The sequence below is a fragment of the Cyrtonyx montezumae genome, unplaced genomic scaffold (assembly GCF_038088225.1).
Source record: "Cyrtonyx montezumae isolate F1298 unplaced genomic scaffold, pur_monq_1.0 scaffold_50, whole genome shotgun sequence".
NCBI lineage: Eukaryota > Metazoa > Chordata > Aves > Galliformes > Odontophoridae > Cyrtonyx > Cyrtonyx montezumae.
In genome coordinates, this window is record NW_027072057.1 from 836282 (window position 1) to 907311 (window position 71030).

The following is a 71030-nucleotide window of genomic DNA, read 5'->3' on the forward strand; positions in this document are numbered from 1 at the left end:
AGAGAGTATGGGAATGTTTGTTCTTTACAAAAGAGCAAACTGCTAATCTCATTTGTATGCCAGCATTGTGCTTGCCACAGCAATTCGTTGTCTGGGATAGACGTAACCCTGATGGGCACAGCTGTACAATGAAACTGCTTCATTTCATTTGAGAGTGTGAGCAGGACTGCCATTGTAGAGGATATTGCACACAATGGTAGCTCAAGTCATAGACTTCTGTATTTGTGATGAGGCTGTCCATATGCGTCCCTAACAACAGAAAATGATGTTCTGAAGAACATCCAAGCCAGAGCCAATGACAGCAGGTAGCCATGGAGCAGAAGAACAGTGAGATGGTTTTGATCAGTTTCATAGGCAGTAATCACAGACCATCATCTAATGGGGCATGAGGAGACAAAATACCAGAGAGCTGAGACTGGCACAATGGGCCTGTGTGCAAGCGGGCCCATGAGCAGTCAGGAGGCAGATGGGTGACAGCCAACAGTGATGACAGAGTACAAAACACAGGAGGATGGCAGAGGCCCAAACTACACACAATGGTAGAATAAAAATTGCCACAGATGAACTGAGAAAAGGAGAAAGGAATGGCATAGAAGGAAGGAACACAAAGGAGAACAGCAGGCCACTAATTACTGAATTCAAATGAGGAGCGGTATGAACCATGTCAGGTGTGGTGGTGGCACTTGTGTCTGACAACAAAAATGAAAGACAATGCTGATCAAGGACATTGAGTGACACTCAGACAAATCACCTTGCTGAGCACTACAAAGTCAGGCTCCTGTTGACTGAACATGGAGACACGAATAAAAACATGAAGAAAAATGAAGAAAAATCTGAAGCTCCAAGCAGTGCATTTTCTCCTGGATATCTTTTATTTATTTATTTATTTATTTTTCCAGAAACAATTCTATGATATCATGAAGTGATCCCTTCAGGTTTGATACTTAGAAAAAGACGAGCAGCCCAGTTAAGACCTGTGCTGGGCAAGGCAGGCCCAGCATGGCCCCTCTCTTTGATGTGTGGCCCCGACCCAGCAACAGAGGACACCAGACCACAGAGTACCAAAGTAGTGCTGGGCAGTAAGAGCACAGCTCTGCTGCATTAGGGAAGCCTGAAGCAGGTGAAGGGAAAACAAGGCTGTGTCAGAAGCCACAGGTTCTCTGTGCTGGCTTAGGGTTCTGGTCATCCAGACCCTTCTCAGAGCACAGTGTGGGGGATGCCCTGCTAAGCTGCACCTAAGGACTCAGCCTGTCATCTTTGGGCATGAAATGAGGATGAAGGAGCAGTGACACTACGTAGTACCACGAAGGAAGGAGAAGGAAAGTCCCACTGCACGGCCACCTGCCCCTACTTCCACTCTGGGCTGTTCACAGCTGCCCTCCATGCCTCATGAATGTGGCAGTTCCCCCAGTCTGCATTCCTATGCTGTGTGTAGCTGCTCTCCTTTCCCCCTTCCACAAAGCACAGGCCTGTACCCCACAGGAGGCTGCACTCTGCACACATGCAGCAGACAGCCATGCAAAGGCACCGAATAGAGAAGATGCATTCCCATGGGTCTGTTTTGGGGACTTGCAAAGGCAGACAAAAGGAGTGGTTGCTAGTTGCACTAGTACAGCCTTACAGAGAGATTTTTGCTTTATTTTTTCCTCTTTAACTGTTAATTTCTCTAAAGCATCAGAGTTTAAACTGTGAAGGTGTCTTGTTATCTTAGTAATCCTTTTTCCTGCATGGGACATGACTCATACTTCGTAACTGTTGTCTGCCTGCTCTGTCCATTCACAAACACTGTCAACCTCCTTACAAAGTAATAGTCCTTATCATCATACAGGTTTATTTTTATTTCTCACAGCTTCTACTTAGGGTTGACTAAGAATAAAGCAATCAAAGTCAAGTTACATGCACACCAAGAGGTTTGAAGCAGGTAATACATATCTGTTGTGTGAATAGAAGTGTACAGTATCAGAAAGCTTGATGTAGTGCTACTCAGGGACCTCATTCTTCTGATTTCTAAATGTAAAAAAAAAAAAAAGAAGGAAGATAATGTACAGGTTATTGGAGTAACAGAATTACCTGTGGGTCTGTTTCAGGTCTGTGGATGTGCACATGTTATGCCATGTTACTGGCAAAAAAATATTGCCTCCCAATTCTGATGAGAGACCTGGATTCTCACAGTAGATCATAACTGGTATGTATCTTGAGAGGCACAAACAGGATTTTCAAAAAACACCAGTTTTGAATAAATACTAACTCTGGGTTCCTTCATGATGACACTCCAAGAGTTGGAAGAATATAACTATGGCTGCCAGGTGTTTGAGCAGAGCTCTTGATGACCCTTGATGGGCAGGAAGGGTCCTTCTCTGCAGCACTCCAACTCACCTGTCTTCCGATGTCATGACTCTTGGCTCGCAGTTTGTTAACCTGACATTCGGCAATATCAGCTCGTTCTTCAGCTTCTTCCAGCTCATGCTGTGTCTTGCGGCATCGCAAGAGATTAGTGCTTGCCTGTTCCTCCTGAAATTCACAGTGCCATCAGTGACACGAACACAATCTGGCACTGCCCTGTTCTAATTAACACCCTGCACCTACTCCATTCTAACATCACCTACTACAGTTAGCCTCAGAACTCCATCCTTGCATTACCAGCACTTAGTACACTTCCATCTAGTACTACCAACATCTTGAGCACTGGGAAAACTGGCTGTTGTGGCTCCAAAAGTGTGACAATGCCAGGATAACTATAACTGTGTCTGCTCTGTTGTGTGCCAGACTCTTTAAATAAAAGTACTATCAAAGTTAATGGCCACCACTGCTCTATCAAATTGAGTATTCAATTATTTTAACAAACATGAGAGCCTAGAGTTTTTGGAAATCTCCACCCAGAGCCCAAAAGGAGTCCTGCACTCACAGCTTCCTCAGCCTGTTTCTTGTATGCTTTCACTTTTAACTGCAGCTTGTCCACCAGGTTCTGGAGCCGGAGAATATTTTTCTTATCCTCTTCAGACTGTGGGAAGTAAAAATTAATAGTGAGGTGATGTATGTACAACACAAGAAGACAAAGAAGAAAGTAGAGGATCTGTAATACCTGGTAAGTGAGCTCCTTCAGCTTTCGTTCATACCTTCGAGCACCTTTCAGTGACTCCGTTCCTCGCTTCTGCTCAATGTCAAGCTCATTTTCTAACTCATGAATCTGAAACACAATACCATGATAAAGACAGGAAGCTGCCAGGAATGCCCCCTGATCTTGCTGCAGGATCCAGGGTTCTATGGACTAAGGCCTGTGGAAAAAGTGGCAGTGCAGAGCAACTTCCTGCAGCTGTGTGACTCCAGAGGTATTTATACAGGGAACTTAGCTTTGTATACATGTGCCTGCCTTAACCAAGATTAGGCTTAAATCTGTCAGGGAAGAGGAAACTGAAGCAGGGGAGGGAAGGGTTTTGTCTACATTGTCTAGGGAAACGGGAACATCTTGTTTCATTTGTAATTGTCAAATCTTGGCTTCATGAATAGCCTGCAACTACTCATTTGATGAGGGCTTCCATAACTCTATTTCTGTTCTGCAGGGCATGTAAATCAAATCCATATGCTAATTATTTTCTTTTTCTGTGAATATTTCATTTCACAACAAAGAACACCTAACTCCCCATCATCTGTGCTATATCGTGGGAGAGAAGTAGTTTTAGACTGATTCAGAGGGTCAGGCAAATGCTCCATCAAGACCAGTGCTCTGTCTCTGACTGTCTAGAGCAGCTGCTATTTAGGGATAGCATGGAAGCCTGGCTGCTGCCTGCTCTCCTCACATTTGCCCAGCCTCAACACTCATTAGATTATGGGTTTCAGGTGGTATGTCTGTACCTGTTCCCCTGAGATTATAAACCTGCTGATTTCTAATCCCTCTTTGAACCTTCCACCAGCTGCCTTTGCAGCCTTCTATGCCAGCAGGTTCCAGAATTTCACTGCCCAGTCAGTAAAGCACTTTATTTTACTTCTGAGTAAGGATCACATAACCTGCACCACATGTTCTTACTTCTAGTATTTGTCTTATCATTGGCAGAAACTGTGTGCTTAGATTCCTAACCTTCCCAAATTCATCTTGATTACTGTTTTCATGATTCTGTAAACTTTGATCACATTCTTCTCAGTCATCTTCTCTCCAAACTGAAGAGTCCTAGTCTTGTTTGTTTCTCATCAACATTTCTCACCCTCCCACCCTTCCCTCTAACTAGGGGTCCTTCTCTAAGCTATGGGTCTTTCTTGAGATGCAGACACCAGAACTGAACAAGGTATCTATAGTGGCAAGTGATATTCTCCATCTGTGGTCTCAGTGCATTTCCTAATAAAGCCCATCTCTCTCTCTCTTTTTTTTTTTTTATTTAGCTTTCTGCTTCTACTGCACATTGAGAACACAGTTTATAAGACCCATCATATATCGAGACCTCTCCTTGCCGAGCTGCAGCTGCCAGTTCCAAGTTCATCCCCATGTAAATATGTTTTAAACTATTCTTTCTCTAGATGTATGCCTGTACTGGTGTTCATCTGCCACTGTCTTGCCCATTTCATTCAGGTTTTATGAGGGCATTCCCAAAGTTCTTACCTGCAGCGCAGCACTTCAGTAAGTGTAACTCTCATCTAATCTGATGGAAATCCCTGCTATAACCTTCCCAAGAGATTCTAGCAGCCAAGATCCAGTTAAAGACTCTAGTCTACCCCGGTCTCCACCATACCCTCGCCTCTAGTTTCTGGAGTTGTTTCTTTCCACCCTTCAGGGCCAGCTGCTCAGCTTCATCCAGACGGTGCTGCAGATCCTTCACCATTTGTTCCAGATTCCTCTTCATTCTCTCCAAGTGAGCACTGGTGTCCTGCTCCTTCTTTAGCTCTTCTGCCATCATGGCTGCCTGATTGTAGTGCAGAGTTATGTTATGAATACATCTCCACATCACTGGCAGTTCTGTGTACTCTTTGGGAGCAATGCAGTTTCACAGTAGTGAATGACTCTCCACATTTTCAGTCAGCTGCCTGTGTTAAGGGTCTGTCATACAAAGAGGATCACAGTTTCTTGATATTTGTATTTCAAAAGGTACTCTGCCTTGGAAATTGGGCAGGGTTGATGACAGGAATAAAAATAAGGCAGTCAAATGACAAGGGAGTCAAAGCTTGTTTTTAAATGGAAAGTTGAAGTTAATGGCATCTTGAAATATCACCCACTAGTACTCTGTTTGTTTTGAATATATCACAATTTGGTACCTAAGCTTTCCTGACATTTAGACTCATAAGCAGCTTTTACCAATGGAATGACTCCAAGATTCTCTTGAACATCAAAGAAGAGCTTGTGCCTGTTGGGCTCTTCAGACTATAGGATGGATAGCTGTCACTACTACTTCATGAAAAGGGTAGGGAGGTCAGAGGAGAACTAGAGAGCTCTTAATGTGGAGGAACCACAATTACACACAGTACTTCAGATGCACCACAGCGTGATACAAGAGAGTAAACATTTTCTGTTTTATTTTCATATACCTTTTCTAAGTAGTCCCAAGACTTAGTTCTTTTGTTTAAATTAAAACATTTCTATTATCACTTTTTACTTTTTTTATATTTCTTAAATAGAAAAGTACATAAGATTTTAGTCTCAATTCCTGTTTTACTGCGATATCTAGATATTACTTGGTCCAAAATACTCTTTTCCTGTTTCAATTTTGCCACCATCTGGCTTTTGCAGTCTATTACATCTATCCAGGAAGCAAAAGTGGATGAGGGTATTGGGAAGAGACCCAATGCTTTTTCAGTATACACTGCTATATTTCAGTATACACTACAGAACATGAGTAGATTAACTTGACTGAAAGGTTCTTCAATGGCAAGCAGTAGAACAGAAGCTGTGCAAATGGCCCAGGTGGGAGGGGTTGTGTGTCACTGATACTTTCTGTTACCAAGTTGAAGTATCAATTCTCTCCCACCTCACTGCTGCATTTCTAAAGTGTAAATGTAACTAATAGTATAAAACAGAGAGAGGCAAGTGAGAGTACTTACATCTGTGATTGCTTTCTTTGCTTTTTCCTCTGCATTTCTGGCTTCCTGAACACTATCTTCAACTTCATTCTGTAAATGAGTAATGTCCACTTCCAGTTTCTTCTTGGTGTTCAGGAGACTTGTATTCTGTTGGGACAGTCCAAGGACAGGCCATTCCCATCTCATTTCATGACAGTCCAACATGTGTATTATAAAACAAATACCTGAGAATGGAGAATCTGCACTCGCTCACTGGCATCTGTCAGCTCCTGCTCAGAAACTTTCCGGGCTCGCTCTGTCTGCTCGAGGGCAGCTCGCATTTGCTCAAGTTCTGTCATCATCAGATTATTTCTACGCTCTACAACAGCAAGCTGCTCCTTCAGGTCATCATTCTCTCTCAAAGCATCATCCAAATGGAGCTGGGAATCCTTAGAAGTTGAAAGTGTGATAAGACTCAGAGGAAAGCAGAATGAGTATCAAAGACCTTGCTGGACACTTGCACATGTGGTCCCTACCTTGAGTTGACCTTGCATGCCTTTGAGGTGCTTCTGTGTCTCTGCTACTTGACAGTTGGCACGGCTCAGTTGTATCTCCATATCATTCAGATCTCCCTCCATCTTCTTTTTCAGCCTCAAAGCATCGTTTCTGCTTCTAATCTCAGCATCCAGTGTGGTTTGCATAGACTCTAATGCCCGCTGATGATTCTTCTTCAGCTGCTGAATTTCCTCATCTTTCTCTGCACTCCTTCTGTCAACATCTGACTTCACTTGGTTCAGCTCCAGCTGAACACGCAAGATTTTTCCTTCTTCATGTTCTAAAGAGCCCTGGTAGCGTTGAAATGATATTATTTGTCTCTTAAATGTTCATTGCTGAGAAACATCCATGCAGAATTTTGACACTTCACAGTTAGCAACACAGACGTGTTAATCTTACAGTAGAACTTTACAAAAGACCTAGCTCTGAAGAAGCAGACTGCTCTTCTTATATACAGGAGTTGTTATAACTTAGCTGGATAGGAATCACTAATGTTGTAATAAGTCTGCTCAAAAAAATGCCTCCAATATCACAAAGTCTGGGCACTGCAAGTTACGTTCACACTACAGAGATTACAAGATGTATGAAAACATTAAATTGACAGGAAAGCCAAGTGTTATGCTCAGTAGAAGCATGCCTTCACTTGCATCTTCATGCTGAATTCTGCTGAGGGACTCTACACTTAATCCCAGCCAAGGTGAGAAGCACCAGGAACTGTGTGGGCATTCTCCCCTTCCATATATCCTTTTTCCTGTGACGCTAATAACATCTAATCTAAGTTGTTTAGGAGTCATGGCTTGTGGCTAGGTCTTTACAACCAGTGGAGAAAAATAAGCACCTATAGAAGATGAAGTATTTGATGTAGCTTTGACATCCATCTTAAGAACAGTTCTTCCCAAGATACCTATTTCTCCCTTTTGGTTCTAGAAGTATCCCATAGTGACTAATTCAGGATTAGACTGCTGACACCTTGATACAGAAATTGGAATAGATTCATTCTCACAGCCAGTATAATAATTCTTGTGCCTACTTCCCTCCCATCTAGTGTGATCTCAAGATCATAGATGTCAGATGCTTTTTATTCCTTTTCCTTTCTAAAGGGACTTAAGCAAAAAATGAAATGAGGCTCTTCTTGGAAGTGGACATCACGAAAGGTAACAGTCAAAAAGTGACAGAAGGGAAATCCTGACTGCATCTAATTAAAAAAAAAAAAAAAATCCCCATAAAAATGATGCCAGAATTACAGAACAGAGTATTTTGAACATGATCACGTAGCATGTGTGGGACAACCAGGGAATCAGGCCCAGCCAGCATAGATTCATGTAAGGCACATCCTGCCAGACCAATCCCATCTCTTCCTATGACCGAGTGATCTACTTGATAGATGAGGGAAGGGCTGTTGATGTGGTCTGCCTAGACTTCAGCAAAGCCTTTGAAATTGCCTCCCATATCATCCTCCTGGAGAAGCTGGCATCCCATTGATTGGACAGGTACACTTTTCGCTGGGTTAAAAACTGATTGGATTGTTGGGCTCAGATAGTGATGGTGAATGGAGTTAAATCCAGATGGCAACCAGTCATGAGTGGTACTCCCCAAGGGTAGATACTGGGACCTGTCCTATTTCATATCTTCATTAATGATCTGGATGAGTGCATCTTCAGTAAGTTTACAGATGATACCAAGCTGGAGAGAAGTGTTGATCTGCTTGGGGGTAGGAAGGCCCTGCAAAGGGATTTTGACAGGCTGAATTGCTGGGCTAAGGTCAATGTAATCAAGTTCATCAAGACCAAGTGCTGGGTCCTGCACTTTGGTCACAATAACTCCATGCATCACTACAGACTTGGGGCAGAGTGAACAGCAACCTTCATGGAGGAAAAGAACCAAGAGGCATTAGTTGACACTTGGCTGCATGTGGGCCAGCAGTGTGCCTAGGTGACCAAGAAGGCCAATGGAATCCTGGCTTGGATCAGAAAAAGCGTAGGCAGCAGGAGCAAGGAGGTGCACCCAGCTATGCTGAGACCATCCTTCAAGTGCTCAGTTTTGGGCACATCACTACATGAAAGACATGGAGGCCCTGGAAAGTGTCCAGAGAAGAGCAATGAAGCTGGTGAGGGTTTTGGAGCACAAGTCTTACAGGGAGCAACTGCTGCTGTTTAGTCTGGACGAGAGGATGTTCAGGTGAGACGTTACTGCTCTCTACAACTCCCTGAAAAATGGTGGTGGTGAGGTAGGGGTCATTCTCTTTTCTCAGGTAGCTAATGGTAGGATGAGAGGTGATGGCCTCAAATTGTACCAGAGAATGTTCAAGTTAAATATAAGGAAGAATTTCATCTCAGAGAGAGGTCAGGCATATGGCATAGACTGTCCATGGAAGTGGTGACGTCACCAGCCCAGGAGGTGTTTCTGGAAAGGGTAAGGTACAGTAATTTGGGGCATGGTTAAATGGGCAGTATTGGTGGTAGGGAGGCAGATGGACTATATGATCTTAGAAGTCTTCTCCAACTTTAGTGAGTCTATGCAGCAAGGGCAAAGACTGTCCAGAATTATGACAAAATCTCCTTCCTTGGAAATTGCAGAGAACAATTAAACATGGCTCTGAGTAACCTAATGCAATTTAACTAAGGAACAAGAATCATCAGATTTTTGAAACACAAATGACCTTCCTGTAGCCTTTCAGAGGAGCAAAATCAATCTAGTAGTGCAAAATGAGCTCATTTTTAGCCTGGGACTGAGTCTTTTATGGATGATTGCACAACAAGCTGGGCTACACTGGTACAGAAGAGGGACAGACCCTGTTACTTGTTCTGTTTGTGATCTCATACTGGACCTTCACGGCATTATCAGGATAAAAAGGAGTATATAATCTCCAAATTTTCTCCATTCATGGTCTCTCTGAAAACAAGCCCTCTTTAACTGAGACACTTGCCTCTGCTTCTTCTAATGCTGCTTGAAGGTCATATTTTTCTTGCTCAGTTTGCTTCTTTGCTTTTTCTAGTCCATGATTAGCTTTTCCAGCTTCAGCAAGTTGTTCAGTAAGATCAGAAATTTCCTCTGAAACACAGAAAATGCACACTGAGCTCATCTTAAATAATGTTGCTGTTGGTACCTGCTACTGATGTTTGGCAGTGGGAATGATTGAAGAGATAATAATATACTAGTAAGTGACAGTGAGAAGAAATAATAGGTTTTGTATTGTGTAGTTTTTATTTCTGATTACCTGTTATTTCCAATTCAGTGTGCAAGTTTAAAAGTGAGGGGAACCAAGTGGAGAGAGCTCAGAGAGCAATAAGTTACTTCTGGATGCTGAATTTACATCTCCAGAGACAGTCCTGTTTGATTTTATTCTAAAATACTCCCCAGGGAACATTCAGTGCCACAGAGAAGAGCTGAATTTCATTTCCTTTACACAGTTCACTTATCAAATGCCAATCTGTTTTGCAACCGCTGCTCAGTGCTCCAGTCAGAAAAAACTTGGAGGGCTGTTTCCTATTTCCTAACAGCAGTGGTCTGAAAAAAAATGAGTATCTGTTTTCATTGTCATTTCTGCAGATTCAATTAATTTGATTCCTATCAATGAATGGGATTATAATGGTGTGGAGGAAGGGAAATACAATGATGGCACTTGAAACCATGAAGAGGTAGGATACTATCATGAGCTGTAGGCATGTAATCACAGGTGACCTTGTGATCATCTGAACAGAAAAGAAAGTCACCTAGCCTGAGTTTTGTGGGAAAACATAAGAAACAAAAGCTTGGGAAGAGACAGAGCTCCAGTACACTAGAAGCATCTCTGGGTTCACTATGGATCCCAGCTGACAGAGATCTGAACTTACGTTGAAGATTCTTGTTCTCCCGTCTGACAGTCTCAACCTGGTCAAGCACTTCTTCGTAGGCATTCTTCATCCGGAAGATCTCAGTGCTAAGGGTGCGAGATTCCTTCTGCACAGCTTCCAGCTCAGCCTGACTCTCCTGGTACTTCTGCTTCCATTCAGCTATAACCTGGAGTAACAGGAAATATCAGTGCATAAGAATGATCCATTTTGCAACACTCCTGTCCCTGCACATTTATAGTAATAAGAGCCTAAAAGATATGGTTTGTCTTGCAATTGTCTTGTGGCAATCTATGGTATGGAATGAGCCTACGTTAGCCTTTTTATTATTGCAGGAGTCAGAGGTCTCTCATTCACTTCACCAAGAAAGATCATTTTCTCTCTATTTTCTCCTACATAGCCCTGGAGGGCATCTTTAACATACTCACCCAATTCATCCACATACACAGGGCATCTCTCAGGCAGTGTTGAGTCTTTCAGTAATGTTATTAAAAGCAGTGAAGATTGGAACTGATTAAGGAGGCTGAGGCGATGCCTAACCCAAATACAAGGCTGGCAGATGGACATGAGCCAGAAATCAGAGTTGGAGTCACAGAATCATTTACCTTGGAAGGGATCTTTAAAGGTCATCTAGTTCAACCCCCCTACACTGAACAGGTACATCTACAGCTTGATCAGGTGCTCAGAGCCTGGTCCAGCCTGATCTTGAAGGTCTCAAGGCTGAGACCTTTCTGGATAAACCACATTTCTGGGTAAACAGTTTGAATGCTTCACTACCCTTATCATATATATATTTTCTTACATCTAAATCTTCCTTTTTAGTTTGAAATCACTTCCCCTTGGCCTATCACAACAGATTCTAAGGAGGAGTCTGTATCCTTCTTTCTTATAGCCCACTTTAGTTAATGGAAATCAGGCCTTGTTTGTATGCATATGAGAACTTTCTCATTCTGCTTGGTCTTTCACTTGATACAGAGGTTCCCAATTTCAGTCATGAAAAATTTGTCCTTTCTAAAACTATCACAGGATATTTTGTTGTTTGATGTAGTTACCTGGGGCTACTCACACTGTGACATTTTCATTAGTATTTGTCATGTTACATGCTCCTTACCATAGATTTGCTTTGGATAAAATGTAATTTATCTTATGTTGAGTGCAGAACTCTCATACTTCCAGAATTTGGCCTGGCCTATCATATTTTTAAGATGTTCATATCTAGTAGCCTTTTTGAATGAAAAAAACCTTGTCAAAATTCTTCTGCTTTTTATCAAATGCTGCACAGGCCGCATTTGACCTCTCCTCAGCAATCACAAGGTCATCCACTTCCCCCTGCAGCCTCTGCTTTGTCTTCTCCAGTGAAGCACACTTTGAATTGACAGCTTCAATCTGCTCCTCTGAATCCTGCAGGCGCTGAGCAAGCTTCTTTCTGCAGGATGAGACAAGCAGTGCTAAGAAAAGGATAATTCTGACATTCTGAAAAAATGGACAGGAAGCTAGTTTGGGATAGGAGAGAGCCAGCATAGAAAGGTATGATATTGTGAACCGAGAGTATCAGTAGGAGCCTGCGATCACAAAGAATGCTGGAGCAGTGCATAGGCTGGGAGAATACATAGGAAATAAGAACATGCAGGTAGCTTGGGAAGAGGATTCCCTAGAAATCTGGGAGAAAGGTGATACATGTGATGGAATCAGTGGAGAAAAAAAGAGCATCCATGGGGTAGATTACACCAATGTGGGGAGGGAAGCAGCAGAAACAATTTCTGTATTGACAGTATGAAGAACATGATTTTTCAACAGTTAAGTTAGTTACTCCATACAGTTACCCCATAGCTAACATACTGGAATTTTGCATTCTACAGAGACTCTTCCAAACATCCACTCCTTTGCCTTCAAATATTTTCTTCCCCTCCACCTTTTTACTCTCAACACATTACAAAGCACACTGCTGTCCATATTCCCACTTTAAGCGTAGACCAGTTTCCTCCAATTCCTGCTCACATTTTTACTTAAACATATTTTTGCTTGCTCAAGACCACATACTTGGCGTCCTCCAGTTCCTCCATACACTGAATCGCATCCGTCTCATATTTGGTTCTCCACTGGGCCACTTCGCTGTTGGCCTTGGACAGGGCACGCTGCAGCTCACCCTTGGCTTCCTGCTCCTCCTCATATTGTTCCCGGAGCAAGTCACAGTCATGGCGGGCAGACTGTAAGGCATGGGCCAGGGCGTTCTTGGCCTGTATAATTAAAAATATGCAAATTGTCAAAACATTAACAATTTGTGACCGGACCTTCTCATTGCATTTTGATAAAAATTCCACATCTCACTAACCATGTTGCTGGGTAGCTGAATCAGAAAAGTCAACAGTATTTGAGACACTGTGTTTCAGACTTGGTGGTATTAATCAAGATCAGTCTGTTTTGTCCAGTTTGTCCGACACATCAGTACCAAGTGCTTCAGGACAAGATACAGTGAATACTGCAGTGGGAATAGTGGGAATAATCTCTCCAAAAGTTTCCCTGTAAGCTTTCCAGGTAGAAGTTCTTTTTTGTCTGAAGGTGGAAAAGACTTTAAACCATTTTGTCATTTCTAATCCTGGGGAGTTCACTCCCTCTCTTTTTCTTATTTTTTGGCTGCTGCTGTACTCTTTGGAATCAGGGATTTCTCATAGCAGTAAGGTATGTACACAGCTATTCTTTTTCACTTTTCTCCCGCATTTGAACTTCAGAAAGCATGGTAAGAAGGGCTTAAATTGTCTTACTGAATTTCTAATGTTTCTTCTTGCAAAGGCAAAGTTCCGAAGTTTCACTGTTAATTTCTCTCAGAGGAGCTCTCATTCTTTTATCACATTGATTTATTTTACAATTTTCTGGGCAAAATTAAAACAAATCACCTTATTTTCTTCCTCTAGTTGCCTCTTCAGCTCTTCTGTCTGCTGTGTGATGGCTTGTTTGCTTCTAGTCAGCTGAGAAATCAAGGACTCCTTCTCCTCCAGTTGCCGAGTTAGTTCACCTAACAAAGAAACAATTTTTTTAGACAGAAACATGAGACATAGGGAATTTGTACAGATGAGAAAAGCTAGCTATATACAAAGAGACTGTAAGATTTAATGTAAAATTCGAAGCCAGAGCAACCTGATCAAGCAGTGGATGTCCCTTTTGGGAAGTTGGACTAGGTGACCTTTAAAGGTCCCATCCAACTCTAAGGATTCTGTGATTCTCTAATTTCATTCCCACCAGGTAGGAAAAAGCAGTCAAAGATAATACTATGCTAGCATCAGAGGAAAGGGAACGAGTTGACCACAGGCCCACACATCAATTTTGATTGAGAATACTTTTGGATTTGTTTTATTCCCTTGTGTGTAGTTTTCTTGACTAGCAGCAGGAAGAAATTCTACAGTCTGAATTATGTTCAGATCACCCAGTGATGACTCGATTAGAAAATATACAAGCAACATACTTAAATACTTGGCACAAAACAATTGTAATTATTCTAAGGACACACCATTCTCGGTCTGTAGACGTGCTTTGTGTGTGTTCATATCATTAATTAGCCGCATATGCTCATCATCTTTAGTTCTGACTTCAGTGTACTGGTCTTCAAGATCTCTGCACATCTTTTCCAGATTACTCTGTTAAGACATAGAAAGCATATCTATCATATCTATCTACCTCACTTAATCATTCAGAAGAAAAGTTGCAGTGATGAGAAATATTTAATCCGACCTTAGCTTTGGAGACAGACTCCATGTTGCTGGCCAAGTCATCGATCTCCATCTTCAGCTCACTCTTCTCCTTCTCCAGCTTCTGCTTGACTCGCTGCAGGTTGTCGATCTGCTCCCCAAGCTCTGCTGTGCTGTCCGCATGCTTCTTCCGCAGGGCAGCAGCTGTGGCTTCGTGCTGCAGTGTGGCCTCTTCGAGGTCACGCCGCATCTTCTGAAATTCTGCCTCACGTTTCTTGTTCATTTCAATCTGAGCTGCTGTAGCCCCTCCTGCTTCCTCCAGGCGCCCACTGATCTCCTCCAGCTCCCTGGAGAGGTCAGCTCGCTGCTTTTCAGTCTTCGCACGGATTGCACGTTCAGCCTCAATTTCCTCCTCCAATTCTTCTGTTCGAGCCTAGGAAAGTTAATTTGTTAAATGAGAATTTCTGAACAGATGTATCTGAAATTAGCTTTAAGGAATAAAGAACAAACAGTCACTATCAATAGTCTTTAGACTTTACCTGAAGCTCCTTGATTTTCTTCTGCAGTTGAGAACTTTGAGCCTGCTCATCTTCAATTTTACTTTGAAGGTAACTAATTTCAAAATCTTTTCTGTTAAAGAACAAGAATGCAAATTCACTATAGTTAAGACAAAATATGAATTTTGGAATTCAGAGAATAAGAAGTCAATACAATACTTTTTTAGCCTTTCATCCATCTGTTGCTTATCATTTTCCAAATCCATGATGGAATCTTGAGACAATTTCAGATCCCCATCCAGCTTTCTCTTTGCTCTCTCAAGGTCCATTCGCTGCTTCCTCTCTTGTTCCAGAGACCCTTCAAGCTAAAACATATAAAACATACTTTGAAAAACATAAAATATACTTTAGTAAATATTCTTGATGTAAAAACCTGAACTAGATTTGCAAATCAAAAACTAGAAGAAATAATCAGATCCTGCATACATTCTTGTCTCACACTCTCACTACAGGATCAGGGTTTGGTTTCTGACATTAAGCTGATCACAGCTTGGGCATGCACAGCTGAAATGCAAGTTACTGAAAAATAAAGAAATAAAACGTTTCCAGTGACTGTAGTTCCTAACATATAGGCTGCAAAATACTGATGAGCTCCCAGAGTCTGGATTATATTCATAAGGTACATAGGTGTGCAACAAGCCTCTACAACAACCCTCAAACTGCCAGATAGCTGCTGCAGCTAATTGGTTAAAATGTGCAATGCAAAAGTCTACAACGCTGAAATATCCAGTGACGAACACAGATTAAACAGCCAAGAAAAGATGGGAAATGGGATGGATTCAACATCATCCCATCAACTGCCAGTAAGTTATTAGGTAAAATTATTAGTCCAGGCTTGGCTGTTATAAATGTTTTCTACAATCCCAACAACAGATTTATACTCTCCTGATCTGTTCAGAGCATCCACCTATACAAGTTTTTTCTTTTTTCTTTTGTTTTGGTGTCTTACATCATCTACTTGCTGCTCCAGTTTGGTCTTGGTTTTGGTGAGTGTACTGACTTTATCTTCCTCAGCCTGCAGGTCATCCAGTGTCTGCTGGTGTGCCTCCTGGAGGGCCTTTTTCTCCTTGGTTAGTTTAGAAATATTTTCATCCAGGGCTGCCATCTCTTCGGTCATATTCTTAACCTATTAGGCAGTATGAGTGGGTGTAATGAGAATGGATAGATTGAGAACACAGTGAAAGCACTTTGCAAAACCTTACATGGATGGAGTCAAAGTGATCTCCACAGGAGGTCTATATTTTTTTTTATGATGAGAATAGTAACCAGCGTAATGCTTGTTATACATCTCTGATCCTGCAGTGGTAAAAATTTTTGCTTTAGTTGGTTTTGACTCCCAGACCTACTCTGACTGTCTTTATAGTGGAACATATGCTAGATATTCACTTTTATCTGCAAGCTGTACTCTTCTCAGATTTACTGAAGGCCTCTGAATTGCTCTTGACCAAAAAAAAAAAAAACCCATTTTCTACATGTGATACATTTGCTATGCACACATCTGTAATTTCACAGTAAGTAAGGTTGTTCAGGAGGTACATACTTTTGTCTGTGATTTGCATTTAATAGTTAAATTCTCTTTAAAAGTTAAAGTAACTTGACAATATACAAAGAATCTTATGCCTCTGAAGAGAATGTAATGAACTGAGGTCTACAGCACTTGACATGACTTGTTGACATATCAGCACTGTTGGCTTTATTTTGGAAAATTATTCCCTGCTCTTCATGAAGTATCACATACCAACAATCTTTTCTTAAACACATCAGCCTCTCTGTATGAGTTTACCTGATGTTTGCTTCCCACTTTTCTCATTCAGATGGCAAAGACTGACAGTATCAATAAGTCCACTCTGCTAGGTACTTTAGCTACGTAGTCTTTATCTTACCACCCAGCACCATCTAGATTTCCTCTAAACATTAGCACAGAAATGCCCAGTATGTCTGAAATAGCAAACAGGATCCGGTAGTGTTTTCAGTGATGTCAGTGAAGGGAACTTCAACATATAATTACATCTCTCATGGTATTGTTTATACAACAGTACTGAATGCTGTCACTGCAGACATGGGCTTTTGAATTCTAAGATTTCAGTTGTGACTCATCACACTGATTGCTGAGACATATGTAAAGAGATTAGTGCTTTTACTAAGAGATAAATATGCTAATGACAAACTGGTCCTTAGAATTCAGAAACTCTCATCATGCAGTCAAGTCAATGAAAGGAAGGGGTATCCATCCTAGCTGAAATCTGAGCTTCTTAAATACAAGAGAATTATAAGAAAACACTTTGCATTTGCAAGATCAGTTCTTCTCATTCATTAAGGAGAAAGAATCTAAACAGCCATTCTCTACTGAGTTGCTCACAAGCATACTAGTTCTCCATGCACATGAGAGACACTGTTTTTTTATGTCTGAAAATAGAAGCATGTGGAAATTCTCCAAACACCTCAACAAGATGTTAACTGTGGGAATACAAAAAAAGTATATTCAGAGCAGAAGATCCAGAGCAAAAGAAACTGCACGAGAAAAGAAGGCTGAGAACCAAAGACACTCCAGAAGAAAAGGAAAACAAGTTCAAATAAGTTCTGTGATGGCAGACCCTGATTGGAGGAAGAGTGCATGGCTTGGAATGACTCACGACCCAGACTGGATAAACACCTGTATGCACAGTTAAGGAGTGTTTGTGGAATGTTCTCTTGACATTTAAAGGCAGGTGGGAAAGTTAAAAGAGAAAACTTGTAAATGTATACAAGGGATGTTAGAACCTCTAATAAATGATTTGGATTGTCCATATCTAGGTCCATGCCTCAGATGCTGCAGTTAACCTTTTTTTGAAGTGCATGAAAAGAAATATTTTTCTGAACTTCTGTTGCATTACAGGCAATTAAGTGGCAACATCTCTTTATGCCTTGGGCACATACCACTTCCATTGAGAGCACTTTGGAAACTGCAACATCCCACAAAACTGGAATCTGTCTGGGAAAACTGCCTGGGGAAGAATAGTTCCCTGATTTGTCTGTCACCTTGTTCTCTGTTGCATGCTTCTCCTTTTCCACTTTGACTAGAGTCAGTTCAAGATCATCAATATCTTTCTTTAGCTCAGAGCACTCATCTTCAAGTTTCCTCTTCTTTGCTGTCAATTCAGCGTTCATCTCCTCTTCATCTTCCACTCTTTCATTAAGTTCTTTAATTCTAGCTTCCAGCTGAATTTTACTTTTGATGAGACCTTCACATCTCTCTTCAGCATCAGCTAGATTTGCACTCTCCTGTCAGAACACATTGAAGACGTGTTACATTTACCATACAAACAAAGAAAAGCAATATATACTGTCCAAGCGCCACCTCCCGGAAATGAACTGCATAAGTCAAGGTAACTAAGTAGTTAGGAAGTAATGCACAGGATCCAATCATGCAGAGATTACCCTGCTTGGTGACGGCTGAGGAAAGTGAGCCATAACCCCACAATAGAGGCCCACCCTTTAAGCTGGTCAGGTGGTTTGATATCAGTGGTACAAACACATGGGTCAGCAAACTGGATGTCATGGAAGCATGAGCCTACATGTGGATTTGTAAAACATTAAGTCATTCAAAAGTCATCTTTCATAATGTTAAATAATTCCATCTTTAATAAGCTCCTCCTAATGACACAGGTCTGATTGTCTCTCCCCTAACACCTTTTGCCCCTTAATTCACATAAGACTGCCTGGCTCTCTGCATTGACTAACCTCTCAGACAAAATTGAATTGGGCTCATGGCAAAACAGTATCACTTAACCGAAAGTTTAGCCTGACATTTCTTCCTTAACATTCGGAACAATATGTCTACATGGATAAAATGTTTTTATGGATAAAATGTCACTCAAATTAATGGTACTGTCACATATTCTAGGCTGAACACCAGAAAAGGTATATGTTGCTCCCCAGAGGAGTCATGGAGGAAAGACATCACTGCAGTACAAAGGATATTATCTCTCACGTTCATACTAGAACTCACAAGGCATTCAAAATTACTGCTACTGAGTATGTATTTTCTGAGAACAAACATGGAGAAAGTGGATTTTGAGGAGTGTTTCATGTAGAGTTGACTGAAATTTGCATAGCGATGGGACTTAAAAAGCAGACAGAAAAGGTTCTTCCAGTGATGAAACAGTGAGAAAATGAGTCAAGAAAGAGGCAGACAACACTCTAAAGAAAATAAACATATCTTAAGAGTTGTTATACTCTGAAATCTGAAACTGTGGAGTACACTGAATGTAATCCTAACCTTGAAGCTAAACCTGGGCTTTTTGCTTTTTTTCCCTGCTTACCTTCTATGTGACGGGGTTACAGAGAAGCCTAAAATATTTATAGAGTAAACAGTGGAGAACAGGTCATTAAAAAGGGATGCAAATGAACTCAGAAAACTGAGTAATGTTAAGCTGAAGAAGGATTAAGGGAAGGAATCTATCCTTCGACATGCACAGTGACCATCTTAGAGCTTGCAATAGCTGTCCAAAGCCAGCTACTTCAAGAACACATGGAACCAACTGACAATTCCACTTGCACCAAACAGCCCTCGACCATAAAGTATCTTACTACCTTGTAAAAGCTGACAGTATTTCTGTCCTGTGCAAATTCAGTCTCTGCTCAGGATAGTTGCAGCTGAAAAGCACCAGTCTTTGTTCCATACTTTCACTCCTGCCTCTCACAGGAAAGCAGCCTCATCCCCAGCTCCAGTTTAGAATGGTCAACAGCTCAGGAACCAAGCTGCATTTCATACAGATCCAGAGAATGCAGCTAAGGGCACACTGTAGATTCATGGCAGGGCAGCTTTACACTTGATCCCAGTCAGAATTTCCCTTTTTTATAATGGTAGTAATACTATATATCAGCTTTGTACCCACTTTGCTTAGGCATAGATGACAAGACCAGATATAGGGCAGTGGAGAATGTGGCTCTGTTACCTGTCTTTTTATGCATGACAATGGAAAAGAGAATGGAAATAGCTGTAGAAAAAGAGGAAGTGGGAGTGAACCTGAAAACGGAGATTACTCACAGACTGAACCTGCAGCTGCAAGTCATTTTTCTCTTGCAGCAGGGTCACCATTTTCTCCTCCAGATCCTTCCTCTTTGCCTCAGACTTTGCAAGCTCTTCCTTGGTCTTCTCAAACTCTTCCTTCATGTTGGCCATCTCCTTCTCAGATTCTACACTCCTCAACATGGGCTTCATCTTGAAGTACAGCTTCATCCAAGGCCAGTGCTTGACATTCATGAATGCTCTAACATTGTATTGGATTATATAAATCGATTCTCTGAAAATGCATGAAAATAGTACAGGTTATGACGCTGGACAGACTTGGGCTAGAAACAGACTCTTGTTATTGGTAACACAGCATCAGTGTTTTGTTCAGGGAAGTTTTGTGTGAGGCTTCTTATCTCACCTTACTTGTGCTTATTAAAGTCATTTCTAGGCACTGGACTGCTGAATGCCTGGCTCAGTAGCATGAACAATAGTTAAGTGTCAGTATAGCAGGGAGAATTTCAAAATAGCTAAAATTCTCTGCTATTTTCTGATAATCTCTGAAACTTATACTGAGTCTCACAGTGCAAGTGCTCAGGTAAAAACCAGTGAAAACTGACATTCATGTTGAGATTATAAATAAGGGAGTTACTGTAAATTGTGAAAACAATGGCTTGATGTTTTTTAGTCTGAAAAGACAACTACTATATTATTAGAATTTACTAAGACAAAAAATGAAAACAACAACGAAAACTTACTATGGCAGTTCCAGCCCCTGGCTGCACGCAGCCCTGGCTTTGGATGTCCAACCACGCACCCAAGGCCAGGGGACATGGAGCCACCATAGACTCAGTATGCTGTGTTCCAATTGCAGTGCCAGCTTGGTGCACCCAGTGCTGCCACTCCTTCACTCCAAATTTTGTATGAATTGTTCCACCTCAAAAGCATATACATGAAAATATATAATCTAAATTTTCCACATAACATAAACCTTCTCTGTACAAGTGAGAATTCTTCATCTCAGACTGAAATGAAGCAATTAAATAAAACTGAAGTAGAGCAGAATGTGAATCCACTCATTATGATTTCATTAAATCACATCAATTTGTCAGACAGCACGTTCCAAACAGACAATTGAACAAGTACTAAGGTTTGTCTACCTCCATCACAGGGGGCTTTAAAGGTTGAAAATGATTCTAAAGGTTACTACATTCCTGGAGGAAGGGCTCATATTTAAGTATCGTGGACCAGATGCTCAGTCCAACTACTAAACAAACACTGCTAGAATTTGGAATTTTAGAAGTTTCTGCTTTTTCTGTTTCCCCTAATCTTTCCAAATGTCTTCAATGAGGACAGATTTGTGTATGAAATGCGATGCTGCAATCCCAGAATTTCAGTCTGGCACAATGTGACTCTTGTGCTCATGTTTTACCTTCTTGCATTCATCTTTTTAAATTCAATTCTCATGAGATACCCTCTACACATAGCTTGCATATGAGTGATGAGGCTCACAAGCTTCTCGTCTCTCATTTCTTCCAGGAGTCCTAGGAGACCTGCCTTGAAGAACACCTAGAAAATAAAAGAAGGCTAACCAGTTGGAGGGTTAGGCAGGTACACAGTGATTAGCATGTGACCCTGAAGAAAGTTTTGGAAGAAAGTATGAAAAGTAACTGCTTAACAGACAGAGAAATTTGAGGTCGCATACTGTACATAATCTCAGTGTTCCTATGTTTCGTGACAAATCACTCTGTGTATGACTTAATCACACTGTTGTGAAGTCATTTGAGGCATGCTCCAGAGTAAGTTGGGGAAGACCCAGCTTTTCAAACAGAGTTAACTCAGTATGACATTCTACTCAGTCTTCTTACATGTTTCGTATCTCAGCAATCAAGGCTCTGTAAAGTAACTAACAGGTGGTTTGAGAATTAAATGAACACTATAATGTTCATTTAACAGTGTACACAGTTGTTTCCTAATCACCATGAAGGCTGATTTTATATGCAAGAAATAATTTAAATAAATGGTATTTTTTGCCATTAATACATCCACTCTTCCACAGGGACTTCACCTTGGTGTGGCCAAATCTGTATTGGTTGTGGTCCACATCAATAGAGGAAAGAAGCTTTTCTGAAGCCTTTTTGCTGTCAATGAATTGGCCTTCTGGAATGGCGGAGGCATTAAGAATCTTGTACCTGCAATACAGAATGCAAAGTATTAGCTGCAAACAACATGGGAAGAATTGGAACTATTGTATATAATAAGATAATGTGATTGGAAGCTGAGGTATCTGAAAGCAGCTGAGTACACCATCTGAAATCTAGACAGACCGGGCTAATCAGAATACGATAACAAGGGGATATGATTACTCAGCAATGAAATCTGTTAGCTGCATAAAAATATAGCACATAATGACATACAAAACTAACGTGCATACTTAACAGTAATTGTAGATCTAGGAGTTAGGAAGAACATAAGGAGAACATGCCAACTTTCACACCTTATCTTGTTTTACTGACCACAACAAGGCTAGTGGAAAACAAAATAAAACTGTGTGAGAGGTAAAGTTAACAAAATGAATAATACCAAATACTATTGTCAGCTGATACATTTTATAGAGGTTACAATTAGAAAGATTACCAGGATGGAAAAGAAACAATTGACATAAAGAGAAATGCTCACACATCTCCAAGGACTGTGGCTTGCAGGGAAAAACCCCACAAAGGAGAGATCTCCAACAAGAGAACCTTCCTCAGCAGTGGTCAGCCCTTAAATGGGGTTGGGGAGAGGTGGAGCCAGACTCCACCCCTTTCAGTCACACAAGTGAACTGTCTTCACCTGTGCTCCTGTGGCTGACTCAGTGCTCACCTCAGGTGATCGGTCAGTGGTTCAGGCCACAATTCAACAGTTCCCATACAAACTGATAACAAAAATCCACTGTATTCCAAAGGGAACGCACACCTCACAGAACTCACTGGCTCTACAAATCCTACCACTGAATTCTTCAGTTTGGACTAAAAATGACCTGTTATTATTTTTTAACTGCTAGCAACAGTCTTAGCATTTTGCAAGGTAGCTTAATGATTAAGGTAATGCTACATCATGGACAGAATCACCTGATGCTTCTAAAGGGGTTTTCTCAGATTAAAAAATGATGAAGGGTGGCTGTACACTGGGGCACTTCTTATAGTCAAGTAAGAGAATATATAAAATCAAGATAATTAAAATGACACAATGTATTTATTTTTTATTTCAGTCTTCTGCTGTAGCTCCCTCTGAACTTCAGCACATTTCCTTTGTATTGTACAGCAATTTTTGTTTCAGGGTGTAGTGGAATTGCCTGGTCACAGCCTGAAGTAGTGAATGAGCATCTGAGTGACCCGAGTGGAGGAGCCCAGCCCCACCGCTCCCCTCGCTCTCTCCCTCTCGGCGGTGCTTCCGGGAGCACAGATACGCTCAGAGCATGCGCGGGTTGCCCCCCCCTCCCCGGCCCCCTTCCTTCCGGCGCGCCAGTGTTCGAACGAGAGGCGGCCGCGTTCCTTAATTAAACGGGCGCCGGGAGGGGTGAGTTCATTCCCCTTATCTCTAATATCTCTTTCTGTAGCGCCTCTGCCTCAAATAAAGGCTCTGTCACCGCCTTTGCTTGCTTTACACTGGGCCATCACTATTTTGGAGTGTCATATTACCTGTCACGTCAAATTATGATTTGACAGTTGAGATCAGCTAATATCTTACTGAATTAAACATCAGGTTGCAGGGCATATTCAAAGAGATCCTGCATTCCAGACTTCACTTCTTTAAAGTCTGAATATCCTTGTTGCAAAAGGAGTATTATCAATTTCTTGCCATAGAGGCCAGGAAGGGATAGAAGAAGCAAACAGGCTATATCTTTTTGCTGGGAAAGAGCTTTTTACACCAAGTCAACATGGAAGATGCTACTGGTACATTTAATAGCAATAGTACCCAGTTCTGATTCAGCACTTTATAGCAACCAAGCTCAGTTAAGCCAGTATCATTGTCTCCATTTTAAAGACAAGAAAGCAAGTTACAGGATGGGACAAAACATCAACAAAGCCTTGGAGTTTTGAATGCTCAGTCAATACAATCTGAGGAGACTGTGTTAATGTATTATTTTAATATTGTTTTGTAAGACCTATAAGTCTACAAAGCAATATTAAAATAAGACTTTATAAGACTTGTAAGTCCCATAGACTTATAAGAGTAATCTGTAATGCCACTTAACTCATCTGACAAGCATTTTGCATCTCTTTGAAGCAACAAGCAGTGACTACAGTTCGGAAACGATACAGATTCTGACAAATCAAAAAAATCTTTGGTCTGATCAAAGAGGGAGAAGACTGGAGCGATTTAAGATAATATTTATGATAAAGTTCTGTCAATGCCACCAAAACTAGTCTTTTTCAGTGGGTGTCTATGGTGTCACCACATTTGTCACCTGAGCTGTGGGTTTACCAAATTTTTTCATTAACAGACAGTAAGAACTGAAGACATACCGTTGCTTAAAGTCCGCATAAAGGATTCTGCTTGGAAAACCCTTCCTGCAAATTCGGATGCCTTCTAGAACTCCATTGCATCGCAGCTGATGCATCACCAAGTAATGGTCCATTTCACCTTAAACAAATACATATATAATGACTCAATTTTTTTCCCAAAGAATCTCAACATTTGCTAGAATTATAGAATAATTTTCCCTTTTGCTGAAATTCAACAGATCTTGGTTAAAGATGAAGGAAATCGAGGTGCAATATGTCTTCTATTCATAGAAGTTGCAGAGAGCAGCTTCAACAAGTTGAGCTTTGCTACTCATAATATTAGGAATGGCAGTGCTTATAAATCACCACTGGTAAAAGGCATAGAGCTGCATTTCTCAAAAATGGTGGAAAAGTACTTCAGAAGACCAACTGAAGAATCTCTGACAGCAAGAGCATCCTCACTGGATATAGGCAGAGTTGGCACAATATAGAGTGCTACAGCTCTTCATGTTAGAGATTATTTTACCTTGGATCTGCAGTGGAAACATTCATTAAACTTAACCTCAATTAGACTTGAAAGATGGATTCCAAGAATCAAATGGATAAGTAGATTCCTTTAAGCTCTCAGCCCTTTCAACTGCCTGTAGATGACAGCTGAAATTGGAAGAATGATCTCTATCAGATAATCAAAATAATCAACTAAATATCTTAATCTTATTTCCATGGAGCCTGCTTTGGCAGGTGGGTTGGACTAGATGATCTCTTTAGGTCCCTTCCAACCCCTACAATTCTGTGGAAGTACAGTGGACAGAATAAAATATTTTTGGAATCATTTTGTGATGAAGAAATTTCTGTCAGCTGCTATAGAGATTAATTAATGCAGAAGGGCTCATATCATTCACCCTTACCTTTTCGTTGTAATCTATAAATAATATGTACCCAAAAGCATGGTTAGGAGTTGAGCATAATTAGCCTAAAAACAGCTGAAAATCAGAAAATATCCAATTTCTCTTCCTTGACATTTCTTAATTCTGTTCACTCATCACCTCTCTTTTTCTTAAAAGGCAAATGTCATATTTCCTCTGAGTCACTTCTCTCTGAATATTAAAATGACAGCCATATCTGGCAGAATCATTCATTCATGTATATTTCAGTAGGTTTCCTTAATTCCCTTATGCCTACTTTACTGTCAAGACTCTTGCTGTAGTTCCTCTTTCATTACTTCAGGGCTATGAAATGTGGACTTTCAATTTTGGCTTCATTTATAGTCACTGGAGTGAAACAATGTTTTCTAGGATGTGATCCATCTTATTCTAAGATGTATAAAAGGGGCCAGATGAGTCATACCTTAAAATGTCAGCTTCTCTCCATTAAATATAAAAGGAGTTTAGATAAATAACAGTTAGGATGGTTTGACTAGATGATCTTAGAGGTCTTTTCCAACCTTTATGAATCTATGATTCTATAAAATATGAATGTCATACATATGTGTGTTTCCTGTAGTATATTTGTGCTCCTCAAGGTTACCAAGGGAGACAATAATAAGGGTAAGAAATCTTGGAAATTCTAGAGCAGAGCAAACTAACGCTAAACTTTTTTTCCCTTGTATTACTATTGCATCTACTACACCTTACCATTCCACCAGTATCAGGCCTCATAATGAGTAGAGTCCTAAAACCCACACAGGGTACTTAATGGCTCCAAACTGAACTGTTCTTGGAGACTGATTTCCTTGTAAGAGTTTAATTTTTAATTCAAGAAAGGAACAAAAATTTACATCAAAATGCTTTTCAGGTGCAAGTAACACCCAGCAACTTATACAAGGAGTTCTACAAGTGAGGCATGATTTCTTTTACAGTCTTCCAGCTAGAATCAGATGCTAACACCAAATATTTAGAAGCTGTTAAGCTGCCTTTATCTGAACCCAGCAGTTTTGAAAGAGTCACTGCCTTAAAAACAGGCATTTATTAGGAACTTGGTAGTGCTGTTACTCGTGACACACAGTTGTAATACAGACAGTTCTAATATTCATCAGTTCAATATTCATTCTAAAATTCATCAGCTCTAATAAATCTGATCTTTATCGTCTTCAGCTCTGTTCACTCATTAAACAAAGACAGATAAGTGTGGAGGACGATATAGAGCTCAAAATTTTACAGACAAGAAGGGTCGCTTGAACATCAGGAAGAAGTTTGTGTAGAAGCTAAACAGACCGATTCTAGTCAGTTCAGTGTATAATACCTGGTGTCTTGGTCTCATTTGGAATCAAGCAACGCACAAAATGAGGATGGGTACTTCTCAGGTTAGTCATCAGCTTGTTTAGATTTTCCTGTGACAGAACAGAACACAAAGTTTGAGCTCTGAGCTACAAAACTTTTGCATTTTTATTAGTTAGTTTTAAGGAGAAATTCACTTACCCTGAACACAGCAGATACTGTCTGGAAAGATCCCCCCTTCTTCTTAGCACCCTTCTTGCCACTGCCACTATCACCTTGGGAGAAGTACATAGGAGTTGAATAGTTGGAGTAAGCAGTATGCCAATATAAACATTAAATAGTGACTCACCACTGTATGGTAGTTTTATGTGAACTACAGCTAGCAGGTTATCAATCAGCATATGGTATATTTGGGTTACAGATATATGACTTAGTTTACATCGTAATACATGTAGCTTTGGTGGTATGGAACATTGTGGCCTGACATTTTACATTTTAGTCTGTGACACTGGGCATTACTTTGGCTCAAAGGCATATCCTCAACTTATTTTTGTATTTGTTTGTAATTAGGTTATAGGCAACAGGAATGGCTCAGCAGTGGACATTTGTTTGTGAATGAAGTATTCTCTAAAAAAAATATTCTAATGCTTCAGTTAAAGAATAGGAACCTACTCTGTGTTACAGCAGCCCAAAGGCAGGAAACAAAACACAGTCTTTAAAGAATATAAAGTGCTTGCATTTTCCACATATATTTGACACCTGTCTGGGCGATGGCTAACCAGTCACACAAATGACAGTGCAGTAACCAGCAAACATCCAATCCAGTCACTTTGTTTGGGATTTGCTGAGTGTAGCTTCTCTGCACCACATTAATAAGGAGCTTTCTGCAGTTACACGTTTGTATCTTAGTCTTGATATATCTGTGCACCATAGATTAGGACTGGGTTAGAGGATGATAAAGAGCTTAGAGAATACCACAAAGAGGAAAAACAGAAATAGACTTCAGTATTTCCTGCTTTATTGATAAGCACTTACTTGTTTCTGCCCCAGCATAGTTAGAGAAAAGGAAAGACAGCAGCTTCAGGGATGACTTCTGGTACAGCCCCACAACAGTTTCATTCAGGGGGTCCTTGTTCTTCTCAAGCCAGCCAGAGATGTTGTAATCCACTGTGCCAGCGTAGTGCACCAGGGAGAAGTGGGCCTCTGCCTTGCCTTTGGCAGGCTTGGGCTTCTGGAAGTTGTTGGACTTGCCCAGGTGCTGGTCATAGAGCTTGTTCTTGAAAGAGGTGTCAGTTGCCTTGGGGAACATGCACTCCTCTTCCAGGATGGAGAAGATGCCCATGGGCTGGGAGAAACATGAACGCATGAAGAAAGAAAGCAGTGAGGAGAAGGAAAGCGAATAAAATTTCACCTTGCATTTGATTTGTAGTTTGTTTCAGTGACTGTAATCTGTGAGGTACAGGTTCTTAAAACATCAGTAGTTTTTGTAATAATTATTAATAAATATTGTAATATTGTAACACAGTTATTGCTTAGATGCATCTTTGAGTGAAAGGCTTGTAATGCATGTTATGTTCAATTGCTTCAATTATCTTTGCCCTAAGCTCATTGGAATGTAAACCAGTCAAATAAAAATAGGAATTCATAGGAGAGCTTTTAGTGTCCTGTTCATGGGTCTGATGCTGTTGTGTATGTCTGTTACAAGCGATCTGGTTGCAACTGTCAATGTAATCCAATGTAGTCTGATAGCTCCTCAAAAATTTGCAGAAATAATGGATGTGCATGAGTGATAAGATTTTTCTCATCTTATATGGAATGTAAATGGCAATAATCTGGTACGTTAGAATACACATAGCCTTCTAATTTATCATAGAATATATTTAAAATTGGAAATATTTCAATACAAAAATGTTGGCATATTTTTAGACACATCTGAGCTTACATCTGAGCCAAATTAGGAATCTTCTGAGCAGATCAGTTATATCTTTTATGAATCTATGAATCTTTTATAATTTTGATGGAGATACTGATTTGACTTCTATTTCTTTGGATTAGAGGTCATTCTAGGAGTTCCTTCATTTCAATATAAAAATATAATTTAATAAGATTCCACCAGATGCTTACAGCTGGCATCAGCTAGACAGCTGCCATAACTAAAATTAGCCTTTCTCTGGAGCATCAGCTATCAGTGGGTGTTGGGCAGGAATACCATGTTTTGAACAAATCTTTTGCCCACTAGGTTTGTCTGTTCTGCGAGAGCTCAGGGGTTAGGATGTATCCTGCTTAGCTGTAGGTGTCTGTAAAGTAAAATCTAAATCTGAGTTAGCTGTCCAGATTGTTCTAGAATCAGTGGAAGCATACAGACATTTCACAGAATCACTAATGAGGCATAAGTGCTGTGCGCAGCCACTGGTCACTGTCTCTAAAGCAGTGGGAGGTTAATTCCCATTAAGATCACTACCAGTGTAGTGGCAAGGGCACTGATGGAGGGTCCAGGAAGAATTACATTGACAGAACGAGGAACTGAATTCTGTCAATTACTGCAAGGAGCAAGACTACAAATTTCACCTTACTATCTACAATTAAAGGCAAAATTAATGTGCCTCTCTACCTTCCATCCCAGTCACATTGTTAAGAAAATCATCCTTTGTGCAGAGGCAGTGTACTGCTCCAAAATTTTTTATAAACTTGTAATTTTTCAATAGATTTTGGTTACATGTTTAGATTTTATAGATTGCCTATTTTTATGCGTGAATCAATCAACAGAAATACTTGAATTTATTAAGGACGAATGGACTAAAATAGATGACCAGGAAATAAATGGGCTTTCCTAAAAAGAATATTTCTTCTACCTTCTCAATGAGCTCAATGCAGGCAGCCAGGTCCATCCCAAAGTCAATGAACTCCCAGTCAATGCCTTCCTTCTTGTACTCCTCCTGCTCCAGCACGAACATGTGGTGGTTGAAGAACTGTTGCAGCTTCTCATTAGTAAAGTTGATGCACAGCTGCTCCAGGCTGTTGAACTGCAAATTCAAAACATAAAAAAAGCCATTTAGTTTGGAAAAATTATCAATGAGCAAACATACCTACTGTAACTCACATCAAATATCTCAAAGCCAGCAATGTCCAGGACACCAATGAAATGCTGCCTGGGTTGCTTCGTATCCAGCTGTTGGTTGATTCGAGTAACCATCCATAGGAACATCTTCTCGTAGACTGATTTAGCCAATGCTCCCACTGAATTGTATACCTGTAAAAAACAGCGAAGGCAACAGAGAAGATTGAGCTAACTTAAAAACTGAAAGAACTGAACAAAATGAAAAGCCAACCAGCTCTCTAGGTACCTGTTGGACATTTTGCCCTTTAGTCACGTATTCATTCCCAACTTTCACCCTGGGATAGCATAAAGCTTTCAGCAACTCTGCAGAATTCAGACCCATCAGGTAGGCAGCTTTGTCAGCCACTAGGAAGAGATACAGCAAGAGAATACAACATGGGCAAACATGCCTTGATCCTCTAGGAAGTATCTGTTACAAGGAGCCTAGATGGGCACTGTTCAGATGTGCCTGATGTAACGGGAAGCTCATTTCAGCCTCACAGACCATGCATCCCCTCAGCACAGCAGTGTTTAGATGCACCACACTAAGTGCTGCAGCAGAGACTGATATTTTATCAGTGTCCACACAGAGGATAAGTTAAACTAATGACTTTGTGTCACTTGCTCCAACTGGTAAAACTTAGTTTCTGGTAAGGGAAAAACAGTCCTGGCACTCTACTGACTGGGTCTCCTCTTCCTGCCTCATGGAGAGCCCCACATCCTCCCCACCTTCAGTGCCATCCGGTTCTGCCTGCTCCTCCCGCTGCTTCTGCTTGAACTTCATGTTCCCATAGTGCATGACCGCTCCCGTCAACTTGTACATCCCCACCTTCTCATCAGAATTGAAGCCCAAGATGTCCACGGCATTCTGCGGACAGAAGAGGCCAGTCGGATAAGGCTGGAGGAGCACGGCCCACGGCTCAGAGGTGAGATGAGGCCGGGGCGGCCACTGCGAGATGGCAGAGGCCAGGGCTGCCAGCTGGGCCCTCGCTCTGATCCGTCTGGCCAGGATGCTGATACTCCACCGTACTCACATCTGTCGCCAGCAGCTCTTCGCTGTCATCAATGCTGGCAACGGTGATTTCCCCTTGGCTCACATAGGCGAAGTCATAGGGATTGGTCGAGATAAGAAGGAGATCTGCAAGTGTAGAGTTCACTGTTGGTGGTACAGGGGCAGGTCAGAGTGCAAAGGGAACTCAGTGAGCAGAGCCCAGCAGTTCTGGCACTCACCAATGAGCTCTGGCTTCTTGTTGGACATGATCTGGTAAAAAATATGATAGCTCCTTTCACTGGCTAGCTGGAAAGTCACTCTGGATTTCTCCAGCAGATCTAATCAAAAGAGAGATGCCATGAGTCTCCTGGGAGATTGAGACGAGGAATACACAAATTCTGTGCATGTTGACTATCTCCAACTCACAGGTTTCAATATCCGCAGAGGCCAGCTTTCCTGTTGTTCCAAAGTGGATCCGGATGAACTTCCCCTGTTAAGTTGTAGAGATCAACCTACTGTCCAGAGTAACCAATGTAAGAGACACACAATAGATGTCTGAACTCCAACAAAAATGAAACACTCACAAAGCGTGAGGAGTTGTCATTCCTGACAGTCTTAGCATTGCCAAAGGCTTCTAGCAGTGGGTTGGCACTGATGATTTGATCCTCAAGTGTTCCCTAGTTTAGACAGAAAAGGGATCGTAGTAAAAGATCACTACCAGTTGCTAACAAATATGGCAAGGGATACATTGCAAACAGGCAAACAGGTCATTTATACACCCCATACATTATTTTAACCCACAATTCAGTTTTTAACACACTCATTAGCTATCACTCAAGAGTTTTGCCATTGGTTTCAAGAGAAGAGTGCTGCAAGACAGTTCTGTATTTTGTCTCCTTTTTGTACATGCTACTATGTTTTGTGTGTTATATGCAGAATCATAATTGCAGAGCTCAGAGAGTTTATCTTTTGTATGAGAAAAGTGCTTCCACATTCCCATTTACTACTCACAAAGGACAGAACAGATGAAGAAAATGTGAAAAATAGGTTTGTTTGTTTTTTGGAGGTTTCTCAAACACAAGACAGAGAAAACGGTAATCTTTAAGTTTTAAGGAGGAACCAACTAACAAGGGAAAATATAAAGTTTTTCAGTTAGATTCAAACAGCAGCCTTTCAGAGCGCAGAAGAGTATCTTTGGACACACTTTGATTAGAAGGGTACATAGGTGAAGCCTAAAACTCAAATACCAAACTTAGCAAAAAAACAAACAAACAAACAAAAAAAAAACGGGAGCAGTGTCTTTCGGAGGCTGGAGTTCTTTCCTATTCCCTATCTTTTCTTTCCTCTTTTTTTTTTTTTTTTCCTGGATGGGTATGACTGCAGAAGAAAAGATTATGTCAAATTTCAGTACTCAATTGTATTGCTCTTTTTAAATGAAATAAATAAATAAATAAATAAAGGATGAAGAAAAGTTTCTGTGACATTATGTCTCTTCTGTACAGTGCAGTGCAGGAAGGTTACCCAAAACAGAGTCTGTTTTGGGATGACAGAGCAAAGGTTTTCTCAGTGCTCCTAGCAAAGTCACAATTGATCCCTGAGCAGACAGAAAATGAAAATGTTGACATGGATGGTTTCCAAGCAAAGCAAAGAATGAGATAAAAAAAACTATCCGTTTTTAACCAGATGAAAGATTGGCAGCAGAGTTCAAATTGCAGCTCAAATTGCAGCATACTACTAGGAATACGGCGCAGCAGCCTTCAACATCTCGCAGTGGAGTGGCAGCGCCTTTCCCAGTAGTGTCTGCAGGCGGCGCAAATGGTTTACATTAGTTCGGAAGTGAAGAACCCCACAAAACTGAGCAATGTATGAAGGTCCCTCTCTCTCTGTTCCTCTGTCTGTCTCTCATAAGAAGTCTCAGATATCTAGAGTAGTGTCCTCTCACATATCTCTTTCCAAATTAACTTTACTCATTACATACAGGCTGGCCATGAGCCAGCACTGTGCCCTGGTGACCAAAAGGCCAACGGGATTCTGGAGTACATAAGCCCCCTGCTGGGAAGGGGGCTGGTCTAGATCATTAGAGGTCCCTTCCAGTCCCTACAATTCTGTGATTCTGTGATTTTAAGAGATGTACATGTGTCAGTGCAGTTGACTCCACCACCAAAAAGCTTCATTTTAGTGCACGGCTGTAACTTGGGAACACACACAGTAGCATTGTGAATGGGGACAGTATGAAACATCTGAAATCCTTTATACAAGTTCAATCTGCAGTCCTATCTTCAGGACGTTACAAATTTTTCAAGACTGAGAAAGCATTCCTGGGGAATATCATTACTCATTTCCTTTATTTTTGTGCTCTTGCCTGATATCTGATTTTACTCTGTGTCTGAGACTGGATGCCGGGCTAGACAGAGCCATAACTGAGTGTTTTATTTAGTGGTCTTATGAAGAGATTGCTTATTTAGTGACCTAGGAAAAGAAAGATACTACTGAGATTATGAATACCAAATAAATATTCTGTGAAAAAACTTAGAAGAGGGAAGAACAGGCTATTGTCCATCTGAGAACATGGTGACTTTTTTTTTGTATCAATCAGGACATCTTTCAGCTGTCTCCAAGTTTTGCTGAGATTGCTGCTAGCATCGTGAGCAACTGGTGAAAGCTGAGCCCGATAGACACTGAAATGGTGCTGATGGAAAGAGTACTTGTGGTGAAATTGGCTTTGCCATAACAACCCATCAATCACAGACACCTGCTTCTCAGCGAGAAAAAGTATTCAGCCTTGGGACTTCCTTATGCTTCACTGTGACCTCGAGTACTCAAATAGCACACTGACAGGCATCACCCTCTTTGATGCACATACCTCCTCACAGATAGTGGGGACACATGTGCCATGAGGGTGCTTGTTGCTTGCTGTGTGTTAGGGAATTAAACCCATGCCCTGTAAGTGCACCACTGGGCTCAGATTGCAGCAGCTGGGCTGCTCAGCAGAAGGGGACATCAGGGCATGTGCTTTCTTCCCTGGAAGGTTCCCCTTTGAGGTTAATGTCAGGTAAGCGGTCTCAGCTGTCCCACATATGCCCCTTACACTGCCTCTCAGGGCTGTTACACAGATCACAGGTAGAAGAACAGGCCAGTTGAAATTACTATGTGATGCACCTGAAGTTAACTTCAGCGTGAACTCTCTGGAGTCCACAGTTACTGTACTTCCCCTGTTGGGAATGAAACACAATTACATGCCAGCTGGAGACAACTGCTCTCTTGCAAGCGCTCAGCTGCATGCAAATGGCCAGTCTCTCAGCATAGTAATGGTTCAACACTCAGGCAGACTGTCATCACAGAGAAGACTTGTATTATATTCCTACCTATGATAGGAACTTTCTCTGTGTAAGTAAGGATTGAGTCGGAGCTGATACTTAGTTTTTTCCTACATTACGGATGTTTTCTCTTTGGGTAGAATGCTGTATGATAAAACTCTGAAGGGAAGGGAGGGCGAGGAAATCTGGATAATATTCAAGGATAATTTTCCCCAAGGCCAAGAGTGATGCATTCCAACAAAGAGGAAGCCAGCAAAAGTACTGGGAGGCCTGTAGGAATGAATGAGGAGCTTCTGGAAAAAAGTTCGACACAGAATGAAAGCTTCCAGTGAATGGGAAGAAGGACAGGTAGCATGGGAAGAATACAGAGTCTGAGCAGCCAGGGATCAGGTTAGTAAAGCTAAAGCTTGATAAAATTAAATCTGGCAAGGGACAACAAGAACGGCTTTTAAAAGTATGTAAGTGATAAAAGCAAGACTACAGAAAATGTGCGCCCTTTCCAGAAGGAAATGGGAGATCTGGTTACCTACGATGTTGTTCTGGTTTCAGCTGAAGTAGAACTGTTTTTTCCTTCATAGAGTCTGGTAAGATGCTATGTTTTGGCTTTAGGAGAAAAAATTTTTTGATAACACAGATGTTTTAGTTTTTGCTGGGCAGTGCTGCAGAGTCAGTTTCTCAGCTACTTACACTGTCATGCAAGTGAGTGGCTACAGGGGCATGAGGAGAGCTCAGCTAAACAGCACAAAGGGATGTTCCAGACAATATGACAGAATATGGGAAAAGCTTAAAAACAATGGGGACTTGGTCAGGTGGTCTGCTGCTGCTTGGGGACTGGTTGGGCATCAGTCAGTGGTGGTGAGCAATTCAGAAATTAGTCCTTGTAAGGAACCTGAATGTGCACAAGTCCATGAGACCTGATGAGGTGCATCTGAGGGTCTGGAGCAAACTTGCAGAAGAAATTGTTCAGCCACTACTTATCACATTAGAAGTTGTGGCAGTCCAGTAAAGTTCCTACTGACTGAAAAAAGGGAAATGTAAGACCCATTTTAAAAAGAAAAAGAAGGAAGTTCTGGGGGACTATAGGCCAGTCAGTGCCACCCCTGTGCTTGGCATGAAGCAGATCCACCTGGAATCTGCTGAGGCACATTGAAAACAAAGAGGTAACTGGGGAGGAGAGCCATCAAGGCTTCACTAGGGACAAATCATGTCTGAAAAATTTGTTGGCCTTCTATGAAGAAGTGACTGCACTGTGTCATCTACCTGGACTTCTGCAAAGCATTTGACACTGTCCCACATGACATCCTTGTCTCTAAATTTGAGAGACATGAATTTGACAGATAGATCATTTGGTGGATAAGGAATTGGCTGCATAGTCTCATTCACTGTGTTGCAGTCAATGGCTTGATGTCCAGGTGGAGACCAAGAACAAGTAGTGTTCCTCAGGAGCTGATGGACCAGTGTTATTGGACATCTTTATTGATTACATGAACAGTTGGATTGAGTACATCCTCAGCAGTGTTCTGGATGACACCAAGCTAAATACTGTGGTCCACATGCAGGAGGGAAGGAATGCTACCAGAAAGACCTTGACAAACTTGAGAGGTGGGCTTGTATGAACCTCAGAGTTCAACAAAGCCAAGTACAAGTTTGTGTACCTACATCAGGGGAATCTCAAACATGGATGCAGGCTGGGTGATGAGTGCATTTATAACAACCCTGGAGAGGAGGACCCAGGGGTATTGGTTTTAAAAAATAAACAAAACAACACAAGAGGATATGGGTCAGCAATGTGCACTTGTAGCCCAGAAATCCAACCATATCCTGGACAGCATCAAAAGAGTTGTAGCCATCAGCTTGAGGGAGCTGATCCTCATTCTCTTCTCTACTTCCATGAGACCCCACCTACTGTACTACATTCAGATCTGAGGCCACAAGTGTAAGAAGGACATGGGAATATCACAGCAGGTCTGGTGAAGGATCAGAAAGGCTGAAGCACCACTTTTAAAAAGACAGTCTGAAAGAGTTGGGGTTATTTAGTCTGGAGAAGATAAGGCTTTAAGGAGATCTTTTAGCAGTTAAAGGAAGAGGTGCAGGAATGATGGGAAAGGAATCTTTATCAAGGAGTGTTATGATGGGGCAAGGTGTAATGTTTTTAACCTATAAAAGGGGTAGATTTAGGGTAGATAATAAGAGGAAATTCTTCAGTAAGAGAATTGTGAGGCGTTGCCACAGGCTACCCAGGGATGTGGATGTCCTATCTGTGGCAGTGTCCAAGGCCAGGTTGGATGGGGCTTTGAGTAACTGGTCTAGTGCAAGGTATTCTTGCCCATGACAAGGTGTTTGGAGCTAGTGATCTTTTGGGTCATTTCCAAACCAATACATTCTATGATTCTATAATTCTGTTTCTAGGGGTAGAGTTCCACTAGAGTTAAGAGGGATGGAAACTGGGTAGCAGGTTGCTATATAACATAGGTGTGTTCAGTGTATCCTGCTCATCACCTCAGTCACACTTTATTCTACATTGGGAATGAAACACAATTACATGCCAGCTGGAGACAACTGCTCTCTTGCAAGCGCTCAGCTGCATGCAAATGGCCAGTCTCTCAGCATACCATCTCCAGTACTCTCAGAGTACCAAAATAAAGTCCACTTTATTTTGGTACTCTGGCAATGTAGAAATCTGCATTGATAGCTACTGCTCTACGGGCACATTCTCATCCAAACATTAGAAGAAGGTGTCAGTCACATACCTGCATTTTACTAGGCTGTTGGTCTTTCTTCTTCTCACCAGTAACTGCAATTGTTGCAAAATACTGGATGACACGCTTTGTGTTCACAGTCTTCCCTGCACCGGATTCTCCACTGTTGGAATGAAAATACTGTTATGGGAAACTTGAAACTTTTTTACTTCTCTATTTTTTATTTTTTATAATTTTACTTCTTTTTTTTACTCAGAGGGTGGTGATGCTCTAGCTCACACTACCCAGAGAGCTCTGGTTTCCTCATCCCTGGAGATGCCCAGGGCCAGGTTGGATGGGAGTACTAGGCAGCTTGTTCTGGTGGGGGGCAACCAGCACACAGAAGGGGGTTAGAACTTGATGGTCTTTGAGGTCCCTTCCAACCCAAGCCATTTTATGATTCTATGATTACATGGTCAGCTTCGTCACATGTATAAAAATATACTCACGTGATAAGGATTGACTGGTTGTCACGATCTGAAAACAAAGCCACAAGAAGATATTTTCAAATGAGTTGTGGAGGGCTTTTATTCCTCAGAAATAGCTATGTGATTTCAAGAGTAAACAGCTACATCAAAACTGTATTTATCACTTTGTAATCAGTAAATTCTGCTTCAATCTACTTGTGCATTTCTGTATGTACAGCTTGAGCTGTCCAAAATACAGCTTAGAGCAGTGGTTGCTTATAACACTTCCCCACTTATTATTTCCTTTCATATATGTCCAGACCTTGAGTATTGTTTAATTGAAATCAGTTTCTCTTCTGTTATAATTCCACAGTGTTTCTTCAAATTCCTTACTGATTCAATGGGCACAAAACCAAATGGCTAGCTACAGCCTTTCCTTCATTATCTAACAGCAGCACATGGTTAAGGTTGGACAGCCTTTGGCATCTTCTCCCAGGCAACAAACAGGACCCAAGAAAATGGCTACAAGTTGTACCAGAGGAGGTTTAGATTAGGCATAAGGAAAAGCTTTTTCTCTCAAAGTGGTCAGACACTGGAATGGCCTGCCCAGGGAGGTGGTGGAGTTGCCATCCCTGGCAGTATTCAAGAGTTGTCTGGATGAGGAGCTACAAGATACGGTTTAGTGCTTGTGCTTGAGGTAATGGGTGGATGGTTGCTCTTGATCTTGTAGGTCCTTTCCAACCTTGTAATTGTATGATCTTAATGGAGCTCTGTCACAGGACTATGAGAGCTGTTTCCCTCAAACACTGAATAGAAGAGCACAAAAGATACCCAAACTGCTAACCATTCTGAGACCAAGTCAGTCCTTGCCAAATGACTCACCAGTCAGCATGAACTGATAGGCGTTGTCAGAGATGGAGAAGATGTGTGGAGGGGCCTCCTGGCGCTTTTTGCCTCGGTAGCCAGACACTACTTCTGGGTTGTACACCGGCAGCCACTTGTAGGGGTTGACAGTGACACAGAAGAGGCCCGAGTAGGTCTGTGAGGAACAGACACAGCACGTTGACTTCCACTCAGCCTGGCACAGAGGTCCTCTCCAGCTACACTACCCAAGGAAGAGAGCTGGTGGTACTCACGTAGATCATCCAGGCTGCATAACGCTCTTTGAGGTTGTACAGCACAGCGGGTTCATGGAGGTGGGTCATCATGGCCATGTCCTCGATTTTATCGTACTTGGGAGGATTCATGGGAAATACTTCATCATCCCTTACTGTCACAGTCTGTAGAAAATGAAAAGAGAAGAAGAAATTTTAGCTAGGAAACTTTATGGCCTTGATTTGTCATTTATACATGTATAATGAGTGTGACAGTTAATAACACTTACCGTATCATCATACGTTTTAACTGTGACTTTACCACCTTCTCTACTTTGTATGGTACCTTTCACATACATTTGGTTTTGATCCACTACAAAACAGGCTGCCTTAGCATCAAATGGGCGATTCTGGGCTTCAATTCTTTCTTTCTCAGACTTTCTCAAATATGGAGCAGCTTCTCCAAAGATTGCCATCTCTGCATCTGAAGACATGGCTGGAGTTTTCCTGGAGGAATCTGTAAAAGTTTTAGATATCCTGTGTATTTATTTTTTTATAATTTAATATATATAGTTCATTTTGTATTTTATATTTAATAATTTATTATATATAATCTAATAGTTTAAATTTATCGAGAAATTAATCATGTTCAAAGACAAAAAGGAAGAGGAGGGCTAATTCAACCTCAGGAATCTAACTTCTGCCTCAATTTTAAGTATTCATTGAACAAGAGTTCCTTGCAGATAAAAGCAATTTTCCTAAGTTAGGAAGACTTGCTTTCACACATTTCAAATATTTTCAAAGTACCATATTTTGAAGGATGACATCAGTTATCAGTCATTAAAAGATGACTTGATTGTACCAGTATGTACCAGATATTATGTTAGGGATTATTCTAGTGGAAATATTCGTATTAGAAATATTTCTCCTAGTCACTCAACCACTAACTTTCTGTAAAACACTTAGACAAGAACGTCTCATATTTAAGTTCTCTGTGAAGGTTTTTTAATGTAAAGATCTTCTTATCTAAACAGTCCTATCAGACAGGACAGAAGAACATACTGAGTTTCTGGATTCTGGACCTTGTGGGTAAGCCACAGTCAGCATGCAATATTCTTGACCTTATCCCAGAGGAAACTGGAGGGAGGCTAACCTTAGACCCTTCTTGAATTTACTGTGAGCCTCATCTCTGAGCACATACTCAATTTCAGATTTCCGGCAATAGGGCAGATGGCGGAGGGTGAATTTTGATAGTCTACAAATTCCAAAATACCAACTGACACCACAAAAAAAAAATACTTTTTATTTCTTTCTTGTCTTCTTTGCTAAGTGTGTCTGACACTTTTCTTTCTTAATAACTAGAGTATTTCTTACTAAGAATTATGAATATGCTCATATTGGTCAAAATATTTACAGTAAAACTGCTTCTATAAAACAGTCCTTTGCCATTGCCTAGGTGAGCTACGCTCAACTGAACAACAGTAAAATAAGATTGTTAAACCCTTACCTTCAGAGGGTCAAAGAGAAAATCTGCCTTCAGTACCTGTATAGAATGGTTAAAGAAAGGACAAATAAAGTTAAATAAAGAAGAGTTCTTGGTTAGCTTTTAGTTCATATGCATTGAGCATATGCTTTATGAAATGTGTTCACATTTCTTGTGTAGTCTCTTATAACTCTTAAGCTAGAACCAAATCCTACAGAAAGACACATGTTCCTTTCCACATTGCTGTGAGCTGCTGGAAACACATAATGACCAAGAAAAATGGAGCAGTTTTTGCATATTATCCCTATCAATTTCAATTGCCTTCAGACTTAGATTCTTTGCGCGTTTCACAGGTCTTGGAGATACAAAAATTTATAGAAAGCTCTTCAAGAAATAGCATATAATTGTTTGACTGTTACTCTTTGTGTCTGAAGTGCGTTGGATTATTTAACCTTGGCATTGAATGAGTGAGTGAGAATGGTAATAGTGATGAGTTAAAAAAAAAACCAAAAAACAACTATGCACCTACATATTCCAATTCTTTCTATAGCTGAGGAGTTGTCATGGTCAGAGTATGAAGCAAGCAGATGGAACTTACCATGAGATGTGGAGGCAACAAAGAATAAGACCACATTCAGCTGTGGCTCTTTATATGCAACTTCCTACCCACGCAGCATTCGAGTGCTCTATTTTTGGTCAATTATAATTTACATTCTAGTTGTAAATGTGTTGAAGCTGTGATCTGTCTCATAATTACTTAGAGGCAGGATGATTGAAGGTTGTATGGAGTCAGCTGCACTGACCTTCTATTTTTCATGTTGATCCATGCCTAGATGGAGGATTAGGAAACTCAAAAATAGCTCTAATAATGCCAAATAAGGCTACCCTTGGTTTCTGATTTCATAACACTTTAAGACTTAAACAAGCAAGAATTCTTTTTTTTTTTTTTCTTTTCTAACATAATGATCTCTTTACAACTTGCCATTTTAACGGATCCCATCCTGCCCTCTCTATCTGCACATGCTGGTAGAGAAGGAGGCAGATTTGGTAAGATTGATTTTTTCATTCACTATTTTTGTTAACATTTTTGTAAATCATTGTGTAGAATGCTGGCAGGTCTGAGGCCAGTGTAAAGCTTGGGTTAGTGTAAGACAACAGTCATTTTATGGAATACAAGAAAGATTTGCAACCCTAGCCTTTAGGTTTACAACATGCTTCAGGCAAGCTTCAGATCTCATCCCATAGGAAGGAGGCTTCTGTGCTGTTTGCTTACCACATAAAATATGTCATGGAGCAGGCTGAACATGGAACCAGAATATCTTTGACTTGCTCCATTGCAGAGGTGCAGTAGTTTTGGGAGGAGATATAGGGGAACAAAGGCATTACTGCAACTCTGCTGTATACAAGAAGGAAATCAGGAACAGGCTGTCATAAGTGTCTTAAGATGAGTCAGCAGGGAAGAAGAGCAGCCTGGCCAAACGGTGAGCTTTTGCTGAGACTTCAGAAAAAGAAGAGTTTTCAGTCTTTGGAAGAAGAGTCAGGCAGCTCAGAAAGAGTACAAGGATGTCACTAGGTGTCATGGTTTTATGATTTTTGTTATTGGTATTCCACATCAAAACGTCATGTAGTGCATTAGGAGTTAAAGAGTTAATGCTCCAGCTCCATGGATCATCAATAGTTCTGGGTATACCTGTCTCAGAAGAACTACATACCCCAGAGGACTTTGCATTGCTTTGAATTTTTTCTGTTTTCCACTCAGAGGGAAAAATAATGGGAAAAATACTCAGTCATGGCCTGAAACAATGATTGAACACCTGATGGGAATGCAGGGCCACGCCAGGGGGAATTTAGGTGTATGCAGTGTAGCTGAGTAACTGAAGTAGTGGGGCCAGGATCCACCCTTCCCTGATCTCTTTTAAGCGTTTGTCTGCAGGGGCAAGAATGTCTTTTGCTGGAGATTCCTGCTTACCTGACCTTCTAAATGTAAGCTGCTCCTTTTCTTTATTTCTGTGTTTATAGCTGCTGCATTTGAGCTTGTTCTCATTTGCTGTAGCTGAAGACTTTGTTACCCTGCTATTTTTGTAGTACTTTCTGTTCTGTTATAGTGTTGCAGATGTGGTGGGGAATGTTAATACCGAAGACAAGAAAAAAAACCTGAGATTCTCAGTGCCTTCTTCTGTCTTTAATAATCAGAGTAGTTATCTATAAGGGTATTCTTTCCCCTGACTTGGAAGGTAGGGATGGGCAGCAGAATTAAACCTCTCATGATTCAGAAGGAAACAGTTAGTGAGTAGCTGCTCCACCTGGACTCTTTCTGATCCTTTTCTAGTTATTTATTTCTTTTTGTATTATATAGTTAAAACTCCAAGCTCTTTGATGCATCATGAGTTTATACAGTCATGTAATAGTTTCTCTTGGTACTCTATTCTTATTCTGATAGCATGCACACACACAAAAGAGAAACAATCCCTTTCCAAGTACCAAAGCTAATGTTTTCAGAGAAATAGTAATTGCATCTTAGTGACATCTACAAAGTGGTGATGGTCATTTTATAATCTGTTATGTTTGTGGATGCTGGATTTTTTTTTTTTAGTGGGTATTATTTGTTGACATTGATTTCACATGCATTCTAATCACTTGGTTACAATATAGTCAGATGGGGAAACTAGTGAATGAAACTTACTAGTATTTCTCTTGAAATTCATCTTCTATGAAGAAAAAAAGCAACTTATTCTGAATTAGTATAAATAAGGGAGGTGATAGAGTTAACCAGAGTTTTGTAGGATCACCAGTGAGGAGAGTTCTAGCTGGCAATACATAGGAAGTGGTCTAGAATAAGGATCAGCATACATAGCTTCCCTCTACAGGGAGTATACTTACTGTTAGGTTAAGAAGAAATCTCTTATTTTCTCTTTGTGTCCCAGTCACTCTTGTAGTCTGTTCTCGCCATAAGTTGACAGTAGGTCTTCAGAAAGAAAGCTGAAAATGTGTATCCATTCCCAGATAGTCATATGCCTACACTGTGAGTTTGCTGAAAGCCATATATCTATGGGACTGAGGGCTGGGGAGTCAACTCCCACTAACACTTCAAGAATTGAGATTTGTTGACTTCAGGTCTCTAAAAGCTTCGGTAAATGATCATTGCCTGTACAAAATCTAATGGTAAGAAGTGACAAACTAGATTATTGGTGTTATCTCTTCCTTAAATACAAGGGAAAAAAAAAATTGTTAGAGAAGTGTTCTAACTTTAACCACAACACTTATCGCATCTTTGTAGAATTTGCTCATGTCTATATCCAGAAAGAAATGGGTTTTCAGATTCATTGTTGCCATCATTTCAGCTAGAGAGTATTCTTGGAGCATTTACACTGTTCTCATTAGCTGTTTTGGATCAACTTCAAGGTACCCACTATTTAGGGACACTGTATAGAAAGGAAAGGGCAATTGGGTACTGCTACAGAAAAAATTTCTTCAAGTCTGAGTTTGCCACATGCAGAGTTGGGAAGTATCTGCTTGTCAACGGTTTATGGGCAGGTTCAGCCTGGTTCTGCGACAATTGGTGCAGGGGACCCAGGCCCTGGGAAGGGGGAAAGGGAAAAAGGGAGAAGAGAGATGGGCCTAAAAACAAAACAGTGGCAATGATCTGAGGAGGAAAGCTAATTTACTAAATAAGATATCAGAAAGCAAAATAACACAATATAATACAATATACTTGGAATTAAAGCTAATAAATCAAATAAAATGAGCAAGAGAGAGTGTCCGATAAACCGAAGGCCTTACGCTAACGCTGAAGGTGGACAGCAGCGAGCACCCACTGCTGAGCTGATCCCAAAGGAAAGAGAGTGTCCTGTGACTGCAGACAGCTTTTATCTTTCCCTCTGAATGTAAACACGTAAAAATACAAAGCATCGCAAAGTCCTCTGGAGAATGTAGTCCTTCTCTTCTGAGACAGGTATACCTGGAACTATCGATGATCCATGGAGCTGGAGCATTAACTCTTTAACTCTTAATGCACTACATGATGTTATGATGTGGAATACTAGTACCAAAAATCATAAAACCATGACACTGCTTTATGATGTCTTATTTTTTGAGTGTTTAGTATTGTTTTGTGTACTTATACTGCATTGATGTTTGTTTTTTTTTTAATCAGAATTCTCACCAGTCTGTCCTGAAGCATGAGCATGAACACAGTGTGGAATTGTGGTAATAATACCCAGATGTGGAGATAACATCACTGAGAGTTTTTTTTGACTGATTGCTACATATCAGATTCAAGTTAGTTGTGCTTGTTGCAGCATCAAAATTACATAGACTTTTTGCATTTTAGCAGACCAGAGGTCTGGATTTGATCCTCTCTGATCTGTGTTACTAGATAACACTTTTTATTTGCATATGCACATAGATTTGCACTTTAACTGTGTGCATCTTAGATATAATAGAATAAAGTTACTCTACAGTTCAATCAGTCTGACATGATCTTTTCTTTCATATATACTTGTATATATATTATACTTTCTTACATATATACTTGTCAAATTATTGAGCAATGAAAATGATTTTGCCTTTTCTCTTGGTTAATGTTTTAGTTAAAATATTAAGTGGCTAAGAACCCAATTCTTTTTGCAGGCACAATTGCCTACTGATGACTGTGCATAAATGGAATCACTTTTAACCCTGGGATGCATCAAACATGGCATTGCTAGCAGGTCAAGGGAAGGGATAATTCCAATCTTCACTGCAGTCATATGGCCTCCCCTTGAGTACTGTGTCACCACAGTACAAAAAGGACATAAAACTATTAGTGTCCAAAGGAGGGCTACAAAAATGAAGGGTCTAGAAAGGGAGACTTATGGGTGATGACAATCCCAGATGTGCTCACTGCCAGCAGATGAAAGTAACTTGTAATCAGAACCTCTTGGGTTTTAAAAAACATTACTTCCCAATTTTTCTATAGGTAGTGAAAATATGTAAAGCAGCCTCGTACCCCTTCACACTGTTTATCATGTTTCTGGAATACTGAAAATAAAGAATTGGTAACAACAAATAGGAATAGCTGAGAAGGGTTCACACTGTCCTCAGGGTGCATTGCACCTTCAGTCTTTGTCTTGTGTATTGTCCTCTCTGGAAATCTGTGTGAGGAATCCAGAATCGGTCAAACAGAAGAATCCTTCAAAGATAAGCCTGAGTTCAGAGGCTAGACATACCTGTTCATCTTAAATGGCCACAAAAGGTAAGGTGTAGTCTGGAGGCAGTGTAGACTGCAGTGATTGGAGAGGAGCATTGAAAGGTTCAGCAAAGGAATAGCATGGAGTGTGCCCCACAAATGGTGCTTCCTTTCATTTTATGGAGATATCACTGTCCTTTGTGAGCTCTCCATCTCCTATTTATACACTAACATCTTTGTTACAGTGGAGAGCATCCCCTACGCAGGTGATTGGGAGGGATATTATGTTGAAGGAGCAAAAAAATACGAAGGCATGGAAATGTTTTCTGTGTGTGCTTTGAGCATGCTGAATTTTTGGAACATCCCAGCAAGGCACTGAGGAGCTGAATAATCCAGGGGTATAGATGTCTACCTTACTTCCACTTGTCTGAGTAGGGAAATAATGTCTTTTATATTTCATTCTTCCAAAGGAAGCATCTTGTGGTCATGTAAATATTTCCAACTCTATTCCAACAATATTTCCAGTAAGATAAGCTGAACGTTCAAAGCTTATTTAGGTTTAAAAAACAGTGAGACAAACCAAGCAGTTTGTATGTAAAGATTCAGCAGATGTACTAGGAAAATTATTTGAAAGAATATTTTAAGTCTCTTCTAGTAAAAATAACATGTAATTTCTATAAATACTTAATATGTTTATGCAGATATTGATGTGATATTAATGTGAATCTGTTGTCCATCCTGACTTATGGGTTGTTGTTAATACTATTAATTTTCACGTGATATATACAGATATCAATTTATAAAAGGATAAATAGGGCTGGAGTTTTTTTTATTTTTTTTTTAACACAATTTAACTGTCAATAAAAATGCCATGCATTTATTGCATCAGTTCTTTAATACATGCCATACCAGCTCATTCATCAGTTACTGTAAGTTCTACTATTTTCATGGGCTCATCAGTCAAGTCAACATCAAGCAAGAGCATCTATATGAGTTTTCATAATTCTGGCTTTGTCAAGCAAAATGTAATATTTGAATATAAGCTACTCTTCATAGATTGCATATACAAACCACAACCTGTACAACTTGTCCATTTTGTTATCCTAGAAATGTTTTAATCTTTCTTGATGCATGTATTCTCATCTTTCATATTCAGTCTTTTTCTTGATCTGTATGTAAATACATACTTGTTCCATATACTGTTCCACCTCTCTGCCCTTTTATCACTGCATTTTAACAGGTTACTGTGTTGATGTTATTGCAGTACCCCTGGAGGAATGATTAGGGGAGAGAGGTAACTAACTCCCTGTTGTCTCGCATCCATATATGCAGCTTCCAAAAATATAATATTCTGTTGTTACCTTTCATGTTCTTCCGTGATGAATGGAACATCTTCAGTGATGAAAAGTTGTCTAGGCTTTACAGTACTTCATCTGCAGTATAAATCTTACTTAATAAAATAGTAATTTTATAAAATTCTATACAGCTTCTGTAAATTTGGATTGTAATTGTTCATGAAATGCTGAAGAAGCTGCAGAGAAGATACTCTATAATATACATTATTAGTGTTGGTTATGGGATAAGCCTTCTTCTGCATGCTGTAAATCATATTGCAAAGTTGAGTGGGAACAGTTCTGTAGAGAAGAAGGGAAAGTTTGGTATCCTGTGGAAGGTACTTGAATGTGATTCTTGCTGTAATTTAATGCCGTGGTAACTGCAGTTTCATTTTATCATGTCCTGTTTGTTGAAGTCTTTTGGCAAAAAGTCTCTCACTCCATGGACAAATGAGTGAAAATTCCTCATAAATCTTATCATATTTTTTTACTGATTGGACATTTATTTTTCAGTTCAAATAATTGTTGATGGCAGAGTAAATGTAAGATGCATCTTTCCATGAATATGCATTTTTGAACTTGAGAAGTGTTCCTGTACTTAAAGAGAAATACATCTATTGAGTCTTGAGAATATGTACCAAAAGTTTATTTTGTCAGCCTGACTTTAAACACCACTTAAAAAAAAAAAAAGGCAAGTTGAAAGATAACATCATTTTCTCCCTACATAAATTAATCTGAACTTCTTGGAAGTGTGTGATACTGAAATGCAGATTTTTCTGTGCCACTGAGCATGTTTGACACTGTATCAAGACAAAATAGAATTCATTATAGTCACTGAGAGATTCCTATCTTAAAAATATTTGCAAGCTACCTTTTTCACAGCTGTCAAGTGGCCCTAGTTGAAAGGAGCTTCTGTTGTAATCATGGAGGATAGGCATTAAAGCTGTCTCAGCTAACTGCTGAGCACTGCAAAATGATATACATTACGTAGTTGGGGTGAAAGGTGATCTCTATCTTAAATACATCATTCTTTTTCCAGCATAAATCAGTGATGTGATCATGTCTTCAGGTTGTTTCTACAGTTGTGAGGTTGGCAGCAATCCATATTCTATGTCAGTTACTGGCAAGAATTAAATGCTACCCTGTGGACTGTGGGGGTATTTCACCTTGGATGCCTTATTTCACCTTCTGGCTTCCCTGAGTCAGACTAATTAGAAAACACTTAGGAGAATCATACCTTCATTTGATCTGGAAGGGACCCTTAAATGTCATTTATTGCAATTCCCCTGCAGTGAATGGGGACACCATAGCTCTGTCAGGTGCCCAGAGCCCCTTCCAGTCTGACCTTGGGTGTCTCCTGGGATGGGGCATCCACCACCTCTCTGGGCAAACTGTGCCAGTGCCTCACTGCTATTACTGTAAAAAACTTCTTCCTTTTATCCAATCTAAATCTCCCCTCTTTTAGTTTGAAACTATTACCTCTTGTTCCCATCACAACACACCCTGCTAAAGAGTCCATCTTCTATTCACTATGAGCTGAGACGTGTGAGCTATGAATGAAACTGCCTTGTTATGGGAGGTATGGAAGTTGTGTAGCAGAATGAAACACTTTTTAAAAACTGACAGGAAATGACGGTCCTGTACATCTAATTGTTGTACTGGGAAAAAGGTAGATGCTAATAATAGTAAATACTGCACACAGAGATTAAAAAGTTGTTGAAAAGGAAAGTCATATGGGAAAATTAAAAACATATGGATTGGGCAGAACTGGATATTGTCCTAATGAATATCTAAAGGTCGTTGGAGAAGGTATGTCACCTTTCTTATCAGAGCTAAGTGTGTGTCTGAGTTATATGATAGTTCTGACAAGTGATCCTGGAAGAGGATAGCCTGATAATCATCACTGCAGAAATGAGTGTCCGAAGTGGCTTGATCTGAAGCAAATCCCAGGAGCAGCTTGAGGGAGAGATCACTCCAGCACCTTTATTTATAGGCTGTACAGATAGGGCTGCATTAGGAACCAGCACAGCCCTCCCAAGGTATCTCAACAGGCCTTGTGGCTTCACATTCCTTATGTAATTAACTTCACACCATTCCTGAGTAATGTCCCTTATACCCTTGCTATCATTCCCTGTTAGAACCTGCTAGATTATGAAACAGCAGTCATTATTTTAAGACATTAATGTACTGTAAAGCAGCAGGTGCTGTTCTCCACTTTCTGATGACAGTGACAGGAGCTGAGGGAGTGACATGGGGCTGTGTTTTGGGGAGGTTTAGGTGGTTGTCAGGGAAAGGCTCTGCCCCAGAGGGCAGTGGGCACAGCCCTGATGCTGGAGCACTGAGACACTACTCTCAGCTGTAGGGTTTGGGTGGTACTGCGTGGAACTAGGACTCAGTAGTTCTTGTGGGTCCCTTCCACGTCAGGGTGTTCTATGTAAATGTTCAAGTGAGTCAGAAATGGAAACAGTGTCAAAAGTATCTTGTGAAGTGGGAAGAACTCCACTGGTTTTGGTAAACTATCATCTGTATGTGGGACATCATTGCTGTGTGTCACTTGAGCTCATTCCTATTCAAAGTAAGTAGTAAAGATGTATTGGAGAAGTGGCCTGACAGCCCACACAGGCAAGATTGGTTTTCTTTTTTTGCGTTACTATTGCCTCTGCCTTGGAATGTTGATATTTAAGCAGTGGCATTTGTTGTTTTTTCAAGTATTTTCTGCTTGAGAAACACTACGTACTGTTGATATCCACCTGCTCCATCACCGTGCGGATGCACAGGACGGAGTGGTTACTCATACAACCCATCAGGCTCCCCCTCAATTGTCTGTGGGGATCATTCTCCCTGTGTAGGCAAGGGGTGTTGTGTTCTAATGCCCCCAATCACCCCATGTACCAGGATTACCATGTATTTCCTCAGGGTTGCTCACTGGACAGGTAGGACAGTCCCTGTCAAGGCTGATTCTTGTCACGTAATCGCTCCCTCCGGCTACCTTGTATCCTGATCCCCTGCAGAGCAGCCTTGAGACCCACCACCTTACAGCAAAATGCTGCGAAGTAGTAGTGCAGAGTGGTGTAGTAGGGGAGCAGGCTCTGCAGCCTCTCAGCCACCTGCCACACCTGCTCCTGGGGACCTGGTAGCTCTGAAGGAGCTATGGTGATCAAACAGATCCTAGATCCCATAGCCTGGGAATGCTCTAGGGAGGCATTTTCTGATGGCTTCAGTTCAGAGGTCAAAGGGACTATTCCTAGAGGAGAAGCTTGAGGGCACTGATCACCCTGTGGATACTGCTCCATGCAGGTCTGATGGGCAGAGTCCCTCCTCTGGGGTGAACAGGGGGCTCAGCCTGTACCTAAAATGTGGTAGCAGAGCCAGGACCACCCCTACTCCACTGTCCTGGATGATCTTGGCACAGCTTCTGGGGAAGATGTGGCAACTGTCTGAAGTCATTTCTCACTCTGGGGGGATGGAGCAGGTATCATGGAGGGACAGTCACCTTCCTCCTATCCCTAGGCCTGTGCTCTAACACAGGCCAGATGCCACATTCCCATCTTGTGTCCCCTTGTCTCCTCATCCTGGTCCACAACAAACCACTGATTTGGTAGATTCCATCATCTTAATGTCTTGGAACAACTGGGTGAGTGAATTATGGTGAGTGAATCTGTGATAGCTGGAGGGGGCTTCAGGGCCACCATGAGCTCCTATCTTCTCTCCTCAACAGCAGAGTTGGTGGAAGCAGGGCACTTTCCTCTCCTGCTGACATAGGGCATCCAGGTGGCACCTGAACATCTGGTCTGGGAGAGGGCAGTGCTGGGGCAAATTGGATTGGCAGGCAATGGGACTTGGGGCAGGAGTGGGGACTGGGATTACAAGGGGGAGCGGCTTTAGCTGGAGTGTTGGACAGGATGATCTCCATAAGTCCCTTCCAACCACTGTGATTTTGTTCATTATTGAAAAGAGTTATGATCTTCTCTATTGTACTGGTCTTTTCTTCCACGCTTGACAGGAAAGATCCTACGCAAACTCTTTTTAGCTCCTTTCTTATTCTCAGCTGAAGCCATTTGAAGGAGCTCCTGCATGCTTTTGTGCCAGCAATTCAGCAAGACCACTTAACATGATTAGAATCCAATAGCCCAACACAGTAAAAACTATCACAGCTCCACACCCTTTGGTTGAAAAACTAAAAAGTCTGCAAATGTATTGCAGCAGGCACACAGACACACAGAGCAATTGCTTCCACAATGTAAGGAATTACATAGTTATACAATCTACATTATTGTCAGTATCTGCACATATATTACACAAGTACTTACAGTACTATAATTTTCATTAAAAACAAAAAACAAACAACAACAACAAAAAACCAACTATAAAAAGTGTGTAGAAATAAAGGAGACAGGAAATAGAAAAATATATATTCAAAAGAGGTAAGGATGACATTCATACCTTTAATCCCTCCCATAGGACTGTAGTGTTCCTTGGAGGTACCCAAGACCAGGTTGGATAGAGCCCTGGGCAGACTGAGCTGATGGGTGGCAACCACCTATGGCAAGAGATTGGACCTGGATGATCTTTAAGGCCCCTTCCAACCTAAGCCATGTTGTTGGAAATGTTTGATTGGACCAGAAGTGTATTTACTTATTGCCACTAAGTTTTACTACTTTGATGCAGTGATGACATGTCTTTGTGACAAGCATGGCACAACACTGTAATGATCTCTTCAGGTAATATTATGACAGTATCTCCTTATGTCTACTTCTGTTACAGAGAACTCAGAATTGGGATGATGTGGGATACAGAGATTCTGTGAACGTAGCACTACTTTCAGTATTCTCAAGGTGTGGCTGGGGGGGAAGCCTGTTACCCAGCCTATTCATTTAGAATTTGCCTACTCACACTCAGCCTGTCAGGCACAGTTGTAGTGTACATAAGACCTGTGATAAGTCAGAGGATATTTGCTGTAACTGTATTGCAAAGTGCTTAGACCACACCGTAGTGACGAGGTGGTGTCTGTCCCACAGGAATAACACTATGTGCTGCTGTCAGTGGGCTTACAAACACCCAGTCTTGGTTGAGTTTCCATGTTGGGTTGATACAACCTGTCAACCTAGGTTTCTGTTATTAACTGATAGAGATCCTAGAGTCTGAGGAGGATATCTACCATACCTTCAGGTTCACACTGCTGATGAGACCTCATCTGGTCCTACTCTGGATATAAAATAGGGAAGGCATCAAAATACAGCTGTTTGGCACTGATGCAAAAGTAGCATCATCTGAATCAGTGAGAATAGCAAACTGATGCGCAATAGTAGGCTCTGTTGTTAGCATGAATGCTTCAGGGACAGTTCCTCTGCATGCAGTATGTAGCCTTGGTCTTGATGTTTTAGAGTTCTGTGTGGAATGTATCAGAATCACAGAATTATAGGGGCTGGTCCTCTAATGATCATCTAGTCCAACCCCCCTGCCAAAGCAGCTCCCTAGCCCAGGTTGCACAGATAGGCATCCAGGGGGTCTTGAATGTCTCCAGAGAAGGAGACTCCACCACCTCTCCGTGCAGCCTGTGCCAGTACTCCGTCACTGCACTGTGGAGAAGTTCCCATGCACATTTGTACAGAACATCCTATGCTTCATTTTGTCCTTTCATTTCATTTCCCCTTATCCTATTGTCACACTCTGCTAAGAGTCCACCCTCGTCCCTTTACCTCCTGCACCTTAGATATTTATAGGTGTGGATCGGATCCCCTCTGAATCTTCTTTTTTCAAGGCTGAACAGACCCAGATCTCTCAGCCTTTCCTCATAAACAGAGGTGTTCCACGTCCTTTATCATCTTTGTAGCCCTCCGCTGCACTCTTTTGAGGGTATCCCAGTCTTTTTTGTACCGGGGAGCCCAGAACTGGACACAAAATGTATATGCAAATGTATATTCCACCCTATGGAATGGCTATGAAGATGGGACTTGGTTCAATGGCTAAGAAGTATGAATGATGTTATCTAATTCTGTATAGATTTTCTCTTTTTGAATGCGTTATCTGGATGCACTTATTTTGTTTGTTCGCACCTCTGTCTGTCCCTGACAGCTTAGCCTGAAGTACAGGATCATATCCTGCAGTGAATACTTAACACCTATGGAGAAATAAAAGATCCTCGTATAGGTAAAAACTCTTGCAATAAAAGCATCTCAGAAGTAGAATCCTGCAGATATTTGTTATGTCTGTACTTTACAACATGTTCAAAAACAATTTGTAAAAGAAAGCAAGTGAGGTGACAAAATAGTAGTATGCCAAGCAGGAGTTTTTGTCCTAAAGAGAAATATACTTGGAATTTATAAAAGTAAAAGTGGCTTAAAAAGGATAATTATTGTTTGCTTTTATGCAGTCTCTGTCTACCCAGTTTAGAATATACAGCCAGCTTTAGAGAACTACGTGAGATAGCTGGTATTGCTGCCTTTGCAATGTTTGTTTGCATATCAATTTTGTGAACAAAATTTAAAAGTAGTTTTCACGTTAGGTGTAAATGTCCTCCAAAAGTCTTGAAGAATTGAAAAGATTTAACCTGAAAAAAATGTCTTCTTGCAATTAAGCTACATGACATATTCAATACTCAATTATTAGACTGGATTACCAGAAGATGTAATTAGGTTTTGTTTCTGGATAGAACCTTTTGGTTAAAATGGAATATTCCTAAAGCAAAACTATAAGGGAGAGTTACATTCAGTTCTAAAGAAATAATAGTTTTCTCCCTTGAGGAATTCTTATGTGAAATGCCATGGTGAGAGTGAAGCTGGACAACCGAACAGACCATTTAAATAGCGGTCTTAAAAATTTAAATAACATAAAATGGAAGCCTTAAAAGAATTCAGGATAATGATTAAAATACAACAGTGAACTTCTTATTTTCCTTGGGAAAATCTCTATCATTTTTATTAGCTAAGTATTAATTATCTAGACATTGATAAAGAACTAAACAGTAATTACAAATCAGAGTGATAGAATTTCACATTTTGTGCAATTCTCTTTCACTTTGCACCACTGGAGGCATCTACTCTTCACTTTCTGCCTTCTTGCCTATTTCGCGGCTCTTTGCTCGGAGCTTGTTGACCTGTGACTCTGCAATGTCAGCCCGCTCCTCAGCTTCCTCCAGCTCATGCTGGATCTTGCGGAATTTGGAGAGATTGACATTGGACAGCTCCTCCTGGGGGAAGAAAATCAGATATGAAAATTTAAATAATGTAATTTCCAATTTTCCTTTCCTGATATGATATTTACTAACAGAAGATTATCAAATTCATACTGATTTCTTTAGAAAGTGCACAAAATAATTAAAAATAGGTTTTTAAATGTTTAATAGTATTTTTTTCTTACTGAAAAACTACACTGGACATTCTGTGGTATTTTGTCATTTTATAAGAAAAAGAGTCAAAGACTGGGATAACATATAATCCTCTCCAATATTTCTACAGAGAATCCAAAGAAATTGCTTAAATGCTAAATGGTTAGATGGTTAATAATACATGACAGAAATATATGACTCTTTGGAAGTGCTAATGGACTTTGAAATTTCTGAATAATACATACATAATTATAGAATAATTCAGGTTGGAAATGCCTTTCAAGATCATCAAGTCCAATTGTCCATCTGACCTACAGAGCCCTATCATTAAAGCACATCTCTTAGTACCATATTCACATACTGACTAAATATATTCAGGGATGGGGACTCTGATTTCCCTGAAGTTCTATGCCTGTTCAATCCATCCCCCATAAATAAATTCTTCCTAATATCCAATCTAAATCTTCCCTGGTAACTTGAGACAGATTCCTTTCATCTTATCACTTATCACTTGAGAAAAGGAATCAACACCCTTCTCACTGCAACCTCCTTTCAAGTAGTTATAAGGAGTGAAAAGGTCTCCCCTCAGGCTCCTCTTCTCCAGACTAAGTAACCCCAATTGTCTTAGATGCTCCTCATATGTCTTGTTTTCTGGTTGCTTTACAAGCTCCATTGCTCTTATCTGCATGAACTTAAGCAACTCAATATCCTTCTCATAGTGAGGGCCCTCAAACTGAGCACAATATTTGAGACTCACCACTGCCAGGAACAATCCTAGCCCTGTTGGCCGCACTCCTTCTGAGATAAGCCAAGATGCTGTTGGCCTTCTTGGCCAGCTGCACGCTGCTGGCTCATGTTCAGCTGGCTGTTGATGAGTATCCCCAGGTCATTTACTGCTGGGCAGCTTTCCAGCCACTCTTCCCCAGGCCTGTGTCACTGTTGGATTGTTATGACCCAGGTGCAGATTCTGGCTTTTAGTTTTGTTGAATGCTGTGTGACTGGATTCAATCCACTGATCTAACTTGTCCAGAACCCTCTACAGAATCTTCTTACCCTCAAGTTGATCAACTCTCCTGCTTAACTTTGTTAATTAGGACTCTTTGAGCCTGGCCATTCAACCAGTTCAAAGAGTACATGTGTACAACACATCATAAGCCAATTTCTCCAGAATACTGTAGGAAATATGATCAAATGTTTTACAGTGTCTTATAGCATCTAATGCTTTCCAGATAAACAATATCCATAGTCTTTCCTTCTTTTAGAAAGCAGGTCATCTTGTCAAAGGAGGTAAGGTTAGTTAGGCAGGACCTACCTTTCATAAATGCATGCTAGCTACTTCTGATCACTTGATTGTCTTGTATGAGCCATGTGATGGCACTCAAGATGATCTGCTCCATACCTTTCCCTGGTACTGATGTCAAACGACAGCTTGTCATTCCCAGGATAGTCCTTACAGACTTCCTTAAGAGCCAGATAGATGGAGGCAACTCCTCTAGCAACTTTAGTGTAAAGCCTTCTTCACCAGCTAGGTGAGCCTGTAAACTGAAGATGCTTTTCCTCTCCTCTGATAGATTGATCTCCTCAGTCCCCATCACACCAGTATACTCAGAGAGTCCCATATTAAAAGAAGCCAAATTCTTTTCTTTGAGACCAGCACTCTAAACATGCATTTCTCTGCAAGATTTGCCTGATCCATTCAAAGTCTATTCCACTGACAAGTAGAATCAAACAGGAGATCATAAACGTTAAGGGCTTGAAACGAGCTAGGGAGAGAAGAATGTCAACACAAAATGTCTGTTCTGCCAAGAGGGAGACTGGCTGCTGACAGCAATACTTACAGCCTCCTCAGCCTGCCTTTTGTAGGATTTCACTTTCATTTGCAGTTTGTCCACCAGGTCCTGGAGCCTGAGAACATTCTTCCGGTCTTCTTCAGACTACAGAAAAAGTCAAATAACAGTAACACTTCCTATCCTCCCCCCTTACTCTATTTGAAAGAAAGATAGTAACATGCCTCAGGGAACATGGCTGTGCAGTAGGGAAAAAGAGAAAAATCATGTTAACGTTGTCAGTGAAAGAGAGCAACAGGAAGAAATCACAATGTCAATATGCAACATTCATGAGAGAAGGATGAGTAAGAAAAAGCTTTTTCTGCCTTACCTGGTAGGTCAGCTCCTTCACCCTCCTCTCATATTTGCGCACACCCTTCACGGCTTCAGCGCTGCGCTTCTGCTCAGCATCAACCTCCCCTTCCAGCTCCCGCACCTGCAATGAGAAACCCATTGTTGGAGCTTCCCTGCTACCTCTGACCTGGGACTGCACATGCTTGAACAAATACCAGTCCTACGCACCCTGGCCTCCAGCTTCTGGATTTGCTTCTTGCCTCCCTTCAGGGCCAGCTGCTCTGCCTCGTCCAGACGGTGCTGCAGGTCCTTCACCGTCTGGTCCAGGTTCTTCTTCATCCTCTCCAGGTGGGCACTGGTGTCCTGCTCCTTCTTCAGCTCTTCTGCCATCATGGCTGCCTGGATAAGAAAGAATCACAGGCATTTTGTGACTGTATTCTGAGGGAGAATGCATTCACAATCAGCAGTGGAGGAGTGCCTCAACTCACATCAGTGATGGCCTTCTTGGCCTTGTCTTCAGCATTGCGGGCTTCCTGGATGGTATCCTCCATTTCACTCTGAATTTGAGAAATATCTGATTCCAGCTTCTTCTTGGTGTTGATCAAACTGGTGTTCTGTTGAAGAAAAAGCATACTGTGTTTTCTCCAGTGAATTTAACATATCGTATTTAGAAAAAGTAATTTACCCACTATTATACCCACTATAGGGTTTTCTTAATGTTTGTACGAGGAATATCTCATTAATAGTAGTGGCAGAAGACTGCTGGAGAGCAAGTGGGATATACTCATTAAAAAACTGAAATGGGTCACATAATTATGTGAGTTCTCTGGGAACTGTTTCTCACATTTTGCTCTGAATTTGGGAAATATGTCCAGTTTCACTTTGGTGTTGATTGTCTTTTGTGTTCTGCTGAAGAGCATCAACATCATCATTTTGTTTCCACTTCCTTGTAATATCAAATTAAGAACATTGCAAAATATTGCTTTTAAATGTGAACTGTGCCATTAGGTCTCATGGAATTCTGTTTTAATGGAGCTGCTGGGGAAGCTTTTTTTTCCCTTGGCTGTGATATACTTCAATAATTCAAGAATGTCCTCCATAAAACTTTTCCTCACAGTTTGTGAGTCAACACGGAAGGGATTTATACTGGCCAAGAAAATCAATGTAATCTTTTCTTACCATTTTCAATCTAGCTGCTGGAAGTAAATTAGCAGAATCTACAGAATACTTACAATGACTTTGCTAAAAGATCACTTTTCAAATATTTATACTGTAGTCTAATGAAATTATGCTGTATCTGCAGATGAAAAGTTTTAGTATTTCTTTTTTGTACTGTGAGCACTACAACACCTAATTTACTAAATGCCATTTAAATTCAAACAGGTCCTATTTTTTTTGTTTTTGTTTTTTGTATGGTGCAGAAGTATGAATATTTGTTACATTTATAGGCTGACCTGGGTATGGAGGAGCTGCACACGCTCACTTGCATCCAGGAGCTCCTGCTCAGCCACCTTCCTGGAGCGCTCCGTCTGCTCCAGGGCTGCCCGTAGCTCTTCAGTTTCAGACTGCAACAGGTTTGCTCTGCGCTCCACCATGGCCACCTGCTCCTTCAGGTCCTCCTGTGACCTGAGAGCATCATCCAGGTGTATCTGTGCATCCTGGTAAGACAGAGGAAACATTGGGAGGCATATTCTTCCTGTTTTGCTATTTTCACATCAGTGTAGAACTGTTAAGAGTTGAATCACCAAAACATTTTTACCTTTGGGAGAAATCAATGAGTGCGGGTTTAGTTTTGACATACCTTGAGTACTCCTTGTGTGTTTCTCAGGTTCCTTTGTGCCTCTGCAGCCATGCGGTTGGCATGGTTGAGCTGGATCTCTATTTCATTCAGGTCTCCTTCCATCTTCTTCTTCAGCCTTAGGGCTTCATTCCTGCTCCTGATCTCAGCATCCAGAGTGCTCTGCATGGAATCTACAACTCTGAGATGGTTTCTCTTCAGCTGTTCAATTTCCTCATCTTTCTCTGCAATCTTCCTGTCAATGTCAGACTTGACCTGGTTGAGCTCCAGTTGGAGGCGCAGGATCTTCCCCTCTTCATGTTCAAGGGAGGCCTATAAAAGAATAGATGAGAATTAAATATTTACAAAATGATTGTTGAACATGATGCTCAAGTAGAAAGAAATGCAGTGTTTCTGACAATATCTCTACACTTTTATGCACAGGCTCTCATCCTTGTCTTTCTGGAAGTGACTACAAATTTCTTACAAGTAGGGTGACCCAAAACGTAAATTCAAAAAATAAATAGTTCTGAGTACCTCAGCTTCCTCTAGAGCTGACTGAAGTTCAGATTTCTCCTGCTCAATTTGTTTCTTCACTTTCTCCAGCTCATGAATCACTTTTCCTCCCTCTGCAATCTGCTCCGTGAGGTCAGAAATCTCCTCTGTGCAAGTAAAGATAAGCTATATTGTAATATGCAAAAAAAAGAAAAAAAAAAGAAAAAAAAAAGTAGAGCCCTAGCACATTAAGGTGAAGAAATCTTTGTAGATCTGGCAAACAAATGTGTGGAGAGATGGAAAGACACACTTGTGAGAAAGTCCTGTAAGAGCAAGAGGCCATGCACTTACGCTGCAAGTTCTTGTTCTCACGCTTCAGCGTTTCCAGGTGGTCCAGGGACTCCTCATAGGCATTCTTCATCTTAAACAGCTCCGTGCTGAGGGAGCGAGACTCCTTCTGGGAGGCCTCCAGCTCAGACTGCGTTTCCTCGTACTTCTGCTTCCACTCTGACAATATCTGAGGAGCAACAGGGCGTGAGTATGGATGTGGCAATCATGTTCTGCCCAGGAAACACGGGGCTGGAGCCCACAGTACCTTGTCAAAGTTCTTCTGCTTCTTGTCCAGAGCTGCACAGGCAGCATTAGATCGCTCCACATCAATCATCAGGTCCTCCACCTCATTCTGCAGTCTCTGCTTTGTCTTCTCCAGGGAAGCACATTTGGCATTCACAGCTTCAACATGTTCCTCTGCATCCTGCAGGCGCTGTGCCAGCTTCTTCCTGGGAGGTTGTAATGACAATTCCCAGTGAGAAAGCAAATTCTCAGGTTTGTGGGTGACTGTGGTGTGCAACCAATATCTTTTTCAGGAAGTAGTCATGGCCACTTCATAGTGTGATGCCCATTTATGCACATGTACAACCTCTTCCAGATAGTCATTGTGACTGCATGTCTGTGCTGGGCTTTAGTAAATCACGGTGCTGTTCACTCTGTTATTCACTCTAGTGCATTTCCTCTACTCTGTCTGAACAGCTGTGGTTCTTTTCCTAATGCATATTTTCTTTTAGTTATATTTTCATTTTCCTCATCACCCCATCCAAAAATACAGCCTTATCTTCTTCCTGAAAATACTTCAGCGGTCTCCATAGTTTTCTGTTATAAGTTTCTCCCAACCTTTCCCACTTTCTCACGTACTTGGCCTCCTCCAGCTCCTCTGTGCGCTGAATCGCATCCGTCTCATATTTGGTTCTCCACTGGGCCACTTCGCTGTTGGCCTTGGACAGGGCACGCTGCAGCTCACCCTTGGCTTCCTGCTCCTCCTCATATTGTTCCCGGAGCAAGTCACAGTCATGGCGGGCAGACTGTAAGGCATGGGCCAGGGCATTCTTGGCCTGGGGAGAAGTTTTAGTAGGATAAGGAATAGAAATCTCTTTAGAAATGCCCTGAGTGTATAATTCTTCCATTATAATAATGGCAATATACTGAATGAGGAAGAATTAGCTGGGAATTTGCAACATCTTAGAGGATTAGTGGGAGGTATTATGAAGATAAAATAACTTGCACCTTAATAACTATCTTTTTAGGTTTTTTTCCTTCTCAGTGTCATGGTTCTGTAATTATAGATGTGTCTGAAGCACCTCTTGGTCTGGGGGATGCATTGGATAAGACAGAATTTTGGAAAACCTCCTCACCTTTATCTCCTCCTCTAAGTGCCTCTTGAGTTCCTCAATCTGTTGGGTGAATGCCTGTTTGCCTCGAGACAGCTGAGAAATCAGAGCATCTTTCTCCTCCACCTGGCGTGAATATTCACCTGAGACAGTTTGCAGTCAAGTAACTGAACTTAAATATGAATTAAATGATTTTTTTATTCTTAGTAATCAAATACACATGGAAATTATTTTGTTAAACAACAAAATTCCTCTCATTGAATATTAATCACTGATCCTCATCCATATCTCTGAGTAAACTGTTCATTTTGGAGTCAGAACATGAGATTCATCAGTCTTGCTTGTTTATTATTTGATTATTTTAACTTTTTTTTTTTGCACTAAATTTAGTGGTCACCTTGAGCTTACATGAGTACTAAATAGTGCATGTGTAGAGGTATATATTCCTGACATCTGAATTTCTCCTGGCAAACAGAGAAGAAGGCTAGTTTAGATGAATTCATCCCTCATTACAGTGTCTTAATAGTTGTACAGATCCTGTGCTAGACTGGTTCCTGAATATCTCCAACTCTGACACTGGCAAATGTAATACTGGACATAGCACTCCAAGCTATGACCTTAGCAGTGCTGTATAACAGGAAAGGGCCACCTACCCAATTAACCTGCAGCCAACATTCCTCCTAATGCAGCTCTGGATATTGTTATTCTTCCTTGTCATAAGAATACATTGCTGGCTTTTGTTCAGCTTGGTTTCTGTTAAGACCCTAGATCTTTATGACCCCTTTTTGACCCCATATTTTTTAACTCCTGGCTATTTACTGTGTTCTCTTAAAAACCACAAATATCTTACCAGATTCTGTTTGTAGCCGAGCTTTCTGTGCACTGATGTCATTAATTGTGCGCTGTTGCTCCTCTTCCTTTGTCTTAATCTCACTGAGTTGATCCTCTAGGGAACGACACATCTTCTCCAAATTTGCCTGTTTGCATGAAGAATAAAACAAAGGTGGTTTAACATAATTACATCTTACATCTCAAGAATAGATATAAAAATGAAGCCAATGATGTTTGTGAAGTCACTATATGTCAAGTAGCTGATGTTTTTCTATATTTCTGCATCCTTTATTCCAATATTTGTACAATTAATTAACATAGACTCAGTTTTCTAAAATACACAAAAAGGATGACGGTGCACTGTACCATTACTTTAATTTTCTGCTTTGCATTTACTTACTATGCAATTGATGTATTTTAGGGTGGAGGAATAAAATAATAGGAAAAAAGGAAATTGACTGAAGCAGTTTATAATTTAGAAAGAACTAAAAACCTGCTAACATCAGCATCTTTCATTAAAATATTTTTACTTTGAATTCTACTGTGAATCAAGCAATGAGTTCTATATAGATGATATTAGGTGCATCAGCTAAATGTTTCAGCTTTCAGGTAAAAGATGCAATGCGTTATTACGGTACTCTTGAAATTGTAAACACAAATTCAAGTTGTAAAAGACAACTGTTTATCCTAAAATATGATTACCATCCACTTTAAAATGTGAATGTTTGCTTATAAGTTTGAATTAGTGTAAACAAGTATTTCAGTACCTTGGCTTTGGAGACAGACTCCATGTTGCTGGCCAAGTCATCGATCTCCATCTTCAGCTCACTCTTCTCCTTCTCCAGCTTCTGCTTGACTCGCTGCAGGTTGTCGATCTGCTCCCCAAGCTCTGCTGTGCTGTCCGCATGCTTCTTCCGCAGGGCAGCAGCTGTGGCTTCGTGCTGCAGTGTGGCCTCTTCGAGGTCACGCCGCATCTTCTGAAATTCTGCCTCACGTTTCTTGTTCATCTCAATCTGAGCTGCTGTAGCCCCTCCTGCTTCCTCCAGGCGCTCACTGATCTCCTCCAGCTCCCTGGAGAGGTCAGCCCGGTGCTTCTCTGCTTTTGCCCGAGAGGTTCGCTCTGCCTCAATTTCCTCCTCCAGTTCCTCAATGCGGGCCTAGGGAACATCAAGGACCCTTTACATGCATGTCCTCCTCCTGCTGATGTTTTCTGAAGGGCACAAGGGAAGGACCAGAGACTTGCCTGCAACTCCTTGATCTTCTTCTGTAGCTGCATGCCCAGGGCTTGCTCATCCTCAATTTTGCTCTGGATCTGGCTGATTTCAAAGTCTTTCCTTTTGTACAAGATAAATGGTGTTAGTGCATGAACAAAACTCCTAAGTGTCCCTGCCCAGCATTCAGGTGTCCCACAACCACTCTTACTTCTTCAGTTTCTCATCCAGCTGCTGTTTATCATTTTCCAAGTCCATTGTGGATTCCTGGGTCATTTTCAAATCTCCTTCAAGTTTCCTCTTAGCTCTCTCAAGGTCCATGCGCAGTTTCTTCTCTTGCTCCAGGGACCCTTCCAGCTAAACAGAATAAGACTATCAGTGCTCTGCCAGCTGTATTTATCTGCAAAACTGTCCTATAATAGCTGTATGCATTTTTTGCTTACATCATCCACTTGCTGTTCCAGCTTGGTTTTCGCTTTGGTCAGTGTATTGACTTTGTCCTCTTCTGCCTGCAGGTCATCCAGTGTCTGCTGATGGGCCTCTTGGAGGGCTTTCTTCTCTTTTGTCAGCTTGGCTATATTCTCATCCAAGGCTGCCATTTCCTCTGTGAGGTTTTTCACCTTTGACAAGAAGGAAGCAAGTGTAATTAAAGCTAATAGGTAAAAGCCTCCCGTAACAACACAGTGCTCTTTTCTGGAGTGTGAGTGATATCTTCTGCCTCATACCTTGTTTTCAGTGGCATGCTTCTCCTTCTCAACCTTGGCCAGAGTTAACTCCAGGTCATCAATATCTTTTTTCAATTCGGAACATTCATCCTCCAGTTTCCTCTTCTTGGCTGTCAGCTCAGCATTCATCTCTTCCTCATCTTCTGCTCTCTCTGTAAGCTCCTTAATTTTGGCTTCCAGCTGGATTTTGGTTTTGATGAGCTGGTCACATCTTTCCTCAGCATCAGCCAAACCATCTGCTTCCTGTACATGATTTGAATAAAATTTTCAACATTTTGTTATATCAGTCATTATTTTTCCATTCTTTAACATGTAAGGTATTATTATTTTCACTGCAGCTTTCTGATGATATTTATAGTTAGAACATGTTATTATTAGTGTATTTATTTATTTTGAAGTGTCTCAAGCAGAAAAGGTAAAAGAATATATATTTTTAAATGTCAGGATATAGTTAGAGATGTTGAGAAATGTTGTGGACAGTTTAATCCTAATTCTAATCCTTTTTCTGTAAAGACCGTTCTGAGGGGATCATTGCCACTATCCTTTTATTTCCCAGGAAGAAGGAGAGGAGACCATTTTTACCAGTGTTTTTCCTGAGGAGGCAGGTTCCAAAAATACTAGAGAAATGCCTCCCACTCTCAACCACTCTTACTCCAATTGAACGCCTTTGTAATTCCCCAAGTTAAGGTATTAACTGGACCTCCAAGTTACCTTCATTTATCAGTTTTTACCATACCAGGCAATTTAGAGGCATAATTATCGCTATTATGTTATATATGATTTGAAATATCATACTGTAAATTGTAGAATTTACTTGGGAAATGGATCCATTCTCTCTTGATTTAAAAGTGTAAGGAACCAACTGCTGTAATTAATTGAAAATTTGTTAATATTTATGTATTTAATCTTTTCTGTGTGTTTCTTCTTTTATATTTTAATAATTAATATTTTATTATCCTTCCTATTATAATAATTATTAATATGCTGTTTAAATTAATACCAATTTGGAATAACATCTGTTACTGAGACAATTGTGATAATTTCACATAAGGCATTATGTGAACCAAAGCGTTAGCAATACTCACAGCCTGCACTTGGAGCTGCAGATCATTTTTCTCCTGCAGCAGGGAAACCATTTTCTCCTCCAGCTCCTTCCTCTTTGCCTCAGACTTGGCAAGTTCATCTTTGGTTTTTTCAAATTCTTCCTTCATGCTGGCCATCTCCTTCTCAGACTCTGCACTCTTCAGCAGGGGCTTGATCTTGAAGAACAGCTTCATCCAGGGCCAGTGCTTGACATTCATGAATGCACGAACATTGTACTGGATACAGAAGATAGATTCCCTGAAAGGATTTGAAAATATATATTATCTTACATATTTTATAATGTGTAATACATAATTAGAATTAATACATAATTTACTGTCTATATAACAATAAAGAGAGCTATCTTTGGTTAGATACACACAAACATATATATTTTATGAATATGTGAAGCAAATGTTCTGATGTACAGATGGCCAATTTCTATGAACAGATTTGAAGCTCAGATATTTGACCCCCTTTTATAGCCAAAGAAAAGGAGCACCTCCAAAATGGGACTCAATTCATTTTTTAACAGCTATCTAAGGGAAGAGAATGCTTCTCCTGTGCTAGAGCTATATATTTCTCCCCTTTGATTATAATGGTAAATAAATTATTTATAATTTATATTTATTTGTAATTATAATTATTACCATATTTATTTACAATTATTTTAGGTTGTATATCTCAATTCTAGAAATTTAAAGAATTTAGTAAAAATTACTTTAAAGAGTGACATAAGTTAATATAATTATTTTTTCTTCCCAAAACAGGGCTTTATAGTGGATTTTTACTTAAAATTTTTATACTCATTTACTGTCAGTGTACACTTCCAAATACATCCACAGATAAACTGTATATATATATATATATATATATATATATAATTGCATATATATATAACTATATATATGTAAATAACTATATATATATATAGTTATATATTACCTTCTTTCCATCATTTTCTTGAACTCCACTCTCATCAGGAAGCCTCTGCACCTGGCCTGTGTGCGAGTGATGAGCTGTGCCAGCTTCTCATCCCTCATCTCCTCCAGGAGTCCCAACAGCCCAGCTTTGAAGAACACCTTGAGAAAGGGAATGTCACTGCACATAATTTTCAGGTACTACAAAATACAGATACGTAGCACTTCAGTCAAGCAGTATTTGTACCTTGGTATGACCAAATTTGTACTGGGTGTGGTCCACATCGATTGACCCAAGAAGCTTCTCAGAAGCTTTCTTGCTGTCAATGAACTGTCCCTCAGGAATGGCACTGGCATTAAGCACCTTGTATCTGTGGAAGCAAGTAGAATATGAAGAACAGATTCCTGAAGTCTCAGTCAAACCTATATAAACTGATTTCACTGCTAAGTTTTTCTGCAAGAGAAGTAACGAGTGGAAGTGAAGTAAGCTTCAACTCCACTCTGTTTCTTAGAAATGACATTTTCATAGATAAATGTGTTTTTAGAATAAAGCATTCACTTTCCTTAGACCGGAAGTTCTTTACACAGAATTAATACTGCTTTTCATAGATAACTGCTGGCACATTTCCCATGCTTTATAAGTCATAATGCTTTAACTTCAAATGAGAACTCTATGTGCAAGAACAAAACATGGGGTTGAGAATCAATTCTTCATCCAAAATAATAGTAGTACATGCTCTTACTGTGCTCTCCAGTTGATACAGAGAAAGAAGAAATGCCTGATTTTATTTAATTTTCCAAAAATTTAGTCTAGAATTTAGTCTACAGACCCTTCCATAAAATCCACAGTACTTAAAACAGTTAGGACATAGAAATTATTTATTTACTAAAGATATGGTGAACAGTGAATTAAGTGGAGTCTGACCTCTGTTTAAAATCTGCATAAAGTATTCTGCTCGGAAATCCTTTCCTGCAAATCCTGATCCCTTCCAGCACACCGTTACAGCGCAGCTGGTGCAGCACAAGTTCATGCTCCATGGCACCTAACAAATTAAATTATTAATTGGTACTTCATTGTACTGCACCGAGAAGAACAAATTTCTCACACGTCTGAACCTGAACTTCTTACCGGGTGTTTTTGTTTCATTGGGAATGAGGCATCGCACAAAATGGGGGTGTGTGCTTCGCAGATTGCTCATCAGTTTGTTTAAATTTTCCTTAAGAGCAAAAGCAAAGATTATGTTATAAAATGCTACTTATACAGTCTCATTATTATATGGAGTAAAGCATTAAGATCATGATCATAAAAGAATTTTTTGTCAGTTCTGCAGTAATTCTTCCAATGATTTGATGAGAACTCTTTGATATGAAACATGTGCCTTTACTCTTTCTGAATATACATATTTTATATGTTAGATTGATCTAAAGCCTTTTTTTCCTGTATTAATTTTTCTGTATCTTTTTCACAATGTCATAAAGTTTATAATGCTTATTCTACAGTACCCGGAAAAGAGCTGACACTGTCTGGAAAGAAGACCCCTTCTTCTTGCCACCTTTCTTGCCACTGCCACCACTGTCTGAAAAATAATATATATTTTTTTAAAAGAAATGAATAACAAAAACGTGGTTAGAATTTTAAAAACCATATATTTTTAACTTAAGATAAAAGAAGCTGCAGTAATATGAGAGAAACTAACAAATACATACAGTGTTTACAGTTTTAATATAGCATTTTTCAGATGATAGCGGAAGAATATCTAATGACTTTTCTTAATACAAGTAAAGAAAATGCAAACAGGAAATAAATGCAATGTCTTGTACTGTAGCAAAATTAAGAAAATAACTCATGAATGAATACAGCAAATGCAACAACTTACGAGTCTTTAAGTATTTCACATCTAAAATTACACATAAATGTAGCACGATTGTTTTTGGTTTGATATAATTTACTGAAGTATTTGGGAATGCCTCTTATATTATCTGGTGTGTCAGCAAGTCTTGGTAAACTCTTTAATGTGGCTGTCTTAATCTTAAAATCAACACATTTATTAAAGTTTGTAGGAAAATGTAATATCCTTTATTAGTCTGAGTGACTAAATTCTAAAGAACAGACAAGATTTTGGACTTACAAATTTTTTATTATTCAAAGAAACATTTTTTATACAAAAATCTTGTTTTCCATATATTTTAAACTCTAGGGATCAAAGGAATACTAGCTACATTTACTTATGAAAATAGAAGTACTACATTTATTTTATATATATATATATATATATATATCTGAAATATGCTGCAAAATGTTATTGGAAATATTTATTCATTTATTATTGTAGAATTTATTTAAAACAAATTACCTGCTTCTGCCCCACCAACAGAGGCAAACAGTAAGGCCAGTGTCTTCAGAGATGATTTCTGGTACAGTCCCACAACAGTTTCATTCAGGGGGTCCTTGTTCTTCTCAAGCCAGCCAGAGATGTTGTAGTCCACTGTGCCAGCGTAGTGCACCAGGGAGAAGTGGGCCTCTGCCTTGCCTTTGCCAGGTTTAGGCTTCTGGAAGTTGTTGGACTTGCCCAGGTGCTGGTCATAGAGCTTGTTCTTGAAAGAGGTGTCAGTTGCCTTGGGGAACATGCACTCCTCTTCCAGGATGGAAAAGATGCCCATGGGCTGAGGATAATACCAATATATAAAGAATGAAAGTGAGGACAAAGGAGAGGTAATATAAGAAAGACCAATGGAAGATAATGGCGATACAAATGTATAATCTTTTTTTCCAGATATGGAATATTGTTAGTAGATGTTTCATCATTTATATGAAAATAAGTTCATCCAGACGTTTCAAGGTTGTAATGCAGTAAAGATCTAGCATGTAAGCATTCATGTTGTGCATGTTAGTTGAAGACAGAAAGTAAAATGAATGAAATTATCAGCAGTCAGAGCTAAGAAATTACATAAGACATTACATAAATGCTTTTTTTTTTTAACAATATAGGAAATTTCTTTAAACATTAAAGTAGAAACTGTTTTGTGTGTTTACTCACTCAGCATACATTAAAAGAATAGAAGCATTTCAGGTTGAATTGTAAAACTGACTTACTACTGTGACTAGGACTGAAAATTTTGCCAACCTCTGAATATGTACTACTTGACCAAATCCCACAGGTAGTGATGTAAGGTACAACTAAACCACCTCACAATCAGACACATGAAGGTGAATATACAGGGCTCACTGACCAGAAAAAAAAAAAATATATATATATATATATATACATGTCTTGCATCAACTCTGGGTGCTACATATTAGCATAGAAAAATTCCTTTACATGTGAAAAACTGTTAAGTGCAGGAATACTCAAATACCTCAAATAGCTCAAATACCTTCTCAATGAGCTCAATGCAGGCAGCCAGGTCCATCCCAAAGTCAATGAATTCCCAGTCAATGCCTTCCTTCTTGTACTCCTCCTGCTCCAGCACAAACATGTGGTGGTTGAAGAACTGTTGCAGCTTCTCATTGGTGAAGTTGATACACAGCTGCTCCAGGCTGTTGAACTGCAGAATGCAGGGAGATTTACTTCCTTGCGAAGTTCAATTCAATGAACACATGAGATTTTCTAGTATGTTTCTTTCTACCCATTAAGTTCTCACAGAATCATGGAATGGGTTGAGTTGGAAGGGATCTTAAAGATCATCTAGTTGCAAACCCACTGCTGTGGGCAGGTTTGCCACTCACTAGATCAGGCTTCCCAGGGCCCCATCCAACCTGGCCTTGATCATATCCATGTATAAGGGACAGACAAGAGATCTAGGTAACTTGTTCCAGTGTCTCAGTACCCTGAGAGTAAAGAATTTCTTCCCCCTCTTTTAGTTGAAAACCATCCCCCCTTCTCCCTGCCTGTGTAAAAAGTCACTCTCAATCATTTTTATAAGCCTCATTTAAGTGCTGGAATGTTGCAATGCATTCTCTTCAGAACCTTATCTTCTCCAGACTGAACAAGCTCAGCTCCTTCAGTCTTCCTTTGCAAGAGAGTTGCTCCAACCCTCTGAGCATCTTGATCCTCGATGAATGCGGACCTGGACTGGTGACTGGAGTATTCTGTACTTTTTATGCTTTCAAGCCCTAGCCCTTCATGAACATGTTTATGAACACTGGAAAACATTCAGAGCTTACACAAAAATTCTAGTTATCCTTTGCCTTCTTGGATTTGGCTATAATAATGGTCTACTCAGAGAGAATCCAGCTTCTGCATTAACAAAGTATTCAAGACTACAAGTTTCAATTTCCTTATACATTCCGATTAGCACGTTTTAGTGCTATTTTCATTGCTGCATGCAACAAACCCAGAGCCTTTCTAAGTTAAGTACTTTGTGAGTTAAGAAATCCATAATGAAAAATAAAAAAGAATTATTCCGTTTTCTTAATGTCCCTTCCATTAAACTTGTAAGACTGTCCTCTCACATCAAAGATCTCAAATCCAGCGATGTCCAGAACACCAATGAAGTACTGCCTGGGCTGCTTGGTATCCAGCTGCTGGTTGATGCGAACAACCATCCACAAGAACATCTTCTCAAAGACAGATTTTGCTAGGGCACCCACCGAATTATATACCTAAAAACATATAGGATAAAAAGATAACATCCATGATAAGAAAAGAAGTCCAATGGTTTTATTCATGACATGTATTTTCTGTCAAAAATTGTTTCTTACCTGCTGTACAGTCTGACCCTTGGTCACGTACTCATTCCCAACTTTGACGCGGGGGTAGCACAGGGCCTTGAGCAGGTCTGCTGAGTTCAGACCCATCAGGTAGGCAGCCTTGTCAGCAACTAAACAAACACACAACAGGATCAAGTATTAGCTCCCCAGTAGATGTATCTTTTAGTAATTTGGAATGGCTTCTGCATAAATCTCACATACTGTGAATCATCGACTTACAAGATTTGTACCCTCTCTTGATAACAGTTTGAGTGTGCTTTTTTCCGTTGGTTGTTTTTCTTATGTTTTACTTTTTTTTCCAGTTCAGACTTTTGAATGTAAAAATGTTTCCAAATGAATTAACAATGTTCAAGCAAAGTTTGAAGTGGCTAGCAAGACAAAAGGCCATTTTCATAGCTTTTTGCCATGTTACTATTTCTGAACAAACATAAGAGGAAACAGGTTGGTAGCGAGATATGCTGTACTTATTAGAGTCATTGAAATTCTATTGTCATTAGAGAGAAAGATTAGTGAAGCATTACACCACATGTACAAATATGGTATCTCCTAAAGCACTCATAGCAGGACTACATTTTCCCTATTAAGCAGGAGCTATACACAGGCCTTTGGGCAGAGCAGCGTCAGGGTTCTGGGTTATTTTTATGTGGAAACAACAACTTCAGGAGGTGCCTACCACTGATGACAAATGATCATAGCTGCCTGGGTACGTGAACGTCAGTGAGTGGAGTGGCTCCCGGTTGTGTGCCAGATGTAGAAAGCTGCCATTCAAAATAGAAGCACCCCTTGTCTTTCTTCTGCCTAACTAGTGCTATGTCAGACAATGGAAGTGTGGTTAGGATTCCCTGGCCCTTCTATTTGCATATTTCATAGTAGTCTGCGTCTCCCATGGAGTTGTGTTCTTCCAGGAAGACCACTATTTAGGACACTCTTATTCGCTGCAGTAGTAGCATCAGGGGAAAAGATGGACTGAGTCCATGAGTCTGAACAGCAATTACTGCCTGTATTAGCAAGTGTTTCCGTATAAATTGCGCTAATACCTTCTGTGCCATCTGGCTCTGCCTGCTCTTCCCGCTGCTTCTGCTTAAACTTCAGGTTGCCGTAGTGCATGACAGCCCCCGTCAGCTTGTAAATGGCTGTCTTTTCATCAGGAGTGAAGCCCAGAATGTCAATGGCACTCTAACAAAGGAAGAATTGAAGAATACTTAGATGTAAGTACTATGCCTGCTTCTAGGTCAGAATCCGACCAAGAAAACGTCTGTGCATTGCTTACATCAGTGGCCATCAGCTCCTCCTGGTCATTAATGCTGGGCACTGTGATCTCTCCTTGACTCACATACTGATAGTCATATGGGTTGGTGGTGATCAGTAGCATTTCTGAGAAGAAGGACAAAACACGTACGGATCAAACAGCACTGGCGTGGAAATGAATGAAAAATATTGTTCAGTGTACTGTGTTCGGAGAAGATCCTACCAATTAGCTCTGGCTTCTTGTTGGACATGATCTGATAAAAGATGTGGTAGCTTCTTTCTGCCTTCAGCTGGAAGGTGACCCTGGACTTCTCCAGCAGATCTGACAAGGACGGTAGGAGAAAGTTAGCGCAAGAACCAAGGACGGTCAGAAGGAACGCGATCAATCAGGCCTGGAGAGTCTCTTACATGTTTCAATGTCAGCAGAAGCCAGTTTGCCTGTGGCACCAAAGTGGATTCTGATGAATTTACCCTGAAAGAGTAAAAAAATGAGACCTAGATCCACCTTCCCATCTCCGACTCTGAAAATATTTCAGTTGTTGTGTTGATGAGGAAAAGAGTCATTTTTTCTTAGGGCAGGCAACAACTTACAAAGCGTGAGGAGTTGTCGTTCCTCACAGTCTTGGCATTCCCAAAAGCCTCCAACAGAGGGTTGGCACTGATGATTTGATCCTCGAGTGTCCCCTGAAACAGAAATCTTCTTGGTATGCTACAGCTCACAAATCAATCTGACAGTTGCAGGGTCCTATTCTTTGGAGCTCACCTGCATTTTGCCCGCTGGCTGCTCCTCCTTCTTCTTATCTCCACTAGCTGCAATTGTTGCAAAGTACTGGATGACACGTTTAGTGTTCACAGTCTTTCCTGCACCGGATTCTCCACTGTCAAACAAAACAGAGAAACGGAGAGTGTGAAGTTGGAGAGAAGGTCCCCATCACAGGCAGCCCCACAGGGACCTGAGCACGGAGCGCACTTACGTGATCAGGA

General features: G+C 40.5%; 2 protein-coding genes across 2 annotated transcripts in view; both read right to left on the reverse strand.

Annotated features, from left to right (window-relative positions):
- Window positions 1-350: 350 nt before the first annotated feature.
- Window positions 351-39484, reverse strand: LOC136056437 (myosin-13). Its single transcript, XM_065748633.1, has 40 exons — window positions 39458-39484; window positions 38241-38457; window positions 37993-38136; window positions 37739-37895; window positions 36899-36926; window positions 36462-36573; window positions 30979-31071; window positions 30821-30884; window positions 30634-30732; window positions 30438-30541; window positions 30133-30271; window positions 29651-29769; window positions 29407-29556; window positions 29159-29329; window positions 27342-27651; window positions 26508-26581; window positions 26332-26419; window positions 24112-24229; window positions 21669-21792; window positions 21033-21169; window positions 19637-19892; window positions 17626-17868; window positions 15557-15733; window positions 14767-14912; window positions 14590-14680; window positions 14094-14483; window positions 13873-13999; window positions 13262-13380; window positions 12408-12604; window positions 11610-11793; window positions 10371-10536; window positions 9464-9588; window positions 6519-6827; window positions 6228-6431; window positions 6025-6150; window positions 4722-4892; window positions 3083-3187; window positions 2906-3001; window positions 2377-2511; window positions 351-2007 (listed from the first exon to the last, which is right to left on the reverse strand). The coding sequence occupies exons 2-40, from the start codon at window positions 38442-38444 to the stop codon at window positions 1993-1995; spliced, it is 5817 nt and encodes a 1938-aa protein (XP_065604705.1). The 5' UTR covers window positions 38445-38457; window positions 39458-39484; the 3' UTR covers window positions 351-1992.
- Window positions 39485-52840: 13356 nt separating this feature from the next.
- LOC136056435 (myosin-1B) overlaps window positions 52841-71030 on the reverse strand; it is a 19462-nt gene continuing 1272 nt past the window's right edge. The window contains exons 4-38 of the mRNA XM_065748631.1: window positions 71021-71030; window positions 70810-70924; window positions 70638-70730; window positions 70455-70518; window positions 70270-70368; window positions 70069-70172; window positions 69836-69974; window positions 68790-68908; window positions 68541-68690; window positions 67463-67633; window positions 66442-66751; window positions 65591-65664; window positions 65217-65304; window positions 65013-65130; window positions 64335-64458; window positions 64113-64249; window positions 63170-63425; window positions 62085-62327; window positions 61803-61979; window positions 61571-61716; window positions 61392-61482; window positions 60916-61305; window positions 60168-60294; window positions 59342-59460; window positions 58845-59041; window positions 58249-58432; window positions 58005-58170; window positions 57696-57820; window positions 57183-57491; window positions 56836-57039; window positions 55870-55995; window positions 55610-55780; window positions 55419-55523; window positions 55100-55195; window positions 52841-53123 (exon numbers count right to left, since the gene is read on the reverse strand). The exon at window positions 71021-71030 is cut by the window's right edge and continues 18 nt beyond it. Of these exons, the coding sequence (XP_065604703.1) occupies window positions 52971-53123; window positions 55100-55195; window positions 55419-55523; window positions 55610-55780; window positions 55870-55995; window positions 56836-57039; window positions 57183-57491; window positions 57696-57820; window positions 58005-58170; window positions 58249-58432; window positions 58845-59041; window positions 59342-59460; window positions 60168-60294; window positions 60916-61305; window positions 61392-61482; window positions 61571-61716; window positions 61803-61979; window positions 62085-62327; window positions 63170-63425; window positions 64113-64249; window positions 64335-64458; window positions 65013-65130; window positions 65217-65304; window positions 65591-65664; window positions 66442-66751; window positions 67463-67633; window positions 68541-68690; window positions 68790-68908; window positions 69836-69974; window positions 70069-70172; window positions 70270-70368; window positions 70455-70518; window positions 70638-70730; window positions 70810-70924; window positions 71021-71030 (5300 nt within the window). The 3' untranslated portion in view covers window positions 52841-52970. The remainder of the gene's footprint in view (window positions 53124-55099; window positions 55196-55418; window positions 55524-55609; window positions 55781-55869; window positions 55996-56835; window positions 57040-57182; window positions 57492-57695; window positions 57821-58004; window positions 58171-58248; window positions 58433-58844; window positions 59042-59341; window positions 59461-60167; window positions 60295-60915; window positions 61306-61391; window positions 61483-61570; window positions 61717-61802; window positions 61980-62084; window positions 62328-63169; window positions 63426-64112; window positions 64250-64334; window positions 64459-65012; window positions 65131-65216; window positions 65305-65590; window positions 65665-66441; window positions 66752-67462; window positions 67634-68540; window positions 68691-68789; window positions 68909-69835; window positions 69975-70068; window positions 70173-70269; window positions 70369-70454; window positions 70519-70637; window positions 70731-70809; window positions 70925-71020) is intronic.

Bases quoted from the DNA above. Each gene is read 5' to 3' on its own strand.
- LOC136056437 (XM_065748633.1), bottom strand. From the start codon at position 38,444: ATGTCTTCAGATGCAGAGATGGCAATCTTTGGAGAAGCTGCTCCATAT. The intron at 14,681-14,766 runs GTATTGTATTGA...GTTCTTTAACAG, and splicing joins ATGGATGAAAGGCTAAAAAA to AAAAGATTTTGAAATTAGTT. The intron at 6,151-6,227 runs GTATTTGTTTTA...CTGTCCCAACAG, and splicing joins TGCAGATTCTCCATTCTCAG to AATACAAGTCTCCTGAACAC.